This window comes from Akebia trifoliata, unplaced genomic scaffold, assembly GCF_017979445.1.
Source record: "Akebia trifoliata isolate Shusen 1 unplaced genomic scaffold, ASM1797944v1 Contig00725, whole genome shotgun sequence".
Classification (NCBI taxonomy): Eukaryota; Viridiplantae; Streptophyta; class Magnoliopsida; order Ranunculales; family Lardizabalaceae; genus Akebia; species Akebia trifoliata.
This window is the reverse complement of record NW_028237150.1, coordinates 30133-102221: the sequence shown is the minus strand read 5'-3', so window position 1 is coordinate 102221 and position 72089 is coordinate 30133. Positions and strand designations below refer to the sequence as shown.

The 72089-nt window shown below is 39.7% G+C and overlaps 2 protein-coding genes across 2 annotated transcripts; both read right to left on the bottom strand.

The window, feature by feature from the left end:
- Window positions 1-15728: 15728 nt before the first annotated feature.
- On the bottom strand, window positions 15729-17095 carry LOC147381145 (uncharacterized). The gene is made up of 4 exons (XM_086430797.1): window positions 16580-17095; window positions 16337-16495; window positions 15862-16251; window positions 15729-15779 (listed from the first exon to the last, which is right to left on the bottom strand). The coding sequence occupies exons 1-4, from the start codon at window positions 17093-17095 to the stop codon at window positions 15729-15731; spliced, it is 1116 nt and encodes a 371-aa protein (XP_086286923.1).
- A 22049-nt stretch (window positions 17096-39144) lies between these two features.
- On the bottom strand, window positions 39145-49471 carry LOC147381144 (putative zinc metallopeptidase EGY3, chloroplastic). Its single transcript, XM_086430798.1, has 6 exons — window positions 48884-49471; window positions 46034-46231; window positions 44955-45179; window positions 40767-41005; window positions 40084-40238; window positions 39145-39655 (listed from the first exon to the last, which is right to left on the bottom strand). Exons 1-6 carry the CDS (start codon window positions 49436-49438, stop codon window positions 39300-39302), a joined length of 1728 nt encoding a protein of 575 aa, XP_086286924.1. The 5' UTR covers window positions 49439-49471; the 3' UTR covers window positions 39145-39299.
- Between the last annotated feature and the right edge of the window lie 22618 nt (window positions 49472-72089).

The window sequence follows — 72089 nt, the reverse complement described above, 5'->3', positions numbered from 1 at the left end:
CCTCATTTCCATCTCAAATTTCACATTCTTTTTCTCTAAAACCCATGCCATTATCCCTTATTCTAATTCCTCACCCTATTATACCCTTAAAATACCCCACAACCTCTATAAAAACCCCTCCATTCTCCCCTCACAATAACTAAGGAAATTTGACTAAAATCCCCTAAAAAGATAACTCTCTCTCCTTACTACTCTTAACCCTCAACTCAACCACCTCACTACACTCAACCATCTCTCATCCCATACTCAAAACTCTACTCTCAATCTTCTAAAAGTTTACAACTCAACTCAATCTTCTACAACCTCAAGCAAGTCCAAGTCAACTCAAAGGAATACCTCTTTGAAGATCAACTCAAGGACAAGGTGGGTTCGACAAAAGGAACACCCCCCTCAATTCCCCTCTTCTACTCACCCCTTTTCTCTACACATTTTGCACACACCACAATATCTAAATCACCAAAGGGCCCCTTCTTCAATAAGGGTGCCCTCAATGGTTTGAACTAACATTAAAACCCCTCATACTTGAGGGTACACATCGATTTTTATTTTAAAAGGCCGAATCCGAGGTTACCACGTGACGTGGATGGAGTAGGGTGCCTAACACCTTCCCTACTCTATAAATGGACCCCCTTACTTTGAATCAAAGGTTGGGCCACGTGCATTATCTAACGAGAGTCATCAAACATACAAAATGTATGATTTTTCGAAAAATGTGACATCGGGTGACCATTCACACCCTTTTACCAATTTGAATGGTGACGACTCTAAAACACCCCAAAGTGGAGGGATGTTTTAAAAATATTGAAAATCCCATGTCCACAGCTTGGCGACTCCACTGGGAGTACATACTAGTGGGTCCGACCCTCTTCCTTGATTCGAATATTTCAAAAAAAAAAAAAATATATATATATATATATATATATTTGTTTTCTTTTTGTTTGTTTTCTTGTGGTTTATTTACTAACGTTTGCCTTGTTTCTTTCTTTCTTTTTTATTTCACAAGTTTCATATGGGAATGGTTGCAATGTTTATTTACATGTACCTTTTGCTTTATTTTTATTTTTGGACAAGGGATGTAAGGATGGATACATTTCAAAAAAATGCACGCACATGCACATGCGATTCATACCCCTATGCATAACCCACCCCCTTCCTCTTTAAATTTCTAACCCCGGATGCCGGTACTCTCAAGCCCTCGAGATATCTATTTTGGGTGGCTGGGAGGAGAACATCCACCCCATTCACCAACCTAAGACATGTACACTTCGGTGTACATTGAGGTTTGAAGAATGGGTAACTGAAAAACTACCTACAAACCGCATGCATCGAAGCGTAATTAATAGACAAAGGACACTAAGACTTACAAAATCAATTCCGTATCCATCCCATATTCATATGTGATGTATTTTTTTTAAGCCCACGAAGGCAAGTTGTATAGATTTTAGGATTTTTATTTTGTTCTCATTTATATGTCCCCCTAGGTAAAAGGGGAAAATCTATTTTTTTTATGTTATCATGTGCATCATCAAAAAAAAAAGTGACATTTTTGTGGCCCAAGCCAAAAAAACAGAGGCTATGTGCCTCAAAACCCAGGAATTCCAGGCCAAAATGGGATGAGGATAAAAAACAGAGCAAGGTTGGAAGGCTAGAAAAGGTTCTGGTCCGTGCTTGAAGTACGGACTCAAGAAATATTGTTAAGTTCGTGCTTAGAAAATGGACTGGGCAAAATTTCTTAGGTCCGTGCATGAAGCACGGACCAGTGCAAAAAAAAAAAAAAAAAAAAATTTAAGGTTCTAGTCCGTATTTGAAGCACGGACCAGTCAAAAAATGTTAGGTCCGTACTTGAAAAATGGACCCAAAAAAATAAAAAAAATTTTTGATGTTCTGGTCCATTTTTAAAACATGGACCAACCAAAAAATGGTAGGTCCGTACTTGAAAAACGGACCCCAAACAAAAAAAAAAAATTTTTTTGCTCATTTTATTTCTTATGTCAGTCCTGACAACTTTCCTTCTCGAAGTTTTTTTTATTTTGAGTTTTAAAGCCTAAAAATGATTAAATGAATCACTTTACTGTAAAACTCAGGGCCTACCACTCATAATCGATCCCGCTCCAAACGGATTTTGCCCAACGTGGCTCACTATCGATCTCGGTCATAATCAAACTTGTCCTTCATAGAGTATTCACTTCAAAATGGGTCAACGACCCAGATCCATTCAATTTGGGTCCACAACCCAGAACCAGATCCATTCCAACTAGGCCCACAACCCAGATCCATTTCAATTGGGCATGACCCACATCAACTTCAACTGGGTCCACGACCCAGATCCATTTCCAACTGGGTCCACGACCCAGATCCAACCAAACTGGGCCCACAACCCAGATCCATTTCAACTGGTCATGACCCACATCCACTTCAACTGGGTCCACGACCCAGATCCATTTTGTTTGGGTCCATGATCCAAACCCACTTGAATTGAGTCCACGACCCAAATCCAACCAAACTGGGCCCACAACCCAAATCCATTTCAACTGGGCATGACCCACATCCACTTCAACTGGGTCCACGACCCAGATCCATTTCCAACTGGGTCCACGACCCAGGTCCAACCAAACTGGGCCCACAACCCAGATCCATTTCAACTGGGCATGACCCACATCCACTTCAACTGGGTCCACGACCCAGATCCATTTCGTTTGGGTCCATGACCCAGGCCCACTTGAATTGAGTCCACGACCCAGATCCAACCAAACTGGGCCCACAACCCAGATCCATTTCAACTGGGCATGACCCACATCCACTTCAACTGGGTCCACGACCCAGATCCATTTCGTTTGGGTCCATGACTCAGACCCACTTGAATTGAGTCCACGACCCAAATCCACTACAAATCGGGTTCACGACCTATATCGAATCAAGTCCATGATCCATCTATGATCTAACAAAGATAACAACCGACCAATTGACTCCAATGCATTCAACTTTTTCAAAAATGAAAAAAATAAAAAATAAAAAAAGGCACCAATTGCAGTCCTTGATCAAAGTCGGTGCCTAGAAAGATTTTACCCTGTTGATACGAGGGGGATAGACTACGTCTATTCAGGGAACAAGGTGATTTAAGAGTGCCATTGTGCGCCGCCTCTTCCTTGGAGATCTGCCTGGCCGACGATGATTTTAGAGAACTGAATTGGGGGCTGCCAAAAACATGGGTTATTCTAACTCAATTTATCTCAGAAATTACCTTTTTCAAAATACTTTCCCGACTCCATGTCGATGCTAGCTTCGTGCTGATGAAATTACCTTTTTCAAAATGCTCTCCCGACTCCGTGTTGATGCTAGCTCCGCGCTGATGAAATTACCTTTTTCAAAATATTTTACCGATTCCGTGTCGATGCCATCTCCGCGTTGATGTAATGTTCTCTCAAACTGTTTTACCGACTCCGTGTCGATGCCAGCTCCTCGCTGATGTAATCTCTTTCCAAACTGTCTTTCCGACTCCGTGTCGATGCCAGCTCCGTGCTGATGAAATTACCTTTTTTTTAAATGTTTTATCGACTCCGTGTTGATGCCAGCTCCGTGCTGATGTAATTTCTTTTCAAAAGTATTCTACCGACTCCGCGTCGATGCCAGCTCCGTGCTGATGAAATTTCTTTTCGAAATGTTTTACCGACTCCGTGTCGATGCCAGCTCCGTGCTGATGCAACTTCTTTTCAAAATACCTTACCGACTCCATGTCGATACCAGCTCCGTGCTGATGTAATTTCCTTACCGACTCCGTGTCGATGCCAGCTTCGTGCTAATGTAATTTCTTTTCAAACTGCTTTACCGACTCCGTGTCGATGCCAGCTCCGTGCTGATGTAATTCTTTTCTCTAAAAAACAATCCAGCTCTGCGCTGACGAACTATGTTTTCAAGCTCACCTAACTAAATTTCCCTTTTTGAGTATCATCCCATAATAATTACCGGACCTAATAAAACATCATGCATTTTCCTTTTTGTAAGTAAGATAGTAACACTTGGTCTTCTGTATCCACAGGTGGCCAAACGAAAAAAGTACAAACATCCTGAGAAGCCTCCATACTTTCTCCGATCATCTTCATCAACTATGAGTAACTCAAATGAACTGGCCGAAGCTAATGCAATGATAGCAAAGCTGTTAGAAACAACGAAAAGGCAGGAACAAATCTTGGCGGCTGTCTTGAGTAGCACTAATTTTCTGCAAGCACAGGCAACTCAACATCAAGCATCCGGGTCAAACCCCAAACCCCCTGAGCAAATACGATCAGACCAACAAACCACCCCACCTCCTACTGTGCCAATATATCAGGGTCCTCCGCTCTATATACCACAGAACCAACCACCTCTGGTGATGATCCCAGATGACGAGTGTGACTTTAAGGCTCCTGAAGCTAAGAGTGCTACCGACGACAAAATAGCCCGACAGATCGAATCTCTTCAAGAGGAAATACGGCGGATGAATGTCACAAATACCCTAGGAGGAACAAGATTCAGGGACCTATGCTTCTATCCCAACGCACAGCTGCCGGCTAAGTTTAAATGCTCGAAATTCGAGAAATATAATTGTGTTGCGTGTCCTCTGTCACACCTCAAATTGTATTGTGGGTCAATATGCCAATATGGCGAGGATGACAGACTGCTGGTGCAACTTTTCCAAAGAAGCTTAATAGGACCGGCTCAAAAGTGGTTCTCAGGATTGGACCATACACTCATCAAGAGTTGGCAGGACTTGGCTGAAATGTTCTGGCACAATTATCGGTTCAATACAGATGTGGGTCTGGATCGAAACGATATGGCTAAGATGACGAGAAAACACAAGGAGACAGTGAAAGAGTATGCCCAGAGATGGCGGGAGTCCGCTTCACAAGTACGGCCTGCGATGACTGAACAGGAGATGAACACTACGTTTATCTCAACACTGGGACATGCCTTTTACACTCATTTGGTTGGACACACTACAGGCACATTCTCGAATTTAGTTCAAGTAGCAGACCGGGTCGAGGACGGGATCCGAACCGGTCTAATATTTGACTTTACAGCCTTGAGTGCAATAGTGGGGACCTCGGCACAAAAGAAATCAGTGCCTTTTGTCAAAAAGAAAGAGGATACCCAGGTCAATAATGTACAACCCAGCCAACCTCTCATCATTCAAGCACCAGCTCAGCGGCCACAGGCACCTCAAGCCCCTTGGGCGCCAGTACCTCGAGCTGCTTGGGCTCCAGCACCGCAGAATCCCTTCCGGATGGTTCCTCCACAAGCCATGCCAGCACAACCAGCACAACAGTATGGGCAGAATCAACAAGCAAAACCGAACAGGGTTAATAGAGTGTTTACCAGGCTACCCATGACATTATCTGAGTTACTGCCAATGTTGCTCAAGGGTGAATATCTTGCAAAACGTCCACCAAATCCTGAAGCTGCCAAAGGGCCAGGGTACAACCCCAATTTGTTTTGTGAATTTCATATGGGTGCACCTGGACACTCCACAGACCAATGCTGGCAGCTCAAACATCAGGTGCAGAATCTAATCGATAAAAAGGCTCTCATCCTAGATGGGCCCGCCAACCCGCCCCAACAACAGAACATCAATCAAAACCCCCTACCTACTCATAATGGGGAGGGGAGTGGGCACAGGGTAAATGTCATCTGCGAAGAATTTGACTTCAATCCTTCAGATCTAATAGCACCCGTCGGAACGAAAATCAGGGTCCACTTAACCCAAAAATCAAAGATGTCAGCGATTAACACAGTCAACCACTATGCAACAAATCCATCACAAAATTCACAGCTACCTCTCAGAATGGCCAACCTCACCATCCATCCCCCTCATCAAGATACTATCACTCGACCACCTTTAGTCATACCTTACGGATCACCCCATCATCAAAATACGACCCGGCCTCCCCTTGTTATACCCAATACACCACCATGTCCACAAGGATCAACTCGAGCCCCCCTCCATATATCATATACTTCATCTCAACGTCCACCACTCGTCATCCCATACACTCCATCCAAATCACCACCACCTCCTCTCATTTTCAATATGAAACCCGATCCGCCCCCCATAACCATACACTCACCTAAACCATTCATCTATAGCTCCGATCAGGCAATTCCCTAGAGCTATGAGACTACCATCACCACAACCGCCGGGGTCGAAACAATGAAGAAAGCAATGGTGGATGATATCGGCCGTATAACCAGGGCGGGAAAGTGTTAGAAATTGTCAGAAAATGGGATAAAAATCAGGGAAGAAAGCAAAGAGACTGTAGAAGAGGTGACCGACGAAGAAAAAAGAAAAGCAAAGGGAAAAGGCAAGCTGTATAAGGATGAGAAGATGGAAGAAAAGGTGAAAGTGACAGACAAAGAAGCCACAGACTTTATTAAGCTTATCCTTAAGAAAGAGCATAACATAGTAGACAAATTAAACAAGCAGCCAGACCAAGTCAGCATCCTAGGACTAATGTAAAAATCGGAAGAGCACCAAAAGGCATTGTTAAAAGTCCTAGGGGGATCACATGTACCTTCGACCACGACACCAGCGCAGTTAGAGCAAACAGTTGGCCAAATCATGGCCCCCAATCCTATTATTTTCACAAAAAATGAGTTTACACCTGAAGGGACGGGGCACGTCGAGCCACTAAACATTATGGTCATATGCAAGGGCATGATGGTTGCCAGGGTGCTGATTGACAACGGCTCAGCGCTTAATGTTTGTCCACTTGAGACCTTCCGAAAGCTGAACGCCGATTGGTCGCATGTGAAACCCAACAACAAGGTTGTTCGAGGGTTCGATAGTTCGAGAAGGGACTCGCTGGGCGAAGTGGACCTACCAATCACAATAGGACCTTGCACCTTTGAAGTGACGTTTGAAGTCATGGAAATACCAACGACCTTCAACTTGTTACTGGGCAGACCTTGGATCCATACTGCCGGGGCTGTGCCTTCCTCGTTGCACCAAAGAGTCAAATTTATCATGGGGCAGAGGATGATATCAATATTGGCAGAGAACCTTATTCCAGCTGGGAGAGCGCCAGACGTGTCATTCATTGATATAGAGATGACGAAGGACAAGGCACTTTACCATTCGTACCAATTCGCGGCTGTTAATCACATCAAGAAGGGGAAGAAGAAGGTAAGGGCAAAGCTATCGAGAGCAAACCTTATGATTGGTCGGATTATGAAAAGGGGAGGCTACCGACCCAAGCGAGGGTTGGGACCAGGAGAAAGAGGAAGAGTTAGACCGGTCGAAGCAAGGAAGCATACTCCTTATTTTGGTCTAGGGTTTAGGCCTACGAAAAGGGATATTGTAGAAATGAATGATAAGAAGAAAGAACTTCGACTAGCAAGAAAGCAAAATCGTGAGCCGAACATCTGGAATTTGGGTCGAGTCCCTCACATCAGTGTTAACTTCCCGAAATCCCATATCAGACCTGATGGTTTATCAGAACCGCCATTGGCAAAAAGGCTAAAAAAGGTAAATATCGCACCACTGCATAAAGACGCAATCTTCGAGTCCCAATCATCCTTCGTAGAAGGCATTGACGTTTTGTTCAATGGGGATTCCGAGGAAAGTCCATCGGAGACCGCTCCAAAATCCATTAAAGTGGAAATCATTACCAACCAAGGGAACGAATCACCCTTTCCAAAGGGCATTGACTGGGCATCAGTCGTCATCCCACCAACTTTGGGAGGGATTATGCCCCAACCTGACAGCAACAAAGACCAATTGGAGATCATGGTTATCTCCGAACCACCAACCAAATCACCCAACACATCACTTTCACATCTCATCCGCCCCCTCAGAGAAGGGGAGACACTGTACAACTGGGAAGAATTCCCATTGACACTTGAGGCTGTCGAGGCCTCAAAAAAAAAACGCCGTTAGGCGGCATCAGTTTGCATGAGGATCATAACGAGCCCTCATCCTAGGGTAAAAACTGTTTTGAGGGCTCCCTATCTTTACTAATGCATGATTGCTCTTCTTATTTCAGATATCCGAAAAATAGCACTCAAAAATCAAAAAAATCAAAATGTTTGCAAAAAATAAAAAAATCAAAAAGCTTTCAAAATCTCAAAAAAATAGATATATTTCAAAAACCAAAAAAAGAGTTTTCTCAGAATTTAAGGGATTTGTCTCAATCGAATGGACCTTTGGACAGAACAGAATATGAAAAGGATGAGTATGACTTCGATCTCGAACTCGACTTCGATCTCATGGGAATTGAGGAAGAGTCTGAGGACGAAGTGGAATACCCTCCTAAAGAAATCAAGGACATGTTAGAACGACATGAAAAAGGTGTTCAGCCAAACATTGAGGATACAGACTCAGTTAATCTCGGCACTGAAGATGACCCACATGTTGTAAAAATTGGAGCCTTGTTAACCCCTCAGTAGAAAGAAGAAATGATTGAACTATTGCGTAACTATCAAGACATCTTCGCCTGGTCCTAAAAAAATTTGCCCGGCTTGGACACGGATCTTGTTGTTCATAAGTTACCGATCGCACCTAGGAGCAAGTCGATCAAGCAAAAGTTAAAAAGACTCAAGCTGGAATGGACACTCAAAGTCAAAAATGAAGTAATGAAACAGTTCCAAGCAGGATTTCTCGCAGTCTTCACGTACCCCGAATGGCTAGCCAATGTGTTCCGGTACCGAAGAAGGACGGGAAAGTACGAATGTGCGTCGACTATCGGGATCTGAACAGAGCCAGTCCTAAGGATGATTTTCCACTACCTCACATCGACACTCTAGTCGATAGCACAGCGGGGCATGGTATGCTCTCATTCATGGATGGTTTCTTTGAGTACAATCAGATAAAAATGACAGAAGAAGACCAAGAGAAGACAACATTCATTACACCCTGGGGCACTTTTCATTACAAAGTCATGCCATTCGGGCTTAAAAACGCAGGGGCAACTTATCAGCGCGCAATGACAGTTTTATTCCACGACATGATCTATAAAGAAATGAAAGTCTACGTAGATGATATGATCACTAAATCAGGCATAGAAGAAGATCATCTGGTAAATCTCAAGAAATTATTCGACAGGCTAAGGAAATACAGCTTAAGGCTCAATCCAGCAAAGTGTGTATTCGGGGCAACATCAGGCAAGTTATTGGGTTTTATTGTTAGTAGAAGAGGCATTGAGATAGATCCAACAAAAATCAAGTACATTCTCGAAATGAAAGCACCGGTATCAGAAAAGGATGTCCGAGCATTTCTGGGTAGAATACAGTACATCAGTAGGTTCATTGCGCAACTCACGCCTATCTGTGAACCAGTATTTAAGCTGCTCAGAAAAGATATGCCAAAAGCATGGAACCAGGATTGTCAAGAAGCCTTCGACAAGATAAAAAAATATTTGCTCAATCCACCAGTCTTGATTCCTCCTACGCCAGGGTGACCCTTACTGATGTATATCTCGGTGCAAGAAACGTCTATGGGCTATGTACTGGGGCAACACGATGAGTCAGGTAGAAAAGAGCAAGCCATTTACTATCTCAACAAGAAGTTCACTGATTATGAGGCAAAGTATTCGGCACTCGAGAAGACTTGTTGTGCGCTGGTCTGGGCATCTCAACGACTACGCCATTACCTCCTCAGTTACTCGACCATGCTCATTGCTCAAATGGACCCTCTCAAGTACCTCTTCGAGAAATCAGCGCTGACAGGTCGTACTGCAAAATGGCAATTACTACTATCTGAGTTTGACATCACCTATGTCACTCAAAAGGCCATCAAGGGGCAGGCCATTGCCGACCACTTAGCTGAGCATCCACTGCCTGATTATGAGCCTTTGACGACAAACTTTCCTAACGAAGCCATACTACTCACGGAGATCGAGGACGATGACGAAGAACGATGCTGGAAAATGTACTTTGACGGAGCTGCAAATCAGAAAGGGAACGAAATAGGTGCAGTCTTGATCAAACCAGATGGGTCCCACGTACCAATTGCAATCAGATTGAAATTCCAATGTTCCAACAACGAGGCTGAATACGAAGCATGCATAGCAGGGTTGAAAGCAGCATTGGATCTCGAGGTAGATGAGATCGATATTTTCGGAGACTCAAGCCTAATAGTCTATCAGACAACTGGAGAATGGAAGACCCGAGAGCAGAGATTGATTCCTTACCATGAATACCTCGAAGAATTAAGCTCAAGCTTCAATAGAATCTCATTCACTTATATGCCGAGAGCTAAGAATCAATTTGTTGATGCACTAGCAACGCTCGCTTCTATGATCAGTATCTCAGAGGACTTAGTCATTGATCCTATTGAGATCGGGCTTCAAGATGAGCCAGCTTACTGCCTACCCGTCGAAGTAGAAGAATCTGAAGAAAAACCTTGGTATTCAGACATCAAAGCCTATCTCGAAGATCGAACTCTCCCATCAGACGCAACGTCTAACGATCGAAGGACTATCCAGAAGCTAGCAGGCCAATTCTTCCTGAGCAATGGCATTCTGTACAAGAAATCACATCATGAAGTCCTACTCCGATGTGTGGCAGAAATAGAAGCAAAATGACTTATCGAAATCGTGCATGGTGGAGTCTGCGGACCTCACATGAATGGTCACATGCCTGCTAAGAAAATCATGAGAATGGGATATTACTGGACTACCATGGAAAGTGATTATTATCAACATGTCCGTAAATATCATCTCTGCCAGATCTATGCCAACAAGATCAACGCGCCACCTTCGAAATTGCACAATATGACTACTCTTTAGCCCTTCTCACTATGGGGCATGGACGTCATTGGATAGATTTCGTCAAAAGCTTCAAATGGACACCGCTTCATTCTAGTCGCTATCGATTACTTTACAAAATGGGTAGAAGCAGCTTCTTATGCCAATATCACAAAGAGCAGTGTTCTGAAGTTTGTCAAGAACAATATTATCTGCAGATATGGGCTTTCCAACGGGTTAGTGACAGACAACGCCAGGAACTTCAAAAACAAGGACATGATCAAGATGTGCGAGGACTTTCAGATCACTCATCACAACTCTGTACCGTATAGACCCAAAATGAATGGAGCAGTTGAGGCTGCCAACAAAAACATCAAAAGAATCATCGAGAAAATGGTAGTCACTTACAAGGATTGGCACGACCTGTTGCCTTTCGCCCTTCATGCTTACCGGACTTCATTTCGAACCTCAACTGGGGCAACTCCGTATTCATTGGTATATGGGATGGAAGCAGTCTTACCCGTCGAGGTCAAGATTCCCTCATTCCGGATCTTAAAAGAAGCCAAGTTGGATGAAACAGAATGGGTTCAAGCTCGGTTTGACAACTAAATCTGATTGAAGAGAAGCGCCTTGTAGCCATTTACCACGGACAGATCTATCAGAGACGAATAGCTCGAGCCTACAACAAGAAAGTCAAACCCCAAAATTTCTCACCAGGAGACCTTGTCTTGAAAAAGATTTTACCGATACAAGAAGTTGCTAGGGGAAAATTCAGACCAAACTACGAGGGACCATTCATTGTGCAGAAGGTGATGACTGGAGGAGCTTTGATCCTTACAGAGATGGACGGACAAGTCTTCCCTCAACCGATCAATGCTGACACTGTCAAAAAATACTACGCCTAAGATCTGACCCTGAGATGACGAAAGGCCATCTTTGTTATCCCAAACAAATTATCTAACCCTAGTCAACCCCTTTGAGCCATCATGTTCATTTCTTAACCTAAAGATTGGGGCAAGTCAACGTTACAAAAAAAAATAAATAAATAAAAGAAAAAAAAATCAGAAAGTCAAAGCATCAAGTACTCCTGGCCCGCATGAGGATAAACTGTGAACGGCTAAAATACAAAAAAATCAAAAAATTTAAAAACTCGGACACTTGATCTGAGCTCGACCCAAATCTCCAACCTAAACAAGTTCAAGAGACGCTGGGAGGAGACATAGATCATCTTTTCGAAACAAAAATAGACGAACCCCAAGTCTAACCCACTCTAGACGAACCTCAAGTCTAACCCACTCTAGACGAACCTACCTTAACCTTTTTGTATCTTTCCACTACACTTAGCCTTAGCCAACACTTCGTCCCATCAAAAGTCCTTTCGGATCAAGGAATGTTCTGAGGCATCATAATGACGGTGGCAGCACCAATGATCTGGCAGCTTGATCCGGACCTCAAGTCTTATTAGTCGTTGGAAGACGCGAGAGGGGAGTCCAGATCGGATATTCGAAAAAAAAGAGTACTCGAAGTATAGAGTAGCCGATCTTGCGGCTCAACTTGAGTTGTCGAACCACGAATAGTCGTCAACAAACTCGAGAAGGGAATCTAGATCTGTTACTCAAGAAAGAGCGCCATTACAAGAGTAGAGTCGCCGATCTCGCAGCTCAACTTGAGTCACCAAGCTACAAAGACGCAGAGGCTCCAAACAAGATTTGTAATGTAAAAATCCAAAAAAATACAAGCATAGTCTAAAAGGGCATAGTGAAAACCTGAAAGGGCGCTATGAGTAAAAGAATCAGACTATGGCAAGATCAAAACCACTGGCACGATGAAAACCCAAAAAGGTGTCGATGCGCAAAAATGTGGAAACTGGGTCTGGTGAAAATCGTAACTGGCACCAGGGGCAGTAAGGGAATAAAAAAAAAACACAACTCCTGGCCCGCATGAGTATAAACTGTGAACGCGAAAATTTTTCAAAATCCTAAGTCTCGTTGCTCAATCGATATTCACCCAGTACTGGGGCATTGGGGATGACTCTAAAAAGAGCCTGAGAACTGCTGACATCTATATTCTTAGTAGTTGATAAAAGCACAAATATCGTCGAGATAACAAAAGTTTTTCAAAAATCTTCATATTTTGGATTTAAAATATTTATTCGACAAAGACAAATCACCAAAAAATTCAAATGTTTTCAAACTACTATTTTGGCCGATGATGAAAAATCTAGGACTTATTCAAACATCATGTTTTCAAAGCAATAGATACACCTGAGGCCAAGTAAAAAACCTATTTTTCTTTCATTTCAAAAAGTTTCACATTACGTTTTGCAAACAAAAAGAAAATACAAAAAAAATGGTGCCAATCACACATCTCGACGTGAAATAAAGAAGGAATCAAGTCTCTTTTCTAAGGCGCGAATGCGGGCAGCTTGTCCCATCATTACCACCTCAGCGTCCGAAGCATCACGGCTCACTAGGTAAGATGCAAAGGCATCAAAACAGGGACCCTGGGCAAGCCTCTCCCGAAGATCATCGATCTCCGCCCTCAGAATGGAAGACTCTTCAATCCTCAAAGATTCGAGTCGAGCTATCTGGTTCTTCAAATCAGTCTCAGATCGCAACCAAATCTTCTCAATCCCCGCCAGTCGATCACGGTGGTCAAAAAAATGAGAACCAGAAGACGTCCCTTGAACCGAAGGCGTGACACAAGTTCTCTCAGCGATCTGTTGTTGCATCCAAAGCTGATAGTCCGAGAAAGAATAACCGGGGAACACAAGGCGGTCAAGAGTCACCACATTCTTCCAACCCCTCTCTAGTCGATCACGCAATCGCCATGAGGGTTAAGACGGAGAAAAAGGCCCCACCAACTCTTTAAAGTCTCCATGAGACACTATGCCCTGTTCTTCACCAAATTGTCGCAACACACGAAGAGGGATGTAGTGAGTAGCCCCAGTCAATCCAATCAATATGGCAAAACAACTCTTTGAAAATGAGAGAACCGGTGAAGCCGAAGGCTGGAAGGTGCCTAACCAACGTATCTCTTCATTTGGCATACCTTGCAAACCTTCAAACCAACCCAACTTGCTACCAGAATGGACGGGAGGTTTCCTTTTGTTCATCAAAGCCACTAAATCAGCATGGACGTTGAAAGGACGACTAATGGGTGTAGTCAAAGCCAAATGATCGAAGAACCAAAGCTGCACAAAAAGGGAAGTCAACTCTAATCACAATGCCTCAAAATTTAAAGGCTTCAACTCTAATCATGATGTTTCCAAATTTGAAAGGGACATTACCTACAACAATGGAGCACACCCATGATACACTCGCTCTCTCCCGCTCGAACAAGTCGTGAGAGACAAATAGGTTTCTCCTAGAAGCATATGAGCCAATCTAAAACCTTGTCGAACTTGGTCGAGTACGCTTATCAAAGCTAGATTCACATACTCGTCATTTCGAGGGAACAAGAGTTGATTCACTACCACCAAGGTCAAAATGTCAAAACGAGATTGGGAATTCATGTCCCCAAGCCATCGAAGCAAAAATTCTTTAGAAACCTTGAGTAGATTTGAGTCCCCATCAATCCGTCCTAGTTGTTGCTTTGTGACCCCAAAGAATCCAGATGCTTCTTTCCTATAACTTTCACGCAAGGGTGGTACGACCACTCGAGGCTATTGGCTAAGGCCAAGTATGCGTTCAAACTCTTCAATCGTAGGAGTCATTTCTTTGTCTCCGAAATGAAACAAATTGAGCTCCGGGACCCAAAATCCCATAAGAGCCTCTATCAAATCCCACATGATAGTGACCTTCGACAAAGAGAGAGTGAACCCAAGCTTGCTGGAATCCCACCTAACTCTCTCTTCATGGGTCACAGAACTAAGCCATTGATATAAAAATGGGTCTACAACGTCGTACTTTTTGAGATTTGGAAGGTTGAAACTACCTTCAAGAGCGGGAGATGAGTTTTCGACCGCAAGATCAAAGTGGGTCGAATCCTCCAAAGCATGAGTGGGCTCCATTGATGCCCTAGTGGGTGTGAAGTTCCTAAAAATCGTGAAAGAGAATGACCAAATGAGGTTCGGTGGGGTAGAAAGGCAAAATAAAAGGTTCTGGTCCGTACATGGAGTACGGACTGAATAAATTCACTTAAGTTCGTGCTTCATGCACGGACCGAAAAAAATTCAAACAGTCCATACATGAAGTACGGACCAATCAAAATTAGCGTAGTCCGTGCTTCATGCACAGACCAGTACATTCAAGATGTTGAATTAACGAAAAAGGGGACCCACAAACCCTAATTATTTGATGTTACCACCCCAGTTACTCAATGATGGTTTCAATCATAATTTCACAAAATGAAATAAACACTGGTATATATATAATAAAAAGAGTTATACAATGAGCACAAAATACAAAAAAATATATATATACATGGGTTTCAAATGTTCATAAATGCATCCTAAGATCTATCATCATCTGGTCCAGGAGCATCTTGGGCAGTAGAATCAACGCCAGATAGATCTACGTCCCTCAGACCAGAGAAGACAGAGCCGGTACCCGAAGAGGCAGGCAGGTCATGCATCCCTAAGCCCATATCAGAAGTCTCTGAAAAATCTACAGTAAAAGCTGGGGGTCGGGTAGAAGGTCCGGCGCCATCCGAAGCCTGAAAAGATAAACAGATGCACTCAAATGGCAGGCAAATATGCAGGTAGGTTAATGAAAGAAAATAATTGAACTTAAATGTACCTGAGTGGGAGGAGGTGGATGAGCAGATGTGCTGGCCCCATCATGGCGTCGATGATAGTCCTGAAACATTACAAGAAAACAAAGCAATCAGCCTACAGTGATAGAAATACTGAATTGAAAGAGGTAAAGGAAAAGAAGAGCATACCATCTCAGCCTGTGAACGAGACTCTCTCATAGCCAACCTCATCTCTAGCTCATGAATACGCTTGGCCTGAGCTGCCACTTCTGCCTGAGACGCTCTCCACCGAGCCTCCATCTCAGCACAACGGGCCGCCTAGGCCTCGATCACACTGTACCCCTCCCGAAGGCGACGCAGATCATTAATCTGAGAAGAAAGTAGAAAATTAGACTTCAACGGATATGGAGAATCAGAAAACAAAAGGAAGAAAGAAAAGTCAAAGACTCACGGTATCATCATGCTCCCGGATGAAGACTCCACCGATCTCAGTAATCCCAGCACGCATGGGCATAGCAGGCATCAGGCAACCAATGGAGGCGGTCCTGAACCAACCGATATAATCACCCTCCACTAGAAGCCCTCGCGCTGGTACCCCACCGACCTGGGCCAAGTACTCCTCAGCCGACAGATCCATAGAAGAAGGCGTCACTGGAGCTGCTGGGATACTGAGAGATCGATCATGCTGAAAGAATAGCTGCTCCCCAAAGTAGTACACATAGAGGAGACGGCCAATGAAGCAGGGATAAATCTCTCGTCGCATGTCTCGATCGAAGGCCGCCCACACCTCTCGGCTCTCCTGGACCGACTGAGGAAGGTCCGGAGAGGTGACTGAAAATATCTGCACAACAAATAAAGGGAAGACAATGAGATTCTAAAATGTTGGAAAGAAACTTTAGTACTATAAACCAAAATAAGTCACTCACCTCATGAAGCCTGCACCTGTCGAAATGGGCCCGGGCGCTACGGGCATTGCTCTTGATAGTACGCCCATCTCGAGTCGCCCAAAAAGCGCCAAGAGGATAGCCCTCATCTAGATGGCACATCTCAGGTAGATAATATGGGAAGTGAACATGTACAAAAAGCTGGAAAAAAAGGAAACAACGAGATCAGACCCATCATCGAAAGAGACAAAATGTTAAAAATTCAAGATTTGAAAAGGAAAGTACCTCGATAAAAGGCCAGAAGAACCTGGCAGAGATACCGCCACCTCGTGGGGAAGTGATACCCTCCACGATACGATCTAGACCACCAAGGATGGTGCCATAAATCCGACTCCCCCAGTCATAGGTAGCTACTCGGCGGATGTCTCGAAGAAAAGGGAGAAACCAGGTCATCACCGTGGAGTCGTCCTCCAAGAAGAAGCAGCTCCCCAACAAAAGCAAAAAACTGAGGCGGAAGACTGCAGCGAAATCAGCATCTCCTCGCCTCACGGTACGACCTCGCTGACCGAGAGTCGACCACAAAAATCGCATGCCTAGCCTGTGCAGCTTGTCGACCTCGGCAGCCGGAATATATGGAGCCCCAATCAACAGGGCAATCTCGTCCAATGGAAGCATATGGGGAAGAATGGCCTCTCCCTCCATAGAGATCCCAGTGATAGTGACAAAAGCGGACGGTCGAATGCCAATCTCAGTCTCTAGCATATGAAATGTGTGCGTGGCTGGGAACCAACGCTCTATCATCGCTATGAAAATCGGACGGTCAGATCTAAAGTATGGAATCCACAAGAAAGCTCCAAAACTGGCCCGAGTAAACTGGCCTCTCAGATCCTCAGTAAACAGGGTGAACTCCAGCATAAAAGTCCTCTAACTGCCCCTGTAGCTGCTGGACGGGTAAGGAGTCGGCACGTCCATCCGCACATACATCGAGACGTGCCTGCTCAAACCAGTGAGAAGAGGAGTGTCTGCCACACCCTCCTTGGCCTCCGTAGGAATCGAAGTACGAGCTCCCTTTACCGCTCGGCCTCGACTACCACTGCCACCTCGACCACCACTACCACTACCGCCGCTACCATCCTCACCGCTACCACCACCTCGACCACCGCCGCTGCTACCACCATCACCACGACCACCCCTACTGGCCGCCTCCCCCGTCCTGCTCCTCCCAGGCACTCGTCGAACCTCAGCACGACGTCGAGAAACACCAATATCTGCCTCACTCTCTGAAGATGAGCTACTAGATGAGGACTATGTCACGTCCTCCGCAGGTGATGCCCTCACAGTCTCCTGTTCATATCGAGTCCTCGCAAACTGTCCGCTCCCAGACTCACCAATCAAAGCCGCTCGACTCCCTCGAGTGCGCGCCATCTACATTGAGAAAAACCAGCTACCCAATAAAAGGCCTACCCAAGCCAAAAGCCCTAACAGTGATCAAACCCATTAACCTAAATCAGACCAACCAAAGCGTATCCACAAACTAAAGCCTAAACCCAAACCAAGACCTACTAACAACCAAGAAATTAACCCAACCAAGACACTCCCTACAAATCAAGCTCCACCTATTGAAAGCGCCCTCCATCCGCGGGGTGCGCGGATCCGCTTTTGACCCTTGAGGTTTGGGAGTCGCCACCTAGTTATTACGGTCTAGGAACCGATCAATGACTCTAAACGGATAAAAACTAATCTAAAACCAAAAAAAAAAAACTGAATTCGGGGATCAAGTTACGGGGTTGGAAGGTGTTAGGCACCAACCCCGCCCGGCCAAAGCCGGTCTCTACTAAATTCCCAAGTAAATTACATTGCTAAAACCTAGATAAGAAAATAAATAAAAATAAAAGGTTTACCTTTCCGATGGCAAGGACTTGATTCCCTCAGATCTGACAAAAAGAACTCCTTGTACCGTGCTCCCTTGCTTCGTTCTGCTTCCGGATTTGACTTCAGATCTCCGAGGCAAGGTATCTCCTTGTTTATGAATCTAAACTCTTCAAGTTCGTTGAGGATTTGGAGGTATTTTTAGAAGGCTTTTGGGTGTTTTCTAGACTAAAATTGAAGGAGGGATGTTAACTAAGGAGTTGGGGCTCCAAAACTAGGATTTATGGGGGGCTAGGGGAGCTTCTAGACCTACTTCTCTTAGGGTTTATGATTTGATACGAAAATAGGGTGTGAGCACCTCTATTTATAGATGTTTTTAGGGGTTGATTTGGATAGAGTTAGTGTTTAATTAGAGATCTTTTAATTAGAGTTGTGTTTTAGTTGACTTGTTTTAGGTAGAATTGTGTTTTAATTAGAATTGTTTTAGGTAGAATTGTGTTTTAATTCAAATTGTTTTAGGTAGAATTGTTTTTAAGTTAGAACTCTATTAGATAGAGTTATTATTTAATTAGATCTCTATTATGACTTTTGGTCTTATTTGATTGACTTTTAATTTTGACTTTAGTCTTAATTGATTGACTTTAATATCTTGACTTTAGTCTTGCTTAATTGACTTTAATTTTGACTTCAGTCTCACTTGATTGACTTTAATACCTTGACTTTAGTCTTGCTTGATTTACTTTTAATTTTTGGAGAACCCCCCTCTAAAATATCTTTAATTCTTTGGACCCCCAAATGAGGGGTCCTTAAAGAAATATCTCACGAACCCTCAACAATTTTGCCTGAGAGTCCGATTGATCGATTTTTTAATTCAAAATTTTAAATTAATTTCATTAATGTTTCAATTTAATTATTTAATTTTATTTATTAATTTCGAATTTTTTATTATGAAAATTGTGAAATTACCGTTTTGCCCCCGGAGAGGACTTTTCACGTTTTAAGTCAGTTTTTAATGTTCTAGGATGTTTTAGAATCGATTTTTCGTAAGGAATTCAATGGAAATATTGGTTTGTGTTATTTATGAAATTTTTTGTGTGAAATGATCGTGAACTTTATGAGGGGTATTTTCGTAATTTTGTCGAATTTGTTAAAATTGGTGAAATGATTTATTTGGTTTCAATTTGTTATTTTATGTGTTGAGAGAGTTTTCCTAAGCGTAACGTAGGCTCTAAGGTGGTTTTGAGGTTAGGGGTATTTTGGTAATTTGATCAATTTTAGTGATTTTTATCGTGAAGCTTCTTTTTGGTCTGCAAGATGATGATTTCTATGTTTCTAGGGTTCGTATTTTCCTAGCGTAGCGTGGTTTCTAAGGTTTTGTCAGTTCGAGATACCTCATCCGGATTTCTGAAACATATCTGGTAACAAAATAAAGCAATGGAATACACATCCATCATTGGGAATCATTGCGATCGGGTTGACGAGTTGATTAATCAGGCGGGTGCAAAAATGGGGTGTCTACAGATGCCCCTCTTTGGCAGAGGGTTGAAGCAAACTAGATAGCAAATCTATTTTGGTAGATAGTGCGATATCCGAATGCCAAAGCTAGTGACAGTTCATTTTGCAGCCTGATTTAGCAATTCGTCAGGTGTTCGGATCCTTGAGGGTAAAACTCTCCCCGAATCAAAAGGTTGTCAGGTCCTAAGTGTGAACTCTCACTGACAGTGTCAGATCCTCGAATTTTAGAAAATTCTCCCTGACTAATGTAAAAGTGCACGTGTGTGCAATGGTGTGATTCTTACTGAGTAAAAATGTGTCAGGTCCTAGAGATCTTCTCTCACTGACAATAATGATTCAAAATTGAGATGCACTTATGCAACGAAAACAATCATGGCAAGGTTTAACAATGTGGTAATTGGAGTCATAACATTGTAGGAACTTCGTTAAATCCTATTTGAAATGAGTTTTCATTTATCGGACTGGAGCCTATTGTAGCCAAGCTTCTCAGGTTAAGGAACTTAAACAATCCTATTAATTCAATATGATTTCAAACAAAGCTGGAGTCTCGTTTCTCGGACTCTGGCTAAGGTTTACAGGAACTTAAACAATCCTATTAAAATTAGAGTCTCGTTTCTCGGACTCGAACTAAGGTTAATAGGCACTTCAAAAAGCCTATGATTCAAAACATTGGAGTCTCGTTTCTCGGACTCGAACTTAGGTTTGTAGGCACTTCAAAAAGCCTATTTATTATTCAAAAAGTTGGAGTCTCGTTTCTCGGACTCGAACTTAGGTTTGTAGGCACTTCAAAAAGCCTATTCATTCTATGATTCAAAAATTGGAGTCTCGTTTCTCGGACTCGAACTTAGGTTTGTAGGCACTTCAAAAAACCTATTCATTCTATGATTCAAAAAGTTGGAGTCTCGTTTCTCGGACTCGAACTTAGGTTTGTAGGCACTTCAAAAAGCCTATTCATTCTATGATTCAAAAAGTTGGAGTCTCGTTTCTCGGACTCGAACTTAGGTTTGTAGGCACTTCAAAAAGCCTATTCATTTTATGATTCAACAAGTTGGAGTCTCGTTTCTCGGACTCGAACTTAGGTTTGTAAGCACTTCAAAAAGTCTATCTATGATTCAACAAGTTGGAGTCTCATTTCTCGGACTCGAACTTAGGTTGTAGGCACTTCAAAAAGCCTATGATTCAACAAGTTGGAGTCTCGTTTCTCGGACTCGAACTTAGGTTTGTAGGCACTTCAAAAAGCCTATTCATTCTATGATTCAACAAGTTGGAGTCTCGTTTCTCGGACTCGAACTTAGGTTTATAGGCACTTCAACAAGCCCATTCATTCTATGATTCAAAAAAGTTGGAGTCTCGTTTCTCGGACTCGAACTTACTAAGCCACGTTTCTCGGGCTTAGATTTATAGGAACTTAAACAATCCTATTAATTGATTATATGATTCAAAATCGAGCTCAAAGTTTGAAAGATCAGGCCTTTATTGGCTTATCATGCATCTGGATTCGTAATTATCATTGGGTTTCGCCGGACTTTTAAGCTTTTGTATGATTTTCTTTTTATCATGTGATTAAGAACAAAAACTTTGGAATTAAATGACCTTCAAAAATGCCCCTAGTTTCAAGGTTGGCTTTAATTGGGACTTGACTACGAGACTGATGGAATGGATTACGCTTGAAAAATATGGACTCTGATGTATGATAGATAGAAGAACTGACATTCTCTTAAATTTAAGACTCTTAAGATTATCATATGTGCAATAAAGAATTGATCATTTTCTTTCGAATTTCTTTTGAAAAATGCTTGAGCTGGACTTAAAAAATCTTGATAAATATTAGAATAAAAGATCTTCCTCTTCAAAGTGGTTGATGATTCTACATCTTCCATTAGCGAACACTTGAACAAGTAAACATACTTTTGAAGATCCTACAATGTTCAAGATGACTTCTGATTTTTTCGACTTCAATATTGTCTTTGTCGGATGTGAGCTCTTGGCTAAAAGACAAATATCGTGGCTTGAATGGTTCTGCAGTTTCTGCACAAGCTTCCTTCTGAATTTTTCTTCTTGACGGGACCTTTCCTCCCATTTGATGATGCCCTAATTTTTGCCTAGATCGCCTCTTCAGGTTTTCAATCTAGCGGGCTTTGCTCTTTCTTTTTCTGATGATACCTTGATTTTTGCCTAGGTCGCCTTTTCAGGTTTTCAACCTAGCAGGCTTTCTTTTTTATGGTTATGCCCTAAATTTTGCCTAAGCCGCCTTTTCAGGTTTTCGACTTAGCGGGCTTCTCTTTTTTTTCTTGATGATCTTGTGTAACCAAATCGACAATTTCTCAGTTTCCTGCACCTTAACCGAGTCAATTAGCCTTCAGGAGGACTTAATAGGTGGGCTTAGGATATGGTTTAGAAAGAAAAGATATAAGGCTCAACTTCCCAAAATGCCCCTAGTTTGATATTCTCTCTTTTCTATCAATTATTTTGATTTTTTTTCTAAATGCCCCTAGTTTGGCATTCTTTTCTTTTGTCAATTCTTTTGATTCTTTTTTCTAATGCCCTTAGTTTGGCATTCTTTTCTTTTGAACATTTCAATAGTAGATTTTTCTTTTGGATGACACTTTCCTTAAGAGAATACATTTTTCTTTTAATGACCGGGCCTGAAGTAACTTCTCAGGTTGCCTACGTACCCCAAATATTTCTTTTTTTCCTTTTGGGATCAGGTCAAAACGTAGTTCATACTAAGATTCCTTCCCAAGGTTGGTCGGTATGGTTTAAAAAGAAGAGGCTACTGCTTTTATTTTTCTTTTAAAAGGCTGCGAGGGGCTAAAGAAGGTTTTTTTTTTTTTTTTGGGGTAAGATAGGAAAATGATTCGACCAAAGGAGGCCTCCTTTGGTGAATGCTGCTTGACTTGGTCAAAGTTTCAGGAATTCGATATCTGAATTGCTCTGTCGAGCAAGGTCTTCTTTTGAGAATGAATATTCTTCAGTCTTCTTTTGTGAAATCGAGTATGATTGAGTTTTCTAACTCTAAAATTTCGAGAAACTCTTTTATTCTCTTATGAATGAAAATTCTCCTCTCTTGAGTGAGAAACCTGGTAGATCCACTTGTAAGTCTTAGTGTCTTTGTCGATGCCTTCAGCTATATCATTTTTGACCAATAATCTTCGACTTTGAAGTTCACCCTTGACTATATGTCTTGATCTATATTTTTATGCGATCCATCTATGAGACCATGCAAGAAATATTGTTGAATTTCTCAAGTAAGTTTACTATGCTCTCATGTTCTCCTGAGGATAATATCACCAATTTGCACTTCTTGAGTGTACTCTTTAATTCCAATATTTATCAAATTTGATTAGTGAGCTTTAAGTCATTTCTCATGTTAGATTTTATGTTCACATCATTATTGCACACATGATAATCAAAAGCTTCTTTATTAGAATAAAAAGAACACAAACTGACAAACCTTACTAAAACCCAAAAATAAAGATGGCTAACTGAATTCAAAGACTGACGCAATTGAAGCTAAAAAAAAACTAAGAAAACTTAAAAGATGACATCATTATGAATAGAGGGACACAAATCTAGAGTCTATGCCACTTCGGTTATCTTCGATGGATGACTTGAACTTGCCTGCTTTTACTATCTCTTCATATTTTGATTCAAGCCTCTGTCATATGCGCGACAATCCGTTGCTTCAATAATTTCCCTGTTCTTCAGTTCTGTCGCTGCCTTAGGGTAGTTGTGCTCATTCTGGCATGGAGCGAATGCACTGTTAAGACCCATTTGGTGAATGAAGGAAACTGGATCAATTGATTCGGGTTTGGATATGGATATTAGGTTCAGAGTAGGAGGGGGTTGATTTTGAAAAGTAGGCAAAGGGTTAGTCTTAACATTGGGAGTAGTAGGAGTGGGTATGGTGACTTTTCCTTGCTCAATAAGGTCTTGGATAGCATGTCTGAGAGTAATACACCTGTCAAGAACATGACCAGGCATCTGATGGAATTCACAGAATTGCCCATTATCCATGTTTGGAGGAAGAGGATTAGGCAAATGCTTAGGTTGTAAAGGCGTCAACAATCCCCTTTTCATCAATTTTTGATAAGCAACACTAAGGGACATTCCAAGATTGGCAAACTGTCTCCTAGGCTTAGTTTGTGAAGGTTGAGTAGCTTGAGGAGATAGTGCGAAGGAGGTGTTGGCCACTTGTAAGGAATTGACATTAGGCTTGAAATGTTTGGGTTTTGACTCAGACGAGTTACCAAAAAGTCCCGAAGAGTAGGCATCCTCAACTTGATTTCCAGCCTCAAGGAGGGATTGAAAAGTAGGAAGGTACTGAGGCATCAAGTACTTGGCATAATTTGGAGTGAGATTCCTGAGGATAATCTTAACTTGTTCCTTCTCTTGAGGTCGGTCCCACAGTTGAGCGGCTTTAGCTCTCCATCGAGCAATGAACTCAGTGAAAGTTTCCCCAGGTTTTTGTTTAGTAGTTTCTAAATCTCTTCTTGTGAGTTCAATATCCGTGTTGAATGAATATCGACCAATAAACTCTTTCATCAATTCATGCCATGTTCTTACCCGAGATGAGTCCAATGACATTAACCAGCGTAGTGCAGGACCTGTCAGGGTTCTTTGAAAAAGTTGAGCCATCTGTTCTTCATTTAGACCCTGAGATTGCATTATGCCGACATATACTTTTAAGTGAGTCCTAGGGCATCCAATACCGTCAAACTTCTCCATATCTGGCATTGTGAACTTTTCTGGTAGACGGACCGTGGGAAACAAGGTCATTGACCCTAATCCAAGAGTAAGATCATCAGGGTCTTTGATGTTCTTCAAAGCAGTTTCAACTTGAGTTATTCGATGAGCTAGGACAGGGTCAACGTGTAACTGATCATCTTCTTGGTTTTCAACGAGGTCAAACACATCCTGAGGTTCTATAGCTTTATCTTTTCCCTTTTCAATTTTCAGGGATTCAATTTGTGTTTGGACAGAGGCAATAATCTGGGCTTGAAAAGATTCTAAAATCTGACGGAGCGCAGCTTCATCCATGATACTCGTTTCTTCTTGTGGCAATGACTGACTACTTGGCAATGGTACTCTAGAAAGACGACTCTTTTCACGTACCCAAAGTGGTACAGATGGAGGTTTAGAACGTTTAGGACCAATTATCACCTGATTGGAAGTAAACCAAGGTTAACCATTGACTCTAAAGGTTTGACTCTTAACCACATGATTAAAGTTTTGATATAAATAGCCCAAGTCTGACGGAAAATCGAATCCAAATGCACCATAAGTCTATAGTGACCAAGAAAGTGAGAAAGGTTAGATGCGGGTCTACCCCTGATTGGGATTGAACCTTTGATCAGATAAATTAATTTGATCTTAAGATAGAATCTTTCTAGATAAAGTGGTCTGGATCTTTAAAAGTGAAACCAATTAGTCCAACTGATTTGGTATTGATCAGTTTGATCAATTTGTCCATTGGGTCAACTGGTTTAAGTGGTTCAAATTAATCAGTACATTTCACCGATTGGGTAGGACCGATATTGCGGGTTTTGTTTGATTATTCTGGATCGGTCCGCCCACCTACCTGTTGGTTGGATTGAATAAAGCAACCCAGGAACACCCATAGTCAATTCGGGTCGTGACCTATAGGAAGGCTTCTAGACTCTAGGTTTACTACGTGCAATGCATTTTTATCTAGCCACCCTTGCCCAAGCACACCTATATACCTCTCGATACGTGGTGACTTGGTTTGATATACCGTATAGGTGATAATCTAAAACCTCAACTCACTTCTCTGAAGCCAAAAACAGCCAGTTTGATCTCCAGTTGAGAGGTGGCGCACAATGCTGAGCAAGGGCCCACTTAAATACCTCTCGTCTAGAATAGACGTAGTCTATCCCCCTCGTACAGTAGGGTACAGCGGGGCAAGATCTTGCTTAGGCACCGGTTTTGACCAAGAAGTGCAATTGATATACTTAGATTACCTTTTATACCTACGGGTACGAGTCAAGAGTTGTAGCTTTCATAAATGGTTTGGCATCCCACGAGGGGACCGACCACGTACTAGTACTACGTTGGCAATCGGGACATGTGACTGTGTGGCTTACAATAGGACAAAGGCTCAGGTCCCCAGCCTGGGTGCATCAATATGTCTCTCAGAATCACCTGATCAGACGGTATTGATGCCCCAGTTTGATATACCCTAAGGTACGTGACTGGAGTTGTGGGTTTCATGAATGACGTCGCATCTCCGAAGAGACCGGGCCACGCACTAGTGCCACGTTGGCTAAATGGGACGTGTAAGTGAGTAAAACAGTAAACGTGCATGTGGTGTGTGCAAAGTAAGGTGGGGTGTGCCCGGGGCCTTTTTCAAACAAATGGGCCCATGGCCCAATCAAGCCAACCAAGAGAGGATATTAAATCATACAAGTGCAAGCAAACATCGATCAGGAACATACTCATATGGTTTAATTCAAGCTTTAAACGTGCACATCTCTAGCATTCATCAATTAGCAAATCAATTAATAAATAAGGGCTATAATAATTAATTAGATCTAACATCGCAATAGGCACAATTTTTATAATTTTTAAAGTCCAATCAATGATCACTTTTAGGTGATCCAAAATAAATCGAGATTCCAATAGGTGTTACATTGATGATAGAATGACAATGGTTGAGATGAGCTCACTCTCAAGAACATTAATTGTGCCAACATTAGATAAATTCAGATTTTCTGTGAATTAGGAAAATACAATCTGAACTTGCATCGATGATATCTAAGGCTCTCGATAACGAAATCGAGTGAACTCAAGTTCTAAATTAATCTACTCGATGAGATCTACATTTTATTAATAGGTGTCCAGACTTAGTTCTCACCAGAATGTTCTGTAAAAACGTTTTAACGTTGCTGTCCCAACTTTCATTCAGAAAAAATTCCAGATTTACAGATTGAACTTGCATCGATGATATCTAAGGCTTCCGATAACGAAATTGAGTGAACTCAAATTCTAAATTAATCTACTCGATGAGATTTACGTTTTATTAAGAGGTTCCCAGATTTAATTCTCACTAGAATGTTCTGTAAAAAAGTTTTAACATTGCTGTCCCAACTTTCATTCAGAAATAATTCCAGATTTACAGATTGAACTTGCATCGATGATATCTAAGGCTTCCGATAACGAAATTGAGTGAACTCAGTTCTAAATTAATCTACTCGATGAGATCTACGTTTTATTAAGAGGTTCCCAGACTTAATTCTCACTAGAATATTCTGTAAAAAAATTTTAACGTTGCTGTCCCAACTTTCATTCAGAAATAATTCCAGATTTACAGATTGAACTTGCATCGATGATATCTAAGGCTTCCGATAACGAAATTGAGTGAACTCAGATTCTAAATTAATCTACTCGACGAGATCTATGTTTATTAAGAGGCTCTCAGACTTAATTCTCACTAGAATATTCTCTAAAAACGTTTTAATATTTCTGTCCAACCTTCATCATTCCATCAATTTGAATCTTTCATTATTTATGGGTCATCAAAAAGTGATCCTTAATTGAAAAAAAAAAATGCAATACCCAAAATCATCTAAAATCAAAAAAAAAAAATAAATAAACAGAAAAAATAAATAAAATAAATCTAACTAAATAATAAAAAAACTAGGTCATCTTGGCAATGCTCCCATACTTGGGGTTTTTCAAGTTTGATCCTCAATAGTCCCCAGTGGAGTCGCCACTGAAAGCGCCCTCGATCCGCGGGGTGCGCGGATCCGCTTTTGACCCTTGAGGTTTGGGAGTCGCCACCTAGTTATTACGGTCTAGGAACCGATCAATGACTCTAAACGGATAAAAACTAATCTAAGACCAAAAAAACTGAATTCGGGGATCATGTTACGGGATTGGAAGGTGTTAGGCACCAACCCCGCCCGGCCAAAGCCGGTCTCTACTAAATTCCCAAGTAAATTACATTGCTAAAACCTAGATAAAAAAAAATAAAAAAAAATACCTTTCCGATGCAAGGACTTGGTTCCCTCAGATCTGACAAAAAGAGCTCCTTGTACCGTGCTCCCTTGCTTCGTTCTGTTTCCGGATTTGACTTCGGATCTCCGAGGCAAGGTATCTCCTTGTTTTTGAATCTAAACTCTTCAAGTTCGTTGAGGATTTGGGGGTGTTTTTAGAAGGCTTTTGGGTGTTTTCTAGACTAAAATTGAAGGAGGGATGTTAGCTAAGGAGTTGGGGCTCCAAAACTAGGGTTTATGGGGGGCTAGGGGAGCTTCTAGACCTACTTCTCTTAGGGTTTATGATTTGATACGAAAATAGGGTGTGAGCACCTCTATTTATAGATGTTTTTAGGGGTTGATTTGGATAGAGTTAGTGTTTAATTAGAGATCTTTTAATTAGAGTTGTGTTTTAGTTAAAATTGTTTTAGGTAGAATTGTGTTTTAATTAGAATTGTTTTAGGTAGAATTGTGTTTTAATTCAAATTGTTTAGGTAGAATTGTTTTTAGTTAGAACTCTATTAGATAGAGTTATTATTTAATTAGATCTCTATTATGACTTTTGGTCTTATTTGATTGACTTTTAATGTTTTGACTTTAGTCTTAATTGATTGACTTTTAATATCTTGACTTCAGTCTTGCTTAATTGACTTTAATTTTGACTTCAGTCTCACTTGATTGACTTTAATACCTTGACCTTAGTCTTGCTTGATTTACTTTGATTTTTGGAGAACCCTCTTCCATTATTTCTTTAATTCTTTGGACCCCCAAATGGAGGGGTCCTTAAAGAAATATCCCACGAACCCTCAACAATTTTGCCTGAGAGCCCGATTGATCGATTTTTTAGGTTCAAAATTTTAAATTAATTTCATTAATGTTTAAATTTAATTATTTAATGTTTTATTTATTAATTTCGAATTTTTTAATTATGAAAATTGTGAAATTACCGTTTTGCCCCCGGAGAGGACTTTTCACGTTTTAAGTTGGTTTTTAATGTTCTAGGATGTTTTAGAATCGATTTTTCGTAAGGAATTCAATGAAAATATTGGTTTGTGTCATTTATGAAAATTTTTATGTGAAATGATTGTGAACTTTATGAGGGGCATTTTCGTAATTTTGTCAAATTCTGTTAAAATTGGTGAAATGATTTATTTGGTTTTAATTTGTTATTTTATGTGTTCGAGAGAGTTTTTCTAAGCGTAACGTAGGCTCTAGGGTTGTTTTGATGTAGGGGTATTTGGTAATTTGATCAATTTTTAGTGATTTTTATCGTGAAGCTTCTTTTTGGCCTGCAAGATGATGATTTCTATGTTTCTGGGGTCGGTTTTCCTAGCGTAGCGTGGTTTCTAAGGTTTTGTCAGTTCGAGATACCTCATCCGGATTTCTGAAACACATCTGGTAACAAAATAAAGCAACGGAATACACATCCATCATTGGGAATCCTTGCGATCGGGTTGACAAGTTGATTAATCAGGCGGATGCAAAAATGGGGTGTCTACACCTATCTCTCTCCAATAACCATGCCTCACCACCTCGAACCTCGAAAACCAATCCCAACCTATGCCTAGCCTTCCCTAAAAGCACTCAAACCATCCCATTCAAACGACCTAACTGTTTTTCCTACTCACTTCTCAAAATTCATGCCAATCCAATCACACACATACCCACCCAACGATATCTAAGGGAACATGTTCGACCACTATGCATGAATAAATAAATCAACAAGAACAAGCCATGCGATGACAAGCCAACCACAAGGTGCACATAACAAGATTTCATGACCACACATGATAAAGAGCATACAAAGCAAATAATCATTCAAGAAAAAAAAAATTTACACAACAAGGTTTTCATGTGAATTTCAAAGAGAACATGGCAAAGACATAAAAGGAAATTCTGTCCTAACGAGCAGTTGTGTGTTCATCATGGATTGTTCAATATGGGTGGTCATGCGATATAGGCTTACAAATCAAAATAAGATAATTAAAGAGAAAGGAAGAAGGACCAACCTTGATCCAAGAAGAAAACCCGAAGAAAATATCGCAAGCAGCTGAGTCTCCACGCGCCAAATATCCACGCAAGAGCTCCCTCAACCACCCAAAAGCACGAAATCGCAAGAGAACAACAAGAAGGAGAGAAGATGAAAAAGCAGAGAAGGAAACGGAGCGAAATAGCCAAGTGAAACGTCTTGGCGCGACTTTTCGATTTTAAAAACGTTCTGGTCCGTGCATGAAGCACGGACTGAGTTGACTTCGCAAAGTCCGTGCATGAAGCACGGACCGAAAATATTAAAAATAGAGTCCGTGCTTGAAGCAAGGACCGAATGAGATTTAAACAATCCGTACTTCAAGAACAGACCACCAATAAATATATATATAAAAAAAAATCAAAAAAAATCAAAAAAAATTAAAACAAAAAAACAAAAAAAAATCAAAATGGTATTTTTGCAAAAGCCAAATCCAATTGCTTTAAAGACTCGTTTGAAAATACCCATTCCAAAGTTTTCTCAAATTATCACAAATCCAAGACCTCACACGAGCTCCGGTTGAGGAAATCAATCGGCACCCTGTCAGACCCCGTGCTTGGGTAGCCATCTCTCAACCATCAAATCAAATCGGTGTTTTCAAAAACTTTTCTGAGCAAAATCCTCGGACCCACACAAATCAGGGTTTCGTCTATTCTTTGCAGTTCTTTGCACGCAATTCCTGCAAAGAGGGGCAGCTGTAGACACCCGAATTTGAGCGGGTCCTCGACACAAAAATACCCCAAAATTGGGATGGGCCCCAAAGCCCAAACCTACAAAACCTAATGCATTTTCAATTAATAAATGTCCGAGACCACTCAAGTGGCCCATGGTCCCGCACATCTCACCACCCTCCTACATCCTTAAATTCAACCCAATACTATTCACCAAGCCCAATTACTCTCCTTAAACCAAAGTCCATTCTCATTACTATTCAATTCCCTATCTAAGCCCACAACCCTACCCAATTCACTACTAAAGTCCAAAACCCAATTCACTACCCAAACCCAATCCAACCCAGCATCATCACATCAAACCAATCAAGAAGATGACACATGTCATCATCTCCTCCACCTCCCTCATCTAATCAACCAATCCCATCCCTCTAAAAATCAACTCAACCCATAACCCTACCCTAACCTAACCAATTCCCCATCCTCTCATCATCAACCACCAACATCACAACCCATACCCTACATACCCTAACCTATTCCCCATTCTCTAACACCATCAACCACCCACATCACAACCCATATCTCCCACACCTCAATCCATCACTTTCCCTTAAAACACTCCCATAAAATCACCTCAACCCATACCTCCCACCATCACCCCCATACTCTTCTCTCTAATCAACCAACCACCATCACCAATCAACCAATCTCTTCATCTCTCCATTTGCCACATGTCATCATCCCTTCAAATCTCCCAAAATCTAACCAATCAACCTCTTACACTACCCATCCCCCCAAATCCAACACCTTACCTCTTCAACCATCTCAATACTCATTCTCCAAACAACTCCCTTACACCCCCCATTCCTCCCATCAACCATCACTCATCTTACCCCACCAAACACTCTACCCAAATGAATTTGGGTAAGATCCAAACCATTTGGGTTAAAACACAACCCATTTCCCTCATTACAAAATTACCCTCATTTCCATATCAAATTTCACACTCTTCTTCTCTAAAACCCATGCCATTATCCCTAATTCTAATTCCTCACCCTATTATACCCTTAAAATAGCCCACAACCTCTATAAAAACCCCTCCATTCTCCTCTCACAATAACTAATGAAAATTTGACTAAAATCCCCTAAAAAGATAACTCTCTCTCCTTACTACTCTTAACCCTCAACTCACCTCACTACACTCAACCATCTCTCATCCCATACTCAAAACTCTACTCTCAATCTTCTAAAAATTTACAACTCAACTCAATCTTCTACAACCTCAAGAAAGTCCAAGTCAACTCAAAGGAATACCTCTTTGAAGATCAACTCAAGGACAAGGTGGGTTCGACAAAAGGAACACCCCCATCAATTCCCCTCTTCTACTCACCCCTTTCTCTACACATTTGCACACACCACAATGTTCTAAATCACCAAAGGGCCCCTTCTTCAATAAGGGTGCCCTCAATGGTTTGAACTAACATTAAAACCCCTCATACTTGAGGGTACACATCGATCTTTTCAATTTTATTTTTCTTCTTATTTTAAAAGGTCGAATCCGAGGTTACCACGTTACGTGGATGGAGTAGGGTGCCTAACACCTTCCCTACTCCATAAATGGACCCCCTTACCTTGAATCAAAGGTTGGGCCATGTGCATTATCCAATGAGAGTCATCAAACATACAAAATGTATGATTTTTCAGAAAATGTGACATCGGGTGATCATTCACACCCTTTTACCAATTTGAATGGTGGCGACTCCAAAACACCTCAAAGTGGAGGGATGTTTTAAAAATATTGAAAATCCCATGTCCACATTATCTTTTTATTTTTATCCAAAATAACCGAGTTGAGTTGAGATTACCACCACTTGGTGGGGAGAAAAAGGTGCCTAACACTTTCCCTTTTCTGCAATCGAGCCGCTTACCCTGATCTCAAGGTTGATTGGTACTTTATCCATTGAGAGTCATTAAATGCCAAAAATGACATTTTTTTCTAAAAATGTACATCGGGTGACCATTCAGACCTTCTTACAATATGAATGGTGACAATTCCAAACCTTAGTAGAAGTAGCACTCGTAATCGAGAATCACGCATCTACAACTGGCGACTCCACTAGGGATCGAACCCAGAATATGAAATGCCTTGGTTTGGTTTGGCTCTCGATTTGGCTTGATCCAATGTGCACCCCTACACATTATCATAAAGGTGTAAGCACAAAATCTAACAATAAGGACTTGTTCTCAAGATGAATATCAGCATGATATATTTTATCGAGGTGCATATAAATTCAGACTGTTTAATATCGTGCTTATACGATTGGAGTTGAGAGTTGACCGTCCAACTCATGGGAGAGATTCTTTAAGACTTGGTCATATTCGAAGCTCTCCAAGAATGGCAACTCCAAGTTTATGAAAGCTAGTTTGCCCCATCCATTGTAGGGCATCTCAGTCTTGATCGACCCTCCCCTATTTGTCACGTTTCTTCTCTATCTTAAGATTAGCTCTCTAGACCTCATTCACTTTCATGTTGGTTGGTGCAAAAGGAAAAAAAAAAAGAATAAAAAAATAAATATATAACCAAGGTTTTTTGGGGTCCTCTCATCTAAATTTTCCAATCACTCTCACCCAAACAAGCAAGAATCTTTTTGTCATGTTCAGTTTGTCTTCTCCTACACCTTTTAAAAAAAATGACGGCCTCGTTCTTCATAGAGCTCACACTTGACCTCTCTTTCTCAATGATGATCTCAGACTCTTGATTATTTGTCGACATGTTCTTTATTTTCTATTCTCAATCGGTTTGTCACACCCCCAAATACAACACGAATCCCAAGGATCCCCCTGCTAGATTTAAAGGCATGATTACCAATTTCAATCCATAATAACATATAATAATAAAGAATAATTTGTTCAATAGTTATAAAGTAGCGAAAAAATTTAAACAACCATCTAATTAATAAAAAATAGAAGCTAACTAGTAATAATATCCAATATCAAATAATAAACCTCAAGGCATAAGTGACACACAGTACCCAAACATAAATTTCTTGAACAACAAAAAGCATATCCTAGACTTTAATACATTTCAGACTGAAAGAGGTTATTGTTTATCGACATGCTCCTCCTCAAGGACTTCCTCATTAAATTTTTCCTCATATGTTGGCTCTTCTACATTCCGAGTAATTTGAAATGTTGAATAATAGGATGAGTAATGGGAAGTTACTCAACAAGAAATATATTGTTCTAACATCTAGTCGCAACATGCAATATAAAATAATGTTGAACATTTAAATAAGTACGCGTTTTATCATAATATAATATTCTAATAAAGACTAAATAAAAAATAGTAAATATTTGTAATAGTCATCAATCTATCAGTTCTATCATTATAATATTTTATCATGTTTCAGAATTTTTAAAGCAAAACATCTATCAATATTGTAATACAAAATAAAGAAACATAATAATACAAACACAGCGGTGTAGTCCATAAGATCAATTATGACAAATCAATATTCCAATACTTAACCTCCGATGTGGAATGCCACCGTTCTTATTTGTTTTTGTGATCGATATATCATACCACAGTTGGATGACCATTTATCCAATTCAGACTAACCGTTGACCAAGAAACCAATACCGAGTTCAACAACGATTTGTCATTCTCTTATTCATCCTCCCAAAAGTATTTTTCACTTTTTTCTATTTGCCTTTGCGTTTGAAAATATTTATAAGAAGTCTAAGTCCACTTTTACACTTGTAACTCTCCCATTCATCCTCCTAAAAGTACTTTTTGCCTCTACCATCTACTCTTACTTTTTGAAGTAGTTACAAAAAATAAATAAATACCAAATGTTCTTTTAAGGTTTCATCTTACAAATTTCACCTTTACCCTCATAAAAATGAAAATTTTAAAAAGAAATAATATAAATCCCATGTCCTTTCCCTTTTTTATTAGGGTTGGATCACATTACCCCTCAAAGTTTTCCAAAACTTTTATAAATAGTCTTATTTTTTAAAAGAAATTTCATGCTCACATCTCAACCCTAAACTCCACCCAATTTTCTATCATAAATTCTCTCTTAATCATCTAAGTTTAAGCCCTCTTAAAATCCCTAAACCACTCTCCAACCTTCCACCTTTCAAAAATCTTTAAACCCTTCTCCTATTTTAAAAACCTCCATTGAAGACACTGAAGAACGAAGAACATGATACTAACTAGAACACAATGTGGGTACCAGTAGATTTACTTTAAGTTTATTGCATCTCCCTCTTCTTCTAATCCCCTATTTTGTTTTCTTTTTACAGTGCCCTAGGATTTGATGAACACCCCTTCAATCTTTAATAGGTTGAACTTTAACCTTGTGCATGGAATGTGCAAGGCATTTTGACCAAAAGGGATGCGGGTCGAAGCCATATTAACCTAACTATCATACATCATATTGTACACAACTCACATACTCATAAATGCATGGCAATCATGAAGACATGTGTCCCCCTTTCTTGATGTTGAAACAAAAAGTTTCTAGACATAACATGCATGCATTAAGGAATGAGGAAAATTCTAATCATAGAACATTCCTAAGATATTTAAGCCAACATTCCAACTCTACATGTTCTTAAGGTAAAAGACTTGTACGAGGGTGCTCTTTTCCATAAGGTAACTCTCTATGTTTCTCACCAACATTAACTCCATCTTCTAAAAGAGACACATTATTCATTCATTGCACACATCTACTCTTTCATGCATTGTTACTTATTTTTCTTAACTATCTTTCAAAAATGACCAAGTCTAAAGGTAAACACCTCAGGGTGGAGAGAATGGAATGCCTAACACCTTCCCCATTCTCTAACCAAGCTTCCTTACCTAGATCTAAGTAGACTATATCTCCTTTTCATGAATGAGGGTCACTACAATTCTATGTAAAGAATTGATTTTTTGAAAAACTATTTGCAGGTGCCTATTCACATCATTTCAAAAAGGAATGATAGCGACTCCAAACCACATATTATTGAGGTTGACATGATGAACATCTCATATCTACACCTTGATTTTAAAAATGCCCTGATATGACAGCTACTTACTTGGGAAATTTTTAGTATTATTTGTGAACAAATAGAGATGCCATGATGGGCTTATACCCATAGTTTGGTTGGTTTGACACATTGCAAAACAACTTTGAGGCCGTAAGCTTAAGTGCATCTTACCCATAAAAAAAAAAAGAGATGCCATGACCAAGATTACCACTTTTTACGGTTCTTAGATTTGAAAAAAAGTTTTCATCTCATCTGAGGTGTCAAGATACTCATCCGATCATCTTGGTATTATCCATGAATGGGACAATATGCTAAACTCAAGAGGTTTAAATTTTTAATAATAATAATAATAATAATAAGGAGTGCCTAGTTGCGCACCACTAGCTCTCATTTGCATGCCAACCTTAAAAGATACCCACTTTTGTTCTTTATTTTTAATTTCTATCTCAACCTATTAGTTGCAATTCTTCTATTTGCACGCACTTCTACTTGACCTTGGTGGTGTGGCTAGCATGAAAAAAACTTATTCCCCATCTTAACGATTGTGTAAGCACGTTTCTACTTTCTATTGTTAGTTTGATCATCAATCCTGTAATGTTTAGGTTAATACTCTACTTTTCATTAAAAGTGATTAGTTCCAAAGGATCTTCAAACTTTGAGATCAAGCATTCTTTGATACAACATTTGTAAACAAGGTTTTCAATCATTCATCCAATTGTTTAACCTACGGTTAAAATTTGGATCAGTAGAGCATGTAGTAGAGGGACTAACTTTTCTTGGGGTCATATTTGGGGAAGGAGGAACAAAAAAAAATGAATGACTTTTTTTTTGTTTGTTTTTGAAGTGCAACCATATGAATGAAGTGCAAGGGGATTATTTTAAGTGATGGAGTGCAACTAGTAATGGGTGCTGAGCAAATGAAGTGCAAGGGATTATTTTAATTGATGGAATACAATTACTAATGGGTGATGTCCAACTAAGCAAGTGGCATACAAGAGACCATTTGGATACATAAAAATAACTTTTTCTTCTTACTCTTGAGAGTTAAAAAAGTTAGTTTTAGAAATGGAAAATTATTATATAAAAAAAGTTGATATTTAATTAATTATCAAAAATAATAATATTTTTTTTATTTTGAATTACAAAAAGAGATTTAACAGTTGGATTGTCCAATTTTTTTTTTCTTCTAAATCACTGGATAGTCCAGCGTTTTATGCTTTCATATCTTCCCCCCGCTTATACCTAAAACATTGAACTGTTGTTAAAAGAGCACTTACCATAGTAAGTAGGATTTCAAATCTTACAAAGAGTCATCCTTGAGCTCAAATGGATTACCAAATTTGCAATCCAACACTACAATCCTCTAAATTTCATGGAAAAACTCTGAAAAGAACATATTCAAAAAAATATTTTCTTTTGGAGTTGATCCAAGGTTTTGAAACTGGATGGCTACTGAACTCCTAAATTTAAAATTAAAATTTAAAAGTGAAGTAATTGTTTTAAGCTTTTTTTCTTTTAAAGTTCATAGAATTTTTTTTTCTTTACATCCCTATGGGATGGGATCATTTTTTTGGATGCCACAAGTTGAGCTCAACAACCCTTGGTAAGATTTCATATCTTACTAAGTTAGTAAGGCTATCTTTACTCTAATTTCTATCCCAATATGTAGGCTCCAGCTGACTTTAAAAAAGCTGGACAGTCCAAACTTTTAAATCGATTTTTGTAATTTGTAAGTAAAAAATATTTTTTTTTTTTGATAAATAATTAGAAAATCAATTCATTTATGATAATTTGCCTTTTAGAAAACTATTTTAAAAAGTAAAAATCTTTTAACTTTAAAAAAAAGAAGGAAGAATTTTCTCCCGAAGCTACTTTCTATCCAAACGGACTTTAAAAATGATACAATGATTCAAGGGCATACCCCTTTCATTGTAGAATCAAAGCTGAAAATATTTTAAATCCATTTTATCCCCAACTAGAGCTGGTCTAACATAAAATTTGAGACCTGTTTCAGGGAAAAAAAAATATGGAAAAAGCCTTGGATCTAACTACAAATGAATCTCTAAATTAAGATTTATGAGCTTGTGAAAGATATCTCTTTAAGCCAATGTTTAGGCTCCCAAGGGGGACCATATTATACAGGGGTGTCTTGTATTCAGTTTGTGACTGAGATCCCCGCATGAAAGAATGAATTTTCTTCATAACCTTTACTTGATATAGAAGAAGATCGTCTTAAGAAATATAGGGTTATTTTGTTTTATTGTTTATAAAGAGTAGAATAGTCTTTTTAGTTTCCTTTGATTTAGCCTATGTATAGTCTCTTTGTATCTAGGTTATATTACCTTTTTGTATTCAATTGCATTAAGCAGAATCAATGAAACAGTAGCCTCCTCTTTTTCTTAGATTCTCTGGATTGTTTAATAGATCGATCTTTGAGGACGTAAGCCTACAAAAGGATATACTCTCTGTTGTTGTGTTTGTGTTTTCTTCTTTATTTTGCATTATGTGCTTGTTTTTATTGTTGATTTTTGTAACAGACCATCAGCTCCTTGAGCTTTCTACCTTATTTTACACTATCACCTTTACCTCTTCTAAGGTTTCCATAACAGGAATCATCTGTGAAAAGTTTTAGGGAAAATTCCTTAATAGATCTTGTCTTTGAGGTACGGACGTCTTTCTAAATGCACCCTGAGTTTCGAGACGATATCTTAACAACCCAATTACTAAAATCTTTCTTTCTTAATACTCCCTCACCCTGATAAAAGGATTCTCTCATACCATTTATGTCAATATAGTTTATAAATGTTGATCTTGGGGATTGGCTCAAAGGTTGATCTCAGCGATTTGAATTGTATCTTGACAATGTGAATCATCAATCTCACCAATTGAAAGGCCATTATGAGAGAGTATATATATAATACCAAATGAACAATCAAGTTACCCCTAAAAATTAGGGGTGTTGTGGATGCAAAAATTCTAATCCAACTTGAGATTTCGATTTTTTGATAGATCTTATAAAGAAATCCCACAAATGATAGAAAAGCGGGAAAAGAGAAAAAAATACCGAGATTTACGTGAACGACAAAGACACGTACATCCACGGACACCATGGGAGCCATTCAACAATAATAATTCATATCCCTATAACATGAGTTTCCCAATTTCATGTTAGCTCTTAGACTTCACACTGCCGAATATCTTTTTCCCCATCCCTTTCATAATGTCTCATACCCTTTTCTATACATAAAAACCCGAGAAACCTAGAATATGAATTATGATCGCAATTAGATTCTCCTGCTTCATTTTTACCCCAAATAAGGTAATTAACCATAAAGAAAGAATCCTTTATATTGGAATTCTTTCCCCCATCTTTGATAATACCACATGACATGATAAATATATTTAATATATGCCTTGGGATACACATTGATTGGTGCAATACGAATGACACAGATCAACGTGATTTTATTCCTTCCCAAGGGTTTCGAAAGAAATCCTACCATAAAGGTTCATTAAGAAATTCACCCACAAGAGATTACTAGATGCCCATCCAATGTTCAAGATTTCAGCTGACATGGTCTAAACACGATCGGGTTCTTTGAACGATAGGGAAATAGGGCCCATCCACACCTATAATATAATTTTTTGATAGTGATTTGGTCCTTCACCACCTCAATGTGGGCACAAGTGCCACACCAATCAAGCAACTTACAAGACGATTCAGACATGACACCAAAGTGAAAATTGAAAAACTCTTGGATTGTATTTTAATCAAACCTAGGTTTTTATTTTTCTAATTGGAAGCTTTAGATCAGTCATATCATATGACATATTTTAATTTACTGAAATTGATACATTTAAACAATATACATGGTAATTAAAGTTACACATATTTACATACCTCCCCTGAAAAATGGTGGATTGAGGAATGAACTAGAGAATGTGCCACCACCATTGGGGAAGAGAGTAAGGAAACAGATGAGTGAAAGGACAAAGCCCCATGCATACCTATCGTCTCCCAAAGGTGTCATCTCATCCTTTGCAGGCATTTCTTCTCCACCTCGGAAAAAGGTTGCAAATAAACCCCAAGCCAAGCAAAGGACGCTGCCACTCAGTCCTCCGATCCCCAGTAGTAGTGATGTGCCAAAAGATAGCAGAGTTGCAACATTTCTTCCAAACAAAGCTTGAGCTATGCGACCTCCTTCAAGTCTTCCACATGGCAATAGGTTTAAAGAAGTCACAACCATTCCTGCACATTTTTTTTACTCCAGACACGTTAGATGATCAACAATAATTGGTTCAAAGATAATTAGATGGGCCCAAATTCCATATTTGTAGAGGAACAATGTGATGGCCCCAATGAGAGTATTTTAAAGTGATCATGTGTTTCTGTCATGTATGTGTCTTTCACAAGCTATTTGCCTAGTTTTAAGCAGTTAAAGAAACATACGGAGCACACGATTAAAAGAAAAGCTTCTAATCAAACAGGATAATCAGGTCAACATGCTTCCAGGACATATAATGTGCAAGAGGTGACACATTGATTCCAGATTGATGAACACATGTATCATAGACTATCTGATCTTTTAAATTTCTCTCTTGAACAAGAAAAATAAAATGAAATAAAAAGAATGTTTTCTTTGGGAGAAAACAAAAATTAAGGTTAAAGAGGCACACCTAGGAGTCCAGCAAAAGCAAGAGGATCAACAGGAACCCCTACACCTTCTACTGCATAAGGCAATACGTTTCCCAGATCATCGGAGTAAGGCCCAATAACAAATTGAATGAAAGAAAGCAAGGGGTTGTGATAAAAGAATTGAGGCCTTATATACCTGCAAAAAAAAAAAAGTTGCAGCATACGTAATTAAGCTTGCACATTGAAAATGTAGTTGGAAAATTCAGAAAGCTAAGCAGATTAAAAAACAATTCTACGCAAATGTTTTATCCTAAAAGATACTAATTTTTTTGCATTAATTATACTAGAAGGTGGCATGTGCAAACACACATGTATTAAAAGGGCTTCTTTGTAGTTTAAAATATTATTAGGGTTTTCGAGGATTACGTACTAAAAACGAATAATTTTGTAATTTTGAAAACTAACGTGATTATAGGACCGTGGGTTTTGTGAGATTCAAATTTTGGTGTCGAACCACTTCTACTCCGCCTTCTTTCATTATGGTAGTAAATATGTTTTAGTTAAACTTCATGGATTGTCCTAGTTACCTAGTTAAATAGCCCAATACAGATTTAGGGCCATCTGAGTCAATTTTGAGTCATGAGTTACCATTGAAAATGAAGCTAGAAAGGTAGACTTCGCAATGAAAGACTTAACTTTATAGAGGGAATCTTAGATGACTTACAAAGCATTGTCACCTCCATTGAAGCTTCCATCAGCCACAAAAGCTGCAACTGCAAGAACTAGTGACGTCAAATATGCACTAGCAGTGCGTGCAACAGGAATATCAAAAAGAGCCTTCTTATTGGGAAGTAGAGACTCATAGTTATTTATCACCCCTAAGCATCCAGTCCAATTGGATGGAATAAGAAAAGATGGACTCAGTTTAACACCATAGCGAGCTGCTGTTATCCTTGTGGTAACCTGCAAGACAAAAAGAAAAGGACGTTGAATACACGAGTGCAGGACTTGTCACAAACTGATGGTCTGATCAATGGTCAAGATGGGCATGTGGACAGCCAAGTCGATGGCAGAGCCTACAACAAAGTTATTCCCACCTCATTCCCATTAACTAATGAGGAAACTAAGGCACGTCCTCAGCAAGAAATCTGAAAGCCAACCCAGTTTCATGGAGTATTTTTTGCTCACAGTCCAGCAGCCGTTTTACATTTGGTGTTAATGACGTAGGCAAAAGGACAGAATTTCTCCCTCCTGCCCGCAGTGGAAAAATGAAATTTCAAGATCGGATCACTTGTGGCAATCAAAATCATGATCCGAAGACATGGCATTGTAGAGGATGAAATTCTATAAATTCCAAAAAAATAATATTAAAAAAACGGGTATTGTTAAATTTTAATTTTTAATTTAGGTGCTCGGTAGCTGTCCATTTTCAACACCTTAGATCAAAAAATCGAAAAAAGTTTCTTGTCTGAAACTTTCTGTTTTTTTTTTTCTGAATATGAGGTTTTTCATGAAATCTAGAAGGCTTTGGTGTTAGATTTCCATGGGCCTTGAAATCCATTTTAGGATTTGAAGTCGTAAAATTAAAATGTATGGGCAGAGGATGTTCCTTTTTAATTGATTTAATAATTGTGAAGGATGGGAAGTACAGTAGTACCTTCCTTTATTGGTTTGACGTTCTTAGTAGCTAAGTTATATGTTAACGGGAAGAGAAGAAAACAGAGGATATATATATTTGTTGGAGTGATTGTTTCTTCGTAAAAAAAGGGTGTTACAAAGGACGACTTCTTCTTTGGCTGCACTTTGCTTCAGTTATTATTTTAACACATCTTCCCACTCTCTATTTGTTTCTCTAATATGAGGTCCATTTGCAACTGTATTATTTGCTATCAAAGCCAGAAAATTCCTTTGGGGTTTGTGATTTTAACAAACTTCAATGGTCGGCCTTCGTAGACGTGGACCAGGAGATTAAGATGAACACTGAACGATATCGAGATAGATGATCTGAGAAGGCAAGTTCAACAACCCATGATTCTGAGGAGGATGTAAATCCATTCCATCGTCATGCACCGCAACGAGGACAGGACGAGGATATACACTACCGCACGACTTATCGTGGTGGAACTCAAAATAGAGATGCCGACTTGAGTCGATATTTCGGATTTTGAGGGTAAGATACGACCGAATTAGTTTATTGATTGGATCAGTATGATAGAGCGTGTGTTCAACTACAAAGAAGTACCAGATCATCGCAAAGTAAAGGTTGTTGCCATCAAACTCAAGAAGCCTGCCTCAGTTTGGTGGGAATAGTTGAAGATGAAGTGGGAAAGGCAGGGAAAACCAAAAATCACTTCTTGTGAGACGATGAAAAACGAACTTCAAAAGAAGTTTCTACCCGAGTCATACATGCAGGATACTTTCTTGAGGATGTATAAATTCCAACAGAAGAATCGCACCATGGAAAAATATATGGAGGAGTTTTATCTTCTTGCTATGCGTTACGAAATCACTGAACCAAATGAACAAACCATTTCCAGGTTTCCTGGAGGTCTGAGGAAAAAGATTTACAATGTCGTGAAACTCCAACCCTATTGGACCTACAATGATGTATATAAGTTCTTAAGGTGGAAAAACAATTCAAGTCAAGGGGAGCTCGGTAGTCAGAGGGTAATAATGAAGGTGTATGAGATACTTCTCGTGGAAGTTCAACCGAGGAAGTGCTACTCACAATGTTGTATCATGATCAAATACAAATCTGCCATCTAGGGAATCTAGCTTCATGGCATCATCAAACCTTCGTGATGTAGTGGGTCTTAATCAACCAAATGCTTCGAGTAGCAATGCAACACAATGCTTTACAGGTCTAGGGTTTGGGAATATTGTTGTGGATTTCCCTAACCAGAGATTCGTTAATCTGACCGAGGAAGCACTTGGGGAAGAATAGCATGAGAATGAAGAACAAGGTCATCATGATGAACCAGAGGCAGATGAAGTCACATGGAGTGATCATGGAGAAACACTGGTTATTAGATGGAGTATAATTCTTCACGCATTGAAGGAGAAGATGATTGGTTACGCAACAATATCTTTCATACAAGGTGCACTACTGCTTATGGGAAGGTATGCAATCTAATTATCGATGGAAGAAGCTACGAGAATGCGGTATCTCAAGAGATGGTGGATAAGCTAAAACTAAAAACGAAGAAGAAACCTACACCATACAAGTTTGCTTGGTTTCGCAAAGGTAATGGGGTACATGTTACTCGAAGGTGCTATATTTCTTTTTCTATTGGAAAATCATATAAACACTCTATTTGGTGAGATGATGTGCCAATGGATGCATGCCATCTTAAGGTTGAGTCTGTTCCAACCAGGGGAGATCGATGGCGAGATCAATGGTCAAGATGTTCATGTGGACAGCCAAGTCGATGGCAGGGTCCACCTCATTCCCATTAACTAATGATAAAACTAAGGGCAGGACCTCAGCGGGAAATCCAAAGGCCAACCCGGTTTCGTGACTAGTGGATGCATAATTCACATGTTCTGTTTAGAGAGCTTTCTCTAAACACAGCAAGTCAATGGACCAATTTAAAGTTTCCTTTCGTTATATTTTTTTTAACCTTCCTTTTTATTGATTTAATAATTGTAGGGGATGGGGAGTACAGTAGTTCCTTCCTTTAGTGGTTTGACTTTCTTGGTAGGTAGGTTAATGGGAAGAGAGAGAAAAAAAGGATATTTTTATTTTTGGAGCGATTGTTTCTTTAACAAAAAAAGGGTGCTACAGAGAAGATAACTTCTTCTTTGGGTGCACTTTATTTCGGTTGTTATTTGCACATATCTTCCCACTCTCTATTTGTTTCTCAACTACTAGTTCCATTCGGTACTGTATTACAAACATGCCAAATACTTATGATATACTGGTACTAAATGTCTAGAATACAAAAACCTTACCCTTAAAAGATGAGTTCAGTTAAATGTAGTCTCTAAAGAATGGCAAACGAAATGAATCCAAGAACACCACATTTGATGTTAAAAAAAAAAAAAAAACAAGGATATTGTCTGTCATGGTGCAAAGATTTGCAAGCCAAGATTCTGTCATGGTGAGTCATAAGGAGACTATGGAAATGCTCTGATTAACACCATCTCTTCCATCAAACATAAAATACTACATTTTCTAACATTCCTCACACCTCTGAAGCAAAGAGTGTAATTGATACATAATCACATACTACTGGTAAATGACGTACTAAAGAATTTCTATCGTGATTTTCTATTTGGTTTTAGACCATGGTTTCCTTAGAAATAATTACAGAAAGACACCAATGTGCATATGAAGATAAATGGAACAATCCAAGGCCTGCTGAATAAATTAAATATCTGTATATTAATCATACATTATGTTTGCAAATATCCTGCTATTTATGACAGAAAAAGGATCTAGAATGGTGTCTGCGTGGCACGTTTTGGTAAGGAGTTTAAGACGCATTGGGCTCCTAACCAAGCCGTTGTTCTGTATGGCATGCAGCCTAATGTTCTTATTCTCCAATAAAAATGTGCCACAGAGACACCATATTTTGCTTTAGGAACGGGACACTGTTCTGGATCGCGACTCTTCATGATATCAGTTGTCATATAGATGCAACACTTGTCAGATTTTCAGGAGCATTTATATTTCATGTATTTCTAATAGCAAACTAGTCTATATCACAAACATAGATACAAAGAATTTCAAAATAGGAATGTAGTCTTTGGTACTCTTAACAAAATTAAATGCCACAGAACTTCCATGACCAACATTATCGAAGCTAAGCATAGAAAAAAAAAAGCCTAATTCTTGCCATAAATATAGAGAGATATGGTTCAGAATACATCAATAGTGACGAGTTCAATGAAGAATAAAATGAGAACATACCTCAGAAACTCCTAGAATTGAAAGGAAGCCACCAAAGAGAGGCACGACATCAGCTATGTAATCGTCAAATGTAGCATCGGGTTTAAGAAAGAAGCCACTCATCAAAGCTATCGTCCCAAAAGTTGTAACACATAATGCTATCGCACTGATATAACCCCAAGGAGTGCTCAGCTTGGTCAATTCGAATTGGAGGTCCATTTCTGACTTGGGTTGCACCATACAGACCTGAAAGATAAACATTTTCTCCTTCAATAAATAAATATATGAGTACATAAAATGAAATTAAATCTGCTAATTTTGCGTTACATTGCCAATCAGTTGGGAGTTGGAACAAGGCAATGTTAATGATGATTGTGTCTCCAAAGGCAACTCTAGCTAACAACGATGCTTATTTAAATAAGAAAAAAGAAGAAGTAGTTTGTCTTTACTATTATAGTGAGAGAAGGTGGAGTTAAGGTGGTTTGACACCAAATTTTGGATCCCACAAATGCCCCCATCTTTATATTTAAACTTATTATAATCAAGGTCATTTTGATCAAAACACAAGAAAATTGCAGCGCACAACTCTAGAGAATCACGTTGATTAGTTTTCAAAATTACAAAAATATCCTTTTTTACTATGTAATAGTCACTAACCCTTTTAATCAATATTTTAATTACAGCTAAGCCCTTTTGATACATGTGTGTTTGCACATGCCAACTTCGAGTGATAGAAAAAGGAAGAATGGGAAGTATCTCCTCACGAAATATACCTACGGTCAGATATGGATGGTTCTTGGATGAGTTACAGCCCAAAAGTACTATAATTTTAACGGCCTTTTTGAGTGTAAACCACTTAATTTTAAGCACTCCAATAATAGGAATCAGTAACATTGTTCATTCGAGATGTAATTTGCTAGATTAGTTGGCCAAGAAATTTAGCATTGAATCAAGAACACAGAAGTTGATAACTAAATTTCCTAAATAAGTAGAATTCTCATATAAAAATGCCTACACAGTATTTCTTAAACTAACTTCTACAATGAAGTTTGAAATGTAACAATGTAACAGAAGTTGATAGTTTTCTCATCTTTAATTACCTGCTTTGTTATGTCATCGGTTTTTTCCTCCATGAACCATAATACAACTTCCCTACCCGCTGCTTCTGAGAGCTTTTTCTCCAATTTTGGCATGACTTCTTCAATGGGTTTTCTCAAATTTCCAATAAAAATTCCTCCATCTGCAAATCTCCGAACATCTGTCACGAAGAACGAATCGAACCCAAAACAGCTCCTCAACTGCAATACAATACCAAACATTAATAAAATTCATGAACATATGAAAACGAATAGAATTTTGGGACAATGACCCCAAAGACCTATTTTTTGAAAATATGTACTAAAAAGTCCCTACTTAGAAAATATGGATTCTTTAGTACTCATTTTATCAAATATTAGTCTAAAAATAATTTTTGAAGCGAAAATGCCTTAATTACCCTTTCAACGAATTTTGAGGTTTAAAGAAACATGTTTATTTGAGAATATTGGAAGTAATCCTATGTTTTAAATTTAATGACATGCCCCTTGACTATGGTCATCTCTTATATAATAACAAAAAAAAATCTAAATTAATAAAACATTAAAAAAATCCTTGTTTTCTCTTCTCAAAACTAGTGATTTTTAACTCACATAGATGATGATGATAAAGATGAGTATGGTTATCATCATCATCAAACTAATTTGTTCTATGTTTATTAGATTTATTAAAAAATATAAATAATTTTAAATAATTAAAAAATTATTTTAAGACCCAACTTGAATGTTCATCAAATTGATTCAACAAAATAATTAGCAAGTCTACTTAAAAAAGTCAAATAAAATTATATTAAATTTATAAATAGATTTTAATAAATAAAAATATTAATAACCAAATAAACTGGTCAAGTTTTTTATTTGGCTCTGTATATTTTTGGAATTTACTTTAAACAACTTTATAAAATTGTTAAAAGGGTATTTCAGGTATTATCTTAAAAATCTTCAAAAGATCTTTAACAGGTGAATATTTTATTAAGTGGGATTTAAATGCTCCATATTATTTTCTAGGGGACTAATCGGTACATATTCTCAATAAAGAGTACCTCACAGCCATTGTCCCTAGAATTTTTTATCAAATTACGTAATAAGATATGATTTTAAAATATTTACATATTATGCACTCAGATTAATTTATTAAAAATTTTTTTATAGTGAATTTACCTTTATACATACCCTTTTGGTTTTAAAATATTCATTTACCTAATTTTTGAAAAAATACAAATGGGTATACAGGTAAATTCATTACAATAGCTTTTACTCAAGAGGGGTAGCGCGCTGAAATGGAAAATTTCACAGCATGTTTTCGGTAAATCAGACTAAATTATAAAGAGAGCTGCTATTGGCACCCCAGCTTTTACTTATTATACTCTAATTTCTTAAAGTATTTATCACACCCCAATTAAAGATTAACACTCTTCAAAGATTACAAAGGTTTGGCTCAAATTATAATCTCAACATTACAGCACTCGTTCAAAAAATTTCATAGTTGTTCAATAGGCTCGTATAAAATCCTAAACCAAAAATAGAAATCTAGCCACATATATATATATATATATAGAGAGAGAGAGAGAGAGAGAGAGAGAGAGAGAGAGAGAGTTTCTATTGGCACCCTAACTTTTAGCTATTACACCCACTTAAAAGTAAGGAAAATAAGTGAATGGTTGAGAATAAGTAAGAGTTGGGGTAAACTCTCTCTCTTTCTTTTTTCTAAATTTCTAAAAGTCACTAGTTTCTTTGTCGATCAGTAATTGTTTGAAACGAGTGTCATAGCGTTTTGTAATGTTGAGATCAGGGGCGGAACCAGGATTTTGTCTAGGCGGGGGATAACTAACACACTTAAAAAATCTGGAAAAATTTCATGGGGGAAATAGTGGCAGATTAAAAAAGAAAAAAAAGTATATATATATATATCTATATATATATATATATATATATATAGGGAAATGTTCAGCACCCTAAGTTTTACCACACACTTTAACAAACGTTTTTTGTCCTACATGGTTTAGAAGTTTTGGAATGAGCTGATTTTTGGTGAGGATGATCTCTATGATTAGAAGATCATCCTCCCCAAAAATCAGCCCATTCCGAAATGTTTAGCCCCATGTTTACACGTTGAAAAATCGTGGACCGTCCATTTTTTGTAAATCAATTTTGATGGGGTTAGAAGTTTTGGAATGAGCTGATTTTTGGTGAGGATGATCTCCTCACCATAGAGATCATCCTCACCAAAAATCAGCTCATTCCGAAACTTCTAACCCATGTAAGACAAAACGCGTTTGTTAAAGTGTGTGGTAAAACTAAGGGTGGCGAACGGGACCCATATATATATATATATATCTTGCCGCTATTATCTTTCGGAATAGCTACTAAATCATCTGCAATTTAATTGGGGTGTGATAAATAATTTAAGAAACTGGGGGTGTGTTAACTAAACTTTGGGGTGCCAATAGCAGCTCTCTTCTTTGATATCTCGAAGAAAAACATCTGCAATGTGTGAATTTTAGTCACTCCAGTGAAGTAGTATACAGCTCTTAGCCAATTAAGTAAAGAATAATGCCGAAGTGACCTCGAGATCGTATATCATATCTCACTTTCCAGACGTGGAAAGGAACATAGATGGTTTTCATTCAGATACGAGTGAAAAAATATTTCCTCCACACTTCCACATCAGTAAAGTAAGATCTGAGCTACAATCTTGACCTAAAACCACTTCCACATCAGGAAAGTAAGATATGAGGTACAATCTTGACCTAAAACACCTTATGTAATTTTTTTCTGTTTTTTCTTTTGTTTTTAACACAAAATATAACTTAAATTCTCATACCAACACAATATTAGTGGGGAAAAAAAACTCACCTTGTTAAGATCAAGAGCCTTAAAAGTCTCTTCTGCTTTCTCCAACCTTTCCTTCTCCCTCGTCAAACTATCACGAACTACTCTATTAAAGAACCCAACAATTGGATTACTTGTCGTTTCTCTGTCGATCTCCTTTAGCTTTCGATCGGCTCTCTTCTTCTCAAGCTTAATTGCCGCTTCGATCGATGGGTTTCCCATAAATTTCTTGAACTCTTCATCAGTCTTCCAATCCAATTCCTGCTTTTTATTTTTCTCTTCTAACTCAACTTCGTCACTCAATTGAATCTCATCTTGAGACGACTCACTCTTCTGGATCTCTTCGTTGCTTGGTCTCTCAGAAACAACTGCAACTGAAGGTGAAGAAGAGGGTTCGATAATGTCTTCATCTTTAGCAGAGAAATTGAGTCGTTTTCTTGAATTGGGTTTGGAGGAGAGAGAGATGGAGTTGTGGGCATGATTCCAAAATGGATTCTTAGCGAAATGAGAAGACTTGGAAGTCGGGTTCTTCTTAACAAGACCCCATAAAGAAGAAGGAGTGAGATACAGAGACGCCATGGGAGAAGATGTTGATGTTGAGGAGGGTTCATGGTGCGGTTGCAGAAGAAGAGAATTTGATAGGAGAGAGAGATTTGTCCAGAAAGTTGGAGAACATTACAGGTGGACCTAGATTTTGAAGAAGAGACAAAGTAGTTAATGGGTGGATTCGGGCCGGGCTTGCCCAACCCTTAAAAGGTGGGTCGGGCTTAAGTCGTTTAGGTCCAAGTTGGATACTAATAATTTCGGGGTGGGTTTGGGTTGATTTTCAGATGTTATAAAAATATAAATTCATGCACCTTTTGAAATTGCTTTAGGATTATTTTGAAAAAAATAAAAATAAATAAAAGAATAGAGATGAAAATAAACTTGTTATTTTATGAGATATTTCATTTATTTAGAGAGTTGCTATTGGCACCCCAACTTTTACTTATTACACCCCAATTGAATGAACATAAAATAATAATAAGTGAATGGTTCAGAATTAAGTAAAAGATGGGGGTGTCAATAGAATATCTCTAATTTTGGTTTTTGCTAAGTATTGATTTTTTGGATTGGGGTTTTCCTCATTACTTGTGCAACTTATGTCCAAATTCCGATTTCGGTAAACTTTTTATTTTAATTCCCAGAACATGTTTTCACAATGAATTCATCACTTTTATAATCAACAAATACGCTGGTAATTTATCAACGAGGTCATTAATATGAAAAAATCGCTGGTATTTTTATTTACGAATTCATAGATATCAAAAGTGACAAACTCACAAATTCGTAAATTATAAAAGTGAGGAATTCACTGAAAATGCATGTTTTGGGAATTAAATGAACAATATACCAAACTCGAAATTTCATCACATTCAACGCAAGAAATGGAGATTCACCCTTTTGGATTGAAGATTTTATACAAGCCTAATCATAATTGTAAACAACTATTGAAATTGCTCAAACTAGTTTTATAATGTGGAAATTATATTTTGAGTCCAACCTTGGTAATGTTTGAAGAGTGCATTTTAATTTTTAATTGAGAGTGATAAATAATTTATGAAATTGGTGTGTAATGAGTAAAAATTGTGATGCCAATAGTAGCTCTCTTTATTTATCTATTACAAAATCATGCATGTATCTAATTATCTATACCCAATAATAAAAAGGGTAGTATATAACAAACACATTAATATATCAATAGCTTTGAAATGGTTGGGCAAATCCCCAACCAGAAAAGAGATTACAATCTTTCATAGGCATGCCCACTAGCATTCTTACATAGAATATCCTTAAGCTCTTGAGAGAGGTCCAAAGGAACCAACCTAAAGTTACCTAAGGAATTTAGGTAGAAAGCTAAAAAATCAGCAACTTGATTGCTTTCCCGGAAACAAAAAACGAATTTGATCCTCCTAAAGTGGGAAGCTATAGACTTGATGACTCTCACGGTTCTTTCTTCCCTCCAAGGCATTGTTGCCTTTCCGTTGATACCATCGATAGCCACTTTGGAGTCTACTCTTACTGTTAAGGAATCTATATTTAAGCTAGTAGCCAAGTTTAGACCTTTGAGGATAGCTTAAAGCTCATGAGCGAGGACTAACTTCCCAATGGAGTTTTCAGCAAGAGCCCTACAATGCTTCCTCTAATGTCTCTAATGATAGCTTCTTCTCCTCTACAAGACCCATCCGAGTTCAAGATATAGGAATCTTTTGGAGGCTTAACCCACATAATTTTCACAAGGATTTTAATATCAAACCTTGGGGTCAAATTCCAAGAGGCCATGAAGGCTTTTGATGACACATTGTCTTCGATACTTACCTCCATGCTTTCAACTTTGAATGGGACATCCCTCACTGTAATGTACTCTAGCAATTTCAAGGGGAGAAATTTGTTTTTGAAGACACGTCTACGCCTTTCCAGCTAAACATGGTAGATAAAAGCATTGAAAACAAGCCTCTTTACTTGAGAGTTCAGAGACTTCCCTCATGTATTGATTCAAATCTAGTCAATTTCATCAATCCAGTTCCTATTATTGGATTTCCTAAGCATAGGTTGAAAGAAAACTCACAGCCAAGAAACAGGCAATCTTCTTCTTTGGTGGCATTTATACATAAGTAACAACTTGATTGTTGGAAAAGACCCATAGCCAATAGCTTATCCTAAGTTTTAAGACCCTTGTTTATCCCAAACCAGGCAATGGCACTATGCCTCTTAATATTGTTGCTAAACCACACAGAGGGTGCCATCTAACATGAAGTTTGGGCTATTGAAAGGCCCCTTGGGTAGATCTGAGAGTGAAAGTAATGAGTACACGTTTCCTGGACATTTATCTTGATTTTTATCCCTATTTCTCTGTATTAAGCTAATAATTATGATAAGCCTTGAAACATCATGTTGCATGTTAATTAGGCCTAATTATAAATAAATAAATTCATTTACTAGATAAATCTAATTACTTGTGTTTCTTATGCAAAAACTCAATATTTTGGAATCAAAATCTCAAGACAAAAGCATTTGGGCCCACTTTAGAATGCCTAATCCTTAACTCATGTTCTTTTTTTTTTTGTCTTTTTGTGCAAAGAAAAGTTGAGGCTACTTTTGGACTCTTTTACACATATTTGTCTCTATAAATAGAGTTTTAATCTCTAGAGAAACCCTCTCTTTTGGTTCTCTCATCCAAGACTCTTTATATCTAAGGCTCTTAACCTCTTTTAAATTTGACTAAGTATTAAAAAAATGAGTTTTTAAAGTTTCTTCAAATTGAAAATGGATTTTTGGAGATGAAATTATTAAATAGAAGATTTTACATTATTTAATTTTTAAATTTTAGTTCAAATGAAAAGTCCAAGAATTCGAGAGTTGAAAATCTAATAAAAATGTCAAAACTTGCATTTAAATTTTTATTTATTGAGATTTGGATTTTTAAACTCTTACCATTGTTTCCTAATGGGGGTAATCCTTTATTTTCATTAATAACTTAAAGTAAATAGAAAACTCATTTAGTTAAATATTTTTAATGAAACTAATGTGTTGAAAAGTGTACAAGTTTGTGAGGAAAAACAATGTTGAAAACAAATTAAACTACAGATTTTTACGTAGGGGCGGGCGACCAAGGTAGTTCGATCAATTGAACCCGAGAGTTGCTCACCCTCAAGTTTTTCGTGGGGTGAAGGGCTGGTCGACCGTGGTAAAGAGTGGGTCGATCGAGCTTCCTTAGGTCAACCGAACGAAAATGATTGGTCATCCCTTCGACGATTTTTCTTCAAATCGATCAAAACTCTTCACATAAAATTTTTCAACAAAAAAATATACTAGACAAACAATTCAAAACATGATTTTTTAAGAGATTAATATTTTTCTTATTTAAAATGAAATATATAAGGTTTTAAAGTAAAAAAACTACGATATATTGAAAGTTATGACTATTATGAAAGTCTAGAAGATCCCTATCTTAAAGTGATGCTAAAACTCAAGAAGGAAAGTGAAAAGCTGAGTTGAATCGAAGTCTGTTCCCTAGGATGGTGATCGAAGGATTTGTTTCTTCAATTTCCCTTGAACTTTGCAACGAGGTGGTTGTTATCCTCTCCTTCATCGAAATCCAATGAATCCTCCTAATGTAGAAAAATCTGACAAAAAAGTTTTGTAAAAGCTAAGATTTCTTTAGGATTTTATTTAGAAGGGGAGAATACTTACTAAGAAAATAAAATCGGTCAATCTGCCTTTAAGTTGGTATTTATAGAGTCTTAGGGACGTAACGATCATTAATATAATTTTTCTCGTTTGTTTAGTAAGTCTATGTCCCGAGCTCTAATTTTTGAGATCTTATAGTTTATTTCGATTAATGTTTCCTCGTGAACCTAATGATAGAATCAAATTTGTCAAATTCCAAATTAAAAACATTTTTCCTATTGATAGACTTACGAATTTCTTCGAGATACATGAATAAAAATCTAGGGTGTAGACATGTGATTTCGTCATTACGACGGCCACATCTACTATGATTTGGAGTCGCCACCATTCATATTGTAAGTGGGTGTGAATGGTCACCCAATGTGCATTTTTGAAAAAGTGACATTTTGGCATTTTAGTGACTCACGTGGATAAGGTACGGATCAAACCTTAAGATTCGGGTAAGCGGCTCGGTTGGAGAAAAGGGAAGGGGTTAGGCACCCTTTTCTCCCCACTAAATAGTGGTAACCTCAACTCAACTCGGTCATTTGATTAAAAAAAATGAAAAATGATGTGCCACGTGTTGTGCATTTGTACCCTAGATAGGGGTTCATTTTCGGCTTGATCATAGGGTCATTCCATTGATGGAAATGACCCTTATAGACCTTTAGCCTTGGGGTCCATTCATCCTAAAAAATAAAATGAAGGGGAGAGGGGTGATAGAAGAGGGAGGAGGAGAGGATGTAGAAGAGAGAGGGGGGGTTGCCTTGAACCCACCTTGTATCTTGTTTCTTCTTTTCTTCTTCTTGCTTGAGTCTTCTTGAGTCCTTAGTATTTTAAACAAATACAACTCTTTTTTTTTATTGAAGGAGTAGAGAAGAGATGATAATGGAGATGAGTGTAGTGTGTGATTTTTTTTTATGAGACTTGGGGAGGGTTAGTGTGAGGGAATTGATGAGATTTTTCTTAGTGAGAGGGGTGATAGTTGTTAGTAGAGAGAGTTGGAGAGAATTTTGTAGTGAAGGTTGGGGGCCATTTTTGGGAAGAGGAGGAGGGTATTTATAGATGTTGAGGAGTTATTTTAGGGATATAATGGGGTGAAGTGAAGAAAAAGGGTAGAATGGTTATGAGTTTGAGAGAGAAGTGGGTGTAATTTAGAGGAGATTGGAGGGTATTTAGGTAAGGAGGGTTAAATGGGTGAGTTTTGACCCAAATGGTTTGGATCCTACCCAACCCATTTGGGTGGAGTGTTTGGTGAGGTGAGTTTAAGATGGTGGTTGTGATTAAATGGTATTTGATTTAAGAGAATGGAGGATTTAAAGAGGTGGTTGATGATATTTTGGGAGGGTGAAGGAGATGATGCCATGTGTTAAAGTGGGTGGAAATGAAGGGTTGGGATAGGTTGATGGGAGAGGTTGAGTGTTTGACTTGAGAGGATGGTGTAGGTTTAGGTTGTAGATATAGGTTTTGTAGGGAATGATGAGGGTAGATTAGGGGAGGTATAGGTTAGGGGTGTGGGTAGATGTGTTTGATTTGAGAGAAAAGGTGATAGGTTGATGTGTGGGTAGATGTGTTTGATTTGAGAGAAAAGGTGATAGATTGATGTGTGGGTAGATGGGATTTAAAGCAAATTAATGGGGTAGGTAGTTGGGTGAGGGAGGTGAGATGGTGTGATGACATGTGTCATCTTTTGATGATAAAAGAGTGATTGGTTGTGGGTTGTGGTTTTGGGTTAGGGTTGTGGGTTGGATAATGAATTGGATATGGTTAATGATTTGTGGGCTTTGTAGTGTTGGGCTTGGGTTTTAGAAATGGTTTTGGGTTTTAGGGTTTGGTTGAGGGTTATTTTGGAATGGGTTTTGAGGGTATAGGTTGGTTTTAGATTTTAGGTGATGTGGGATTGATTTTAGGCTAAGGGTAAGATGAGAAATCGATTTAGGAAAGTGTTGAGGGCTCATGGGCCTTAGGTGGGCCTATGGTTTTTTTGCGGATTCGGAGGCGGAGCGGTGGTAGTAGAGGAGGGGTAGGCGGGGTAGGCATCTCAAGTCTCACCTTTTTAATTTTTAATTTTTTTAGATTTTTGCAATCATTAATTTGATCAAAAATGCCACGTGTTGGCGAATCGGGCTTTTTAGGCCCGTTGGTGAAATTTATCGAAAATTTGACGTTTTTTATTTTGGAAGCGGAGCGGTGAATGTTGGGAAAGCGTAAGGTTGGCCGAGTCCTTTTGGTGGCCTCCTAAACCATTGAGAGGTCTTAGGGGCCTCGGGTTGGTAAAAATGTCACTTTTCAATGACTTGGGCCTTTAAGGCCCGTTGGCCCATTTATTTAGAAAATCGATATTTTTGGGCCCTTTCGAGAAGTGGCCCGTTCAAATTGAGGTGTCTACAGCTGCCCTTCTTTGCAGGAATTGCGTGCAAAGAACTGCAAAGAATAGACTAAACCCCTATTTGTACGGGCCAGAAAAGTTCTGTACAAACACGATCTCGAATTATCGATTGTATTGAAGATTTTTGTGGAAAATGGCTGCTCAAGCACGGGGTCTGACAGAGTTTTGCCTTATTAATTCATTGATCTCGATGGCGCGGAGCTCGTGTGAGATCTTTGATTTGATGAAAATTTGATGAGTTTTGAAATCCGACTATTTCTTCGATCGTGTTTTGACAAATCTCGAAAGGTTTTTGAAATTCTTTTGATTTTTTTTTTTTTTTTTTGTTACCTTCTTTTTTGCTCTGTTTCTATCATACGCTAACCCTCTCAATTCATGCATTGTCCTTTGATACCTTTGATCCTTTCAACGATGTAAGCACTGAGGTTGTTAGCAGTCGCCACAAATCCAAGAGAGTTTTGCAGTTGGAGCAAAAGCAATATGGTTGTTAACAGCTGTCACTGATCCAAGAGAGATTTTTGCTGTTTAGAGTACTCGCAATATGGTTGTTAACCGCTGTCACAGATCTAAGAGAGAGTTTTGCAGTTGGAACCGAATCGACCAAGACCTGTTGCATTGGTGCTACTCTCTTGTAATATCAACATGTTGTTTTGACTGGAATTTGGAGTATTAACTCGCAGTAGAGAAACACAGTTACCAGGATCTCTACCATTAGCAATATGTGCCATTTCTTGAACAGCACCGCCATTAGAAAGAATGTCCCACTCACTTTTAAAGTTCTCATCGCGAAGGGAATTGAAAACTCCCTTTGGTGGGACTGGAAGCCAGAAAGAAGTAGCTGCACTTAGCACAATACCAGGAGGCCTGCCGGGATCATCTATGCGTTTTCCAATCATGGCCCTTACATCTTCAGCGCCACTTCCCGATAATGTTGTCCATGTGTGAACAGTAGAAGCACTTACACCAGAACAAAAACTCATCACCATTCTTTCAGCTAACTTCAACATACTCTTTCGCCCTTCTTGACTTGTGATCACACCAACATCTCCAGCGGGTATGTTACTAGCCATAACACTTGCAAGGCGTTCACATTGTTGATCTAGGGTAGCAACCCAACGCTTTGCGCCAAACCCAAGGCTGGAGTTAACCAGTGTTTTATATATACTATGAACTGCTTTATCATCCACTTCTACGTGTTCGACCTATATAACCTTGGAGTAACCATTTGACATTTCTTGGATTTAAACAACCTGATGGCCTTCTTCGACATCTCGATATCGGGCTAGGACGCAAATGATCCAAGGAAACATCGACCACCGTCCAAATTCCCTCAGCATGTTGTTTACAATACCTTACAAAGAAACTCTCTCGAGTCAGAACAATAGGTGAAGGGACTTGAAATTCTGTTGTCATCACTTGGAGGGCTCCATTGTAGTTTTCTGCTACGCCTATTGATACGACTTCAAGAGTTGTTGCTTTTGAAACAATGTTAGAAAACACGGTGGACCACTGATTCACATCCATAAGGATCTCAACAAGGTTAATGTGATTCATGATAACAACGACAGTTTCTCGAGAAGCTTCTGATTTCAATCCAAATAGTTTTGGTCCAATTCCCCTCGGGAATGTTTGTATGTACTCATCTTCACTTAGAATCTCATAAGCATCGTTAAGGTCACGCATCCCTAAGGGTTTTTCCTAGTTAGGTCATTCTTATAAACTCTTCCATTGCTGCAACTGTAAGTTCGATGATCAATGGTTTATCTACCTCAGTAGGCCCGGAGAGTGATCTTAGGAGGGGCTTGCTTTGCGGTCCCTTCTTCGATGCCTTCGCGTCTTGTCTAGTGAGTCGTGATGATGAGTCAGGTTGAAAAATTGATGATGAGTCGGGCTGCCCGGATCCGTGTTTTGTAGGAACGCCTTGACTCATTTTTTCATGATGTTTGATTGATTTCTTTTTATTACAAAATGTTGAAAGAATAATGTAAAGAAAATAGGTTTTGTACTTACTTGGCCTCAGGTGTATCTAATGCTTTGAAAACTTGAAGTTTGAATAAGTCCTAGAATCTTCATCATCGGCCAAAATAGTTTTTTTTCTTTTTTAAAATTTTATGAAATATCTTTATCAAATGAGTACGATAAATTCAAAGTTTGTAAAACCTTTGGTTGCGACGATCTTGGTATTTTTGCCAATCACAGAGGATATAAACGTCAATTACTCTTTTGATTCCTTTAGAGTCATTCCCAGTGCCATGGTGTTGGAAGACTATTTTGGGTCTCGGGATTTTGGAAAGATTTTGCCGTTCACAGTTTATACTCTTGCGGGCCAGGAGTTGTGTTTTTTTTTTTTTTTTTTTTTTTTAACCTTTATTGCCCCTGATGCCAATTACGGTTTTCATCAGACCCGGTTTCCACATTTTTACGCATCGACGTCCTTTTTGGGATTTTCATCGTGCTGGTGGCTTTGATCTTGCCATAGTCTGATTCTTTTACTCATAGCGCCCTTTCAGGTTTTCACTATGCCCTTTCAGACCATGCTTGTATTTTTCTAGATTTTTCATTACAATTCTGCTCGGAGTCTCTGTGTCTTTGTGGCTTGGTGACTTAAGTTGAGCTGCAAGATCGACGACTCTACTCTTGTAGGGGTACTCTTTTTTTTCGAATATCCGATCTGGATTCCCCTCTCGAGTCTTCCAACGACTGACAAGACTTTGAGGTCCGGACCAAGTTGCAAGATCATTGGTGTTGCCACTGTCGTTATGTTGCCCTAGAACATTTCCTGATCAAAAAGGACTTTAAGTAGGACGAAACGTTGGCTTAGGCTTATGGTAGTGGAAGGTTACAAAAAGGTTAAGGTCTGGATCTAAAGTGGAATAAACATGGGGTTCGTCTATTTTTGTTTCGGAAAAGTGATCTATGTCTCCTCCCAGCGTCTCTCGAACTTGTTTAGGCTGGAGATTTGGGTCGAGCCAAGATCAAGTGTTCGAGTTTTTGACTTTCTTGATTTTTTTTGTATTTTTAGCCGTTCACAGTTTATCCTCATGCGGGCCAGGAGTACTTTTGATGCTTTTGATTTTTCTATTTCTTTTGATTTTTTTTTTTTTTTTTTTGTAGTTGTTGACTTACCCCAGTCTTAGGTTAAGAAATGAACGTGATGGCTCAAAAGGGTTGACTAGGGTGTGATGGTTTGTTTGGGATAACAAAAATGGCCTTTCGTCATCTCAGGGTCAGGTCTTAGGCGTAATATTTCTTAACAGTGTCAGCATTGATCGGTTGCGGGAAGACTTGTCCGTCCATTTCTGTGAGAATCAGAGCTCCTCCTGTCATTACCTTCTGCACGATGAATGGTCCCTCATAGTTTGGTCTGAACTTTCCTCTGGCGTCTTCTTGGATTGGCAGAATCTTCTTTAAGACCAGGTCTCCTGGCGAGAAATCCCTAGGCTTAACTTTCTTGTTATAGGCACGAGCTATTCGTCGTTGATAGATCTGTCCATGGCAAATGGCTGCAAGGCGTTTCTCTTCAATCAGATTCAGCTGATCGAACCGAGCTTGAATCCATTCAGTTCATCTAACTCTGCTTCTTTTAAGATTCGGAGGGAAGGGAATCTCAACCTCTACGGGTAAGACTGCTTCCATTCCGTAGACCAATGAATACGGAGTTGCCCCAGTCGAAGTTCTGAACGAAGTACGGTAGGCGTGTAGTGCAAAGGCAACATGTCGTGCCAATCTTTGTATGTAACTGCCATCTTCTCGATTATTTTCTTGATGTTCTTGTTGGCTGCCTCGACTGCTCCATTCATCTTAGGTCTGTAGGGTACAGAGTTGTGATGAGTGATCTGGAAGTCTTCGCACATTTTGATCATATCTTTGTTCTTGAAGTTCTTAGCATTATCAGTTACCAATCCGCTTGGAAGTCCATACCGACAAATGATGTTGTTCTTGACAAACTTCATGACGTTGCTCTTGGTAACATTGGCGTATGATGCAGCTTCTACCCATTTTGTGAAGTAATCGATAGCAACAAGGATGAAACGATGCCCATTTGCAGCTTTTGGCGAGATCTGCCCAATGACGTCCATGCCCCAGAGTGAGAAGGGCCAAGGAGTAGTCATATTATGTAGTTCTGAAGGTGGGGCATTGATCTTGTTGGCATATATTTGGCATAGATGGCATTTGCGGACATGCTGATAGCAGTCACTTTCCATTGTCGACCAATAGTATCCCATCCTCATGATCTTCTTAGCAAGCATATGACCATTCATGTGAGGTCCGCAGACTCCTCCATGTACAGTCTCAATTAGTCGTTTCGCTTCTGTTTCTGCCACACACCTAAGTAAGATCTCATGGTGCGACTTCTTGTACAGAATACCGTTGCTCAAGAAAAATTGTCCTGCTAGCCTCTGAATGGTCCTTCTATCATTTGGCGTTGCGTCTGAGGGGAGTGTTCGATCTTCAAGATATGCCTTGATGTCAGAATACCATGGCTTTTCTTCAGATTCTTCTACTTCGACGGGTAAGCAATAGGCTGGCTCATCTTGAATTCCAATCTCAATAGGGTCGATGATTAGGTCTTCCGAGATGTTGATCATAGAGGCAAGTGTAGCTAGTGCATCTGCAAACTGATTCTTAGCTCTCGGCATGTACGTGAATGAAATCCTATCGAAGCGTGAGCTTAGTTCTTCCAGTACTCGTGGTAAGGAACCAGTCTTTGCTCTCGGGTCTTCCATTCTCCAGTCGTCTGATAGACTACTAAGCTTGAATCTCCGAAAACATCGATTTCATCTACCTCGAGATCCAGTGCTGCCTTCAACCCTGCTATGCATGCTTCGTATTCAGCCTCATTGTTGGAACATTGAAATTTTAGTCTGATTGCGATTGGTACGTGGGATCCACCTGGCTTGATCAGAACTGCCCCTATTCCGTTTCCTTTCTGATTGGCCGCTCCGTCGAAGTACATTTTCCATCCTGGTTCATCATTATCGTCTTCAACCTCAGTGATCAGTATGGCTTCGTCAGGAAAGTTCGTTTTAATGGCTCGTAATCAGGCAACGGGTGCTCGGCTAGGTGGTCGGCGATTGCTTGCCCTTTGATGGCTTTTTGAGTGACATAGGTGATGTCAAACTCAGATAACAATAGTTGCCATTTTGCAGTGCGACCTGTTAATGCTGGTTTCTCGAAAAGATACTTCAGGGGGTCCATTCTAGCAATAAGCATAGTTGAGTAACTAAGCAGATAGTGGCGTAGTCGTTGAGATGCCCAGACTAATGCGCAGCAAGTCTTCTCAAGTGTTGAATATTTTGCTTCATACTCGGTAAATTTCTTGCTGAGATAGTAAATGGCTTGTTCTTTCCGTCCTGATTCATCGTGTTGCCCTAGCACACACCCCATTGACGTTTCTTGTACCGAGATGTACATCAGCAAAGGTCGCCCTAGAGTAGGAGGGACTAGGACTGGTGGATTGAGCAGATATTGCTTAATCTTGTCGAACGCTTCCTGACAGTCCTTGTTCCATTTCTTCGGTGTGTCTTTCCTGAGTAGTTTGAAGACTGGCTCACAGATAGGCGTAAGCTGTGCAATGAAACGACTAATATACTGTATTCTTCCCAAGAATGCCCGAACATCTCTCTCTGAAACGGGTGCTTTCATCTCGAGGATATACTTGGTTTTTGCCGGATCTATCTCGATGCCTCTTCTGCTGACGATGAAACCCAGTAGTTTGCCCGATGTTGCCCCGAATACACATTTTGCAGGATTTAGCCTTAAACTGTATTTCTCAGCCTGTCGAACAACTTCTTTAGATTTACCAGATGATCTTCTTCAATGCCGGATTTAGCAATCATGTCGTCTACGTAGACCTCCATTTCCTTGTGGATCATATCGTGGAATAGTGCGGTCATTGCCCGTTGGTAAGTCGCCCCTGCGTTTTTCAGCCCGAATGGCATGACTTTGTAGTGGAAAGTACCCCATGGCGTGATAAATGCAGTCTTTTCCTGGTCTTCTTCCGCCATTTTTATCTGGTTATAGCCTGAAAAGCCGTCCATGAACGAGAACATGCCATGCCCTGCGTACTATCGACTAGAGTGTCGATGTGTGGAAGTGGGAAATCATCCTTAGGACTGGCCTTGTTTAGGTCCCGATAGTCAACACACATGCGTACCTTCCCATCTTTCTTGGGTACTGGGACGACATTAGCCAACCACTCAGGGTACGTAGAGACTGCAAGAAATCCGGCTTCGAACTGTTTCATGACTTCGTCCTTGACCTTGAGAGTCCATTCTGGCTTTAATCTTCTCAACTTCTGCTTAATCGGCTTACTTCCGGAGGCAATTGGTAGCTTGTGCACGACAAGATCTGTGTCCAATCCCGGCATATCCCTGTACGACCATGCAAAGACATCTTGATAATCTTGTAAGAGTTTGATCATTTCTTCCTTTTGTCGTGACGTTAATAAGGTTCCGATCTTGACAATTCGTGGGTCCTCTTCGGTACCAAGATTGATTGAATCTGTATCCTCAATGTTTGGCTGAACACCTTTCTCGTGACGTTCTACCAAGTCTTTGATTTCTTTAGGCGGGTACTCCATTTCGTCCTCAGACTCTTCTTCGATCCCCATGAGGTCAAAGTCGAGTTCAAGATCGAAATTATACTCGTCCCTTTCAAATTCTGTTTTATCTGGGTACTCATTTGATTGAGACATATCCCTTGAAAACTCTTTTTTTGACTTTTGGAAAATATCTATTTTTTTGTAATTTTGAAAGCTTTTTGATTTTTTTGACTTTTGATAAATTTTTGATTTTTTTGCTTTTTGAGGAATATTTGTTTTTTTGTTGCTTTTCGAATACCTGAAATAAGAAGAACAATCATGCGAATTCGTTAATAAAGATAGGGAGCCCTCAAAACAGTCTTTACCCGAGGACGAGGGCTCGTTATGATCCTCGGGCAAACTAGATTCGTTTAACGGCGTTTTTTTTTTGAGGCCTCAACAGCCTCAAGGGTCAATGGGAATTCCTCCCAATTGTTCAAAACTTCCCCTTCTCTGAGGGGGCGGATGAGATGTGAAAGTGATGTGTTGGGTGATTTGGTCGGTGGTTCGGAGATAACCATGATCTCCGATTGATTTTTGTCAGATTGGGGCATGGTCCCTCCCAAGCTTGGTGGGATGACGACTGATGCCCAGTCAATGCCCGTTGAAAAGGGTGAGTCTTCCTTTTGGTCGGTAGTGATTTCCACGTTGGTGGATTTTAAAACGGTCTCGGATAGACTTTCGTTGGAATCCCCATTGAATAGAACATCAATGCCTTCTACGAAGGATGGTTGGGACTCAACAACTGAGTCTTCTTGAAAGTGCAGTGGTGCGATTTTTACCGTTTTTGCCCTTTTTGCCAATGGTGGTTCCGATAGGTTGTCGGGTCTGATATGAGACTTTGAGAAGCTAACGCTAATGTGAGGGACTCGGCCGAGGTTCCAGACATTCGATTCCCGATTTTGCTTTCTTGCTAGTCGAAGTTCTTTCTTCTTTTCTTTCATTTCTGCTATATCCTTCTTTGTGGGCCTAAACCCCAGACCAAAATAATGAGTATCCTTTCTTGCTTCGACCGGTGTAGCTCTTCCTCTTCCTCCTGGTCCCAACCCCTGCTTGGGTCGATAACCTGCCCTCTTCATGATCCGACCAATCATAAGGTTTGCTCTTGATAGCTTTGCTCTTACCTTCTCCTTCCCCTTCTCGATGTGATTGACAGCCGCGAATTGGTACGAATGGTAGAGTGCCTTGTCCTTCGTCATCTCTATATCAATAAATGGCACGTCCGGAGCTCTGCCGGCCGGGATCAAGTTTTCTGCCAAAACGGATATCATTCTCTGTCCCATGATGAATTTGACTCTCTGGTGTAGAGAAGAAGGTACTGCCCCTGCTATGTGGATCCATGGCCTGCCCAGTAATAAATTGAAGGTTGTCGGTATTTCCATGACTTCAAATGTTACTTCGAAGGTGCACGGGCCTATTGTGATGGGTAAATCCACCTCTCCCAAGGAGTCTCTTCTTGAGCTGTCAAAGCCTCGGACGACCTTGTTGTTGGGCTTCACATGAGACCAATCAGCGTTGAGCTTCCGGAAGGTTTCAAGTGGACAAACATTAAGCGCTGAGCCATTATCAATCAGCACCCTGGCAACCATCATGCCCTTGCATATGACCATGATGTTTAGTGGCTCGACGTGCCCCGTTCCTCCAGGCACAAATTCATCTTCAGTGAAAATAATGGGATTGGGGGCCATTATCTGGCCAATCGTTTGTTCTAGTTGCGTAGGTGAGGTAGTTGCAGGTACATGCGATTTTTCCAAAACTCTCAGTAATGCCTCTTGGTATTCTTCTGACTTTTGCATTAGACCTAGGATACTGATTTGAGCTGGCTGTTTGTTCAATCTGTCCACTATATTATGCTCTCTCTTGAGGACGAGCTTAATAAAGTCTGTGGCTTCTTCGTCTGTCACTTTCACTTTTTCTTCCGTCTTCTCCTCCTTATACAGCTTACCCTTTCCCTTTGCTTCTCTTTTCTCTTCGTCGGTCACCCCTTTGCCTTCTTCCTTGATTTTCACCCCATTTTTCGATATTTTTTTGTATCGCCCTGCCCTTGTCATATGCCCAATGTCGGCCACCATTGCTTTCTTCATGGCTTCAACCCCGGAGGTTGTGGTGATGGTTGTCTCGTAACTCCAGGGAACTGCCTGGATAGAGTTATAAGGGAATGGTTTGGGTGAGTGTATGGTCATGGGAGGTGGATCGGGTTTTACATTGAGGATGAGAGGTGGTGGCGATGGTTTTGATGGAGTGTATGGGATGATGAGCGGTGGTCGTGAAGATGAGGTGTATGGTATATGGAGAGGGGGTCGAGTTGATCCTTGGGAATATGGTGGTGTGTAGGGTATAACCAGGGGAGGTCGGGTTGAATTTTGATGATGGGGTGATCCGTAAGGTATAACTAAAGGTGGTCGGGTAGCGGTATTTTGATGAGGGGGATGGATGGTGAGGTTGGCCATTCTGAGAGGTAGCTGTGAATTCTGCGATGAATCTGTATAACGGTTGACTGTGTTAACCGTTGACGTCCTTGATTCCTTCGTGAAGCGTACCCTGACTTTTGCACCGATAGGCGCTATCAAATCCGAGGGATTGAAGTCGAGTTCTCCGCAGATGACATTTACCCTATGCCCACTCCCCTCTCCATTGTGAGTAGGTAGGGGGTTTTGATTGATATTCTGTTGTTGGGGTGGGTTGGCAGGTCCATCCAGTATGAGTGCTTTTTTATCTATCAAATTTTGCACCTGGTGCTTGAGTTGCCAGCACTGATCTGTGGAGTGTCCTGGTGCACCCATGTGGAATTCACAGAGCAGGTTAGGGTTGTACCCTGGCCCTTTCACAGCCTCAGGATTTGGTGGACGTTTTACCAGATATTCTCCTCTGAGTAAGAGTGGCAGTAATTCTGATAGTGTCATGGGCAATCTGGTAAATACTCTGTTTACCCTGTTAGGTCGTGCCTGTTGGTTTTGCCCATACTGTGGTGCTGGTTGTGCTTGCAGAGGAACTGTCTGAAAGGGGTTCTGCGGTGCTGGAGCCCAAGCAGCTCGAGGTACTGGCGCCCAAGGGACTTGTGGTGCCTGCGGCCTCTGAACTGGTGCCTGAATGAAAAGAGGTTGGCTGGGTTGTACATTGTTGATTTGAGTTTCCTCTTTCTTTTTGACAAAAGGCACGAACTTCTTCTGTGCCGATGTCCCTGCTGCTGCACTTAGGGCTGTGAAGTCAAATATTAAACCAGTTCGGATCCCATCCTCGACCCGGTCTGCCACTTGAACAAGATTGGAGAAGGTGCCCGTGGTATGTCCAACCAGATGAGTATAAAAGGCATGCCCTAGTGTTGAGATGAACGTGGTGTTCATCTCTTGTTCAGTCATTGCAGGCCTCACTTGTGAGGCAGACTCCCGCCATCTCTGGGCGTACTCTTTTACTGTTTCCCTTTGCTTTCTAGTCATCTTGGCCATATCATTTCGATCCAACCTACATCGTGTTGAACCGATAATTATGCCAGAACATTTCAGCCAAGTCTTGCCAACTTTTGATAAGCGTATGGTCCAATCCGGAAAACCATTTAAGTGCTGGCCCTGTCAAGCTTCTTTGAAACAATTGCACCAGTAGCCTGTCATCTTCGCCGTATTGGCACATGGATCCGCAGTATAGTTTTAGATGTGACAGAGGACACCCCACCCCACTGTACTTCTCAAACTCCGGACATTTGAACTTGGCCGGCAACTGTGCATTAGGATAAAAGCAAAGGTCCCTGAATCTTGTCCCTCCTAAAGTATTTGCACCCTTCATTCGTCTCATTTCTTCTTGGAGAGACTCTATCTGCTGGGCCATTTTGTTATCAGTGGCATTTTTGGCCTCAGGCACCCTGAAGTCACACTCATCATCTGGGATTACCACCGGAGGTGGTTGATTCTGTGGGATGTAAAGTGGAGGGCCCTGATACATTGGCACCGTAGGAGGTGTGGTGGTCTGTTGATCTGGTCGTGTCTGTTCAAGGGGTTCCGGATTTGATCCAGATGCTTGGTGCTGAGCGGCTTGCGCTTGTAGGAAGTTAGTATTACTAAAAACAGCCATCAACATTTGTTCTTGTCTTTTCGTTGTTTCTATTAACTTCGCTATCATTGCATTAGCTTCAGCAAGTTCACTTGTCGCAGGTTGTGGGTCCTCTGAGTTGCTCATAGTTGATGTAGATCGAAGGAAATACGGAGGCTTCTCAGGGTGTTTGTACTTCTTTCGTTTGGCCACCTTTGGGTACAGAAGACCAAGCATTACTATCTTGTTTACAAAAAGAAAAATGCCTGACATTTTATTAGGTCGGGTAAAAGTTATTTATTTTAAAGCGAACGAGTTTTAAAGAAAGAGTTCTTTGGTTTGGAGCCGACATTAACGCGAAGTTGGCATTAACACGGGACTAGCAAAATATTTTGAAAAAGAATTACATCAACACAGAGTTGGCATCGACACGGAGTCGGGAAAACATTTTGAAAAATGTAGTTTCATCAGCACGGAGCTGGCATCGACACGGAGTCGGGAAAACATTTTTGAAAAAGAAATTTCATCAGCACGGAGCTGGCATCGACACGGAGTCGGTAAAATTTAAAAACGATTTCATCAGCACGGAGCTGGCATCGACACGGAGTCGGTAAAGCATTTTGAAAAAGTGAAATTTCATCAGCACGGAGCTGGCATCGACACGGAGTCGGTAAAGCATTTTGAAAAAGAAATTTCATCAGCACGGAGCTGGCATCGACACGGAGTCGGTAAAATTTAAAAACGATTTCATCAGCACGGAGCTGGCATCGACACGGAGTCGGTAAAGCATTTTGAAAAAGTGAAATTTCATCAGCACGGAGCTGGCATCGACACGGAGTCGGTAAAGCATTTTGAAAAAATGAAATTTCATCAGCACGGAGCTGGCATCGACACGGAGTCGGTAAAGTATTTTGAAAAAATGAAATTTCATCAGCACGGAGCTGGCATCGACACGGAGTCGGTAAAGTATTTTAAAAAAGATTTCATCAGCACGGAGCTGGCATCGACACGGAGTCGGTAAAATTTAAAATGATTACATCAGCACGGAGTCGGCATCGACACGGAGTCGGCATCGACACGGAGTCGGTAAGACATTTTGAAAAAGAAGATTACATTTTGAATTTTGTACACCAACCCATTAAACAATTCATTTATGCCATGATTATCCACAAATATACTGAAAGAAATTTCATTGAACTATTGAAAATTGTTTGACAAATAGGATTTTCATTGAATTACAACTTTCAAATAATCCTGTTTTACATTCTTTTACATGGACGCTTGGATTTGTTTTGATCGTCATCAGGATTGCTGGGACAATTAGGCTTGCTTCTTTTAGTTCTAACGACTGACTCTTTGAACTCTGCTGGTCCATCTGGATACCCTAAGGTGCGTTTGTTCCACGCCTTCTCAATGAGATGCACTAACTTTTCAGTCAATGGTTCGGGAGAAAAGAATTGTTTGTGTTGAGGTAGCGAAAATTCTATAGGTACTCCGTACTGTTCTGGGATCAAAGCAGGTTGGTAAAAAGATGTCTCATCTAGTCCGATCAAACGGACATAATAGGATCCTTTGGTACCTAAAACAGGGTAGTCCGTCATCCACCAAGGGCATCTCAAACCAATATGACGTGCAAGGCGAGAATCCAACCATTTGCCCCATGCCTTGACTGAGTTGTGACGCACTAACATGTTTCTCTTGGAAAAGTGCTCTGGTCTATACTCGAGGGTTGAAGGAATGTCCACAATTTTGAGACGGTCGCAGAGCCACATATAAAGTAGGTGAGGGCTTCCTTTGAAATCCCTTCCCTCACCATTTTTTATGGCATCCAAACCTGAGAAGGTTTCAGCTAGAATAAGAGGTACGGGATTGGCTTTTCTAGAGAGCTGGGAAGCTATGTCTATGAAAGACTCAGGAACAGTTTGACCCTCGCTTTTGGAGGTCAGTATGTATTGGGCTAGGATCCCTAAACATAATCGATAGTCTCTAGTGGCTCTCCAAGCTTCTGGTTTTACATTGATGGGATGACTACGAGAGTGGTATGGACTCAATAAGGGTACTAAATCCAATCTCCCGTTACGGACTAAGGCCTTGGCTTCTTCCTTTGAAATGTTTAGGCCTGTGGCGAGATCACCAGAATATCCTGTCTTCAATGAAGGCCTGACTAGAGGACCTGAAGTAGATATCCCCATGATACCACAATAGTCTTCATGAGTAGGACACAAGTGCATATGCCCAATGTGGAAGATGTGAAGATAAGGATTCCAACGCTTAGCCATAGCGTGCAAAAGGTTCCAATCTATCTCAAACTCGTGAAAGTACAGAGCGCATCTCAACATGAATTTTGCAAAGTTGAATTTCTCTACGGTGTGCATCCCCGTGATGGTTGTTTTGACCAATTGGTCGATTGGGTTATTGCCTGCAGCCAGCATCCTGAGTTGACACAAGAAAATAGTTCAGTACATTTCCAAGGTCTATGTAAAACTACTTTTCTTTTGAAACACTTTCTTGAAAACGTTTTTCTTTTTTGAAATTTTGATTTTCATTTTGATTTAAATGGCCCGGCCTATCATGATCATTGGATCGAGATGGACTGGGTCATTATTGAATTTTTGCAAGAAATGGATTCTTTATTGGGTCGGTGTACCCATTTTAATTTCTGAAAACAAAATTTTGACCCTTGAGGACAATCATACACTTTGATCATTCACATACATCAATCATCGAGTTTCTTTCAACAACCCGGGAACACCCGCGATAAGTTCGAGTCGTGACTTACAGGGAAGGCTTCTAGACTCTAAGCTTACTACTGCAATGCATTTTTATCTGGCCACTCTTGCCCAAGCACACCTATATACCTCTCAAGCGTACTCAATCAGACGGTACGTGGTGACTTGGTTTGATATACCGTATAGGTGACAATCTAAAACTTCAATTCACTTCTCTGAAGCCAAAACAGCCAGTTTGATCCCCAGTTGAGAGGTGGCGCACGATGCTGAGCAAAGGCCCGCTTAAGTACCTCTCGTCTAGAATAGACGTAATCTATCCCCCTCGTACAGTAGGGTACAGCGGGGCAGGATCTTGCTTAGGCACTGGTTTTGACCAAGAAGTGCAATTGATGTACTTGGATTATCTTTTATATACCTATGGGTACGAGTCAGGAGTTGTAGCTTTCATAAATGGTTTTCGCATCCCGCGAGGGGACCGACCACGTACTAGTACTACGTTGGCAATCGGGACATGTGACCGTGCGGCTTACAATAGGACAAAGGCTCAGGTCGCTCCAACGTGGGTGTATCAATATACCTTTCAGAATCACCTGATCAAACGGTATTGATGCCCCAGTTTTATATACCTTACGGTACGTGATTGGAGTTGTGGTTTTCATGAATGACGTCGCATCTCCGAGGAGACCGGGCCACGCACTAGTGCCACGTTGGCTATTAGGGACATGCAAGCGTGCAATACAGTAATGTAAACGTGCTAGTGGTGTGTGCAAATAGGATAGGGTGCGCCCGGGGCATTTTCCAGATGGGTGGGCCCGTTGGCCAGATCATAACTTTTTAGATAATTTGTCCATAAGGGTTGCACATTCATAGTTAAGCATCAACCAATCGATTTTTTTTTTTTTTTTTAATCATTTTTTTCAATTTTATGAATGAACTAATCATAAAAGGACTTCTCTTTTTTTATTATAGTCCAACCGATGATCACTTTGAATTTTCATTTTGATCAATCAAAAAGTGGCGAGCGGTACGCCCTGAGTTTGAAAAAGATGATCCGTTTGATCTTTTGAAGCTTTAAAACTTAAAATAAAAATAAGTTCCAAAAGGAAAGTTTCCAAGACTGATGTAAGGAACAAGTTGAGCAAAAAAAAAAAAAATTTTTTTTTTTAATTTAATTAATTTTTTTTTTAATAAAATTTTTTTTGTGCTCATTTTGAGGCACATTGCCTCTGGTTTTTGGCTTGGGCCAAATTTTTTTCCCCTTTTTTATGCTTTTCTTTCCTACTCATTTTGTATCGCGACGAGACGTCAAACGGAAATGATAGCGTAAACGATAGTAAATGAGCTCAAAAACCGATTCTGACTTGTCAAAATGTTGCTGACTTTGTCACATTTGGTAGAAAATTTTGTTCTACCCCAAATCGATATGCACTAATAGCTAATCGGAGATCGGACGAGAAAGTTATGATCATTTTAAGTTCGACTGTCCATTCGGCCAAAAAAGAAGAAAAACGACTTTTTTTTTATTTTTTATTTTTTTTTATTTTTTTATTTTTTTATACACATTTTGAGGCACATTGCCTCTGGTTTTTGGCTTGGGCCAAAAAAAAAAATTTTTTTTCATTTGTTTGATGATACGCATGCTTAAAATGACATAATCGGAGAAATAAAGTGAAAATCGGATTTTTTGTTTTTTTTTTTTTCAAGCGAGTAAATAAATAAAGGAAACCTACCTAAAAAATAAATACAACAAACACAACAAGTATTGTTAGCTTGCAAAAATAAAAAATAAAAAATAAAAATTGAAACCTTTCATTTTTTACCAAAATAACCGAGTTGACACGAGGGTGGAGCCTTTACTCCCCAGTGGAGTCGCCAAGCTGTAGACATGTGATTTCGTCATTACGACGGCCACATCTACTATGATTTGGAGTCGCCACCATTCATATTGTAAGTGGGTGTGAATGATCACCTAATGTGCATTTTTGAAAAAGTGACATTTTGGCATTTTAGTGACTCACGTGGATAAGGTACGGATCAAACCTTAAGATTCGGGTAAGCGACTCGGTTGGAGAAAAGGGAAGGTGTTAGGCACCCTTTTCTCCCCACTAGATAGTGGTAACCTCAACTCAACTCGGTCATTTTGATTTTTAAAAAAAATGTGAAAAATGATGTGCCACGTGTTGTGCATTTGTACCCTAGATAGGGGTTCATTTTCGGCTTGATCATAGGGTCATTCCATTGATGGAAATGACCCTTATAGACCTTTAGCCTTGGGGTCCATTCATCCTAAAAAATAAAATGAAGGGGAGAGGGGTGATAGAAGAGGGAGGAGGAGAGGATGTAGAAGAGAGAGGGGGGGTTGCCTTGAACCCACCTTGTATCTTGTTTCTTCTTTTCTTCTTCTTGCTTGAGTCTTCTTGAGTCCTTAGTATTTTAAACAAATACAACTCTTTTTTTTATTGAAGGAGTAGAGAAGAGATGATAATGGAGATGAGTGTAGTGTGTGATTTTTTTTTATGAGACTTGGGGAGGGTTAGTGTGAGGGAATTGATGAGATTTTTCTTAGTGAGAGGGGTGATAGTTGTTAGTAGAGAGAGTTGGAGAGAATTTTGTAGTGAAGGTTGGGGGCCATTTTTGGGAAGAGGAGGAGGGTATTTATAGATGTTGAGGAGTTATTTTAGGGATATAATGGGGTGAAGTGAAGAAAAATGGGTAGAATGGTTATGAGTTTGAGAGAGAAGTGGGTGTAATTTAGAGGAGATTGGAGGGTATTTAGGTAAGGGGGGTTAAATGGGTGAGTTTTGACCCAAATGGTTTGGATCCTACCCAACCCATTTGGGTGGAGTGTTTGGTGAGGTGAGTTTAAGATGGTGGTTGTGATTAAATGGTATTTGATTTAAGAGAATGGAGGATTTAAAGAGGTGGTTGATGATATTTTGGGAGGGTGAAGGAGATGATGCCATGTGTTAAAGTGGGTGGAAATGAAGGGTTGGGATAGGTTGATGGGAGAGGTTGAGTGTTTGACTTGAGAGGATGGTGTAGGTTTAGGTTGTAGATGTAGGTTTTGTAGGGAATGATGAGGGTAGATTAGGGGAGGTATAGGTTAGGGGTGTGGGTAGATGTGTTTGATTTGAGAGAAAAGGTGATGGGTTGATGTGTGGGTAGATGGGATTTAAAGCAAATTAATGGGGTAGGTAGTTGGGTGAGGGAGGTGAGATGGGGTGATGACATGTGTCATCTTTTGATGATAAAAGAGTGATTGGTTGATGTGGGTTGTGGTTTATGGGTTAGGGTTGT

Coding starts and splice junctions, on each gene's coding strand:
- LOC147381145 (XM_086430797.1), bottom strand. CDS start 17,095: ATGATAGAGCGTTGGTTCCCAGCCACGCACACATTTCATATGCTAGAG. Junction 16,252..16,336: donor ACAGGTGCAGGCTTCATGAG/GTGAGTGACTTA, acceptor TTTGTTGTGCAG/ATATTTTCAGTCACCTCTCC. Junction 15,780..15,861: donor TCCGGGAGCATGATGATACC/GTGAGTCTTTGA, acceptor CTTTCTTCTCAG/ATTAATGATCTGCGTCGCCT.
- LOC147381144 (XM_086430798.1), bottom strand. CDS start 49,438: ATGGCGTCTCTGTATCTCACTCCTTCTTCTTTATGGGGTCTTGTTAAG. Junction 46,232..48,883: donor AGGCTCTTGATCTTAACAAG/GTGAGTTTTTTT, acceptor ATTGTATTGCAG/TTGAGGAGCTGTTTTGGGTT. Junction 40,239..40,766: donor AATGGAGGTGACAATGCTTT/GTAAGTCATCTA, acceptor TTTTTTTTGCAG/GTATATAAGGCCTCAATTCT.